The sequence below is a fragment of the Salvelinus fontinalis genome, chromosome 32 (assembly GCF_029448725.1).
Source record: "Salvelinus fontinalis isolate EN_2023a chromosome 32, ASM2944872v1, whole genome shotgun sequence".
In the NCBI taxonomy this organism is placed as follows: domain Eukaryota; kingdom Metazoa; phylum Chordata; class Actinopteri; order Salmoniformes; family Salmonidae; genus Salvelinus; species Salvelinus fontinalis.
The window spans coordinates 19719884-19787875 of NC_074696.1; the positions used below are offsets into that span (position 1 = coordinate 19719884).

A 67992-nucleotide genomic window follows, 5' to 3' on the forward strand; every position below is an offset into this window, starting at 1 on the left:
CCTGATGACTGCCTTGCCTGGTTCACCAACTACTTTGCAGACAGAGTTCAGTGTGTCAAATCGGAGGGCATGTTGTCCGGTCCTCTGGCAGTCTTTATGGGGGTACCACAGGGTTCAATTCTCGGGCCGACTCTATTCTCTGTATATATCAATGATGTTGCTCTTGCTGCGGGCGATTCCCTGATCCACCTCTACGCAGATGACACCATTCTGTATACTTCTGGCCCTTCCTTGGACACTGTGCTATCTAACCTCCAAACGAGCTTCAATGCCATACAACACTCCTTTCGTGGCCTCCAACTGCTCTTAAACGCTAGTAAAACCAAATGCATGCTTTTCAACCGTTCGCTGCCTGGACCCGCCCGCCTGACTAGCATCACCACCCTGGACGGTTCCGACCTAGAATATGTGGACATCTATAAATACGCCCAAAATATATGGGGGATTGGAAATTATGCAGACAATTACATTAATGTAAGCAACAATCTATCCGCAATATTAAAGCTGATCCACCCCTTTGCTATCAGTTGGTAAACAAACTGAAAGGGTTCATACTGCCACCTGAAATGTGTTGTTTGAACAGGTATAAAGTCAAGGTTGGTGATTTTACTGCCACCTGCAGTTATGGAATGTTTGCTTACACGTATAATTCATTGGCTGATCCCTCCTGGTGATCTGGACGGAATTATGTGATCCTTTTAACCCATTGGAAGTCCCACCCAGTTGACTACTGTAAGAAATTGTATTAGATATTGGTAACTTGTTTTAACAACTTCTCAACATTACCTATAAGTTGACACAACATACACACCCCCTCTTTCTCTTGGACATATGCTGGACACATAGGACATATACACGGCACCCACAATTCCCCTCCCCCATGACAATCACACAGACACACCCAACCCATGGTTGGACCTCAGGACAAAGAACTCTCAGGAACCAATGGAACGTGGACACCAGGCCTGATCAGGACTACCCAAGACCCAGATCGACCAACCGGAAGGCCGGACTCGCAGATCTACCTACTTTGCTTGTTGTCTATATAGTACTGAACATTTCTGGAAACTGCCTCTTTCCCGGACGATTCACTAGGAGTCAGACTGAAAGAGCCTTGCTGCAAGATTTTACTAAGATATCTTTACATGTAATTAAACGGCCTTATTATAAAATTATCCACCTCGTCCTATTGTCTCCTCTTGTTCTCCTGTCAACAGTAAACGTTTTATTAACAGACTTGGAAGCAGAGGATGGTCAAAACATATTTGTATTCGGCCCAATAGAAAATCCATCGGACAGGAGACGAGAGGGAGAAATTTATCCAGAGGAGAGGTGACCTTTTCGAGGGAGAATCGCGATTCAACCCACACAGGAAACTGATCAAAGAGCTCGAAACTAAAGAGGTGAGCAGATGCCCGTTTAGCCAAAATCTGTATATTGTATTATAGCCAATATCTAAATTCAATGATCAGGAGTACTGTGGTGAGTGAATTGTTGCTAAATTTATGTGGAATTGTTTAGAATTTAAGGCATTGTGTACAGATATCTAAGTATTAATAGGTCAAAGACTTATTCACATAGTCTGGGCACTACGCGGTATGCTGATCGAGTAGGTGTACAGTGAAGAATAAGCTTTATAACGATTCACACAGTCGGGCCATATTTGACAGTCGATCAGGTAGGGGTTACCGTGAAGAATCCATAATTAAAAGATGGGATCCAAATAGCCGGGCAGTAGTTAGATTTGGCAAATCAGCTAGGTGTTACCGTGAAGACCCATAAAAAATAAAAATAAAAATATATAACGATTCACACAGTCGGGCCATATTTGACAGTCGATCAGATAAGGGTACCGTGAAGAATCCATAATTAATATAATACGTTTTCAAATAGTCGTGCAGTAGCTATACTTAGCTAGGTGTTACGTGAGAAATCTAATGTGTTTTCAAATAGTCGTGCAGTAGCTATACTTAGCTAGGTGTTACGTGAGAAATCTAATGTGAATTCAAATAGTCGTGCAGTAGCTATACTTAGCTAGGTGTTACGTGAGAAATCTAATGTGATATTGTATGTGTAAGTTGTGTTGTAATTGTATGTGTAAGTTGTGTTGTCGCAATGTGGGGGATTGAACGTTCCACGAGACCAATTGCTACTAACTAGCCATATGCTAGTTGAGGCTGTGCTAAAGTGACCGCCGTGTCGATGTGTATATATTGCTGTGAAGCAACTATTTTCTGCTGATGAGTTGACCGGATTTTTCCCTCTCCTGCTGTTGATAAATCCCTAAGGGTGAGAATCAATTTGAAAATTATTATAGAAGCGCGTGAATTACTAGTATATTGTCCCCAAAGGAAATTTCTGAAATGTTTTGGAAAAGTATTTAATTAATCGGAAAAAGTTCAAATTAAATCGGAAAAGTTAATAGAAATAATATCTTTCGAATTATATATCATATAATTGCCATTCCAATTATATCAGGAGCGCCTGAATTACTAGTATATTGTCCCCAAAGGAAACTTATGAAATATTTTGCCAAAGTATTTAATTAATTAAATTAGCGAAAAGCAATAATGTTTTTTATTAAAAGTACCTAAAACTGTCATTCCAATTATAACAGGAGCGCGTGAATATATTCGTATATTGTTTCAAAGAGATATAGCTGATATATTGTTGGAAAACGAAAATAATTCATCGAATACACGGCAATAAAATCCTTTGTCCACGCGAGTCGGACACGAGATTGGGGGAGGTGAGGGGAAGAAAAATACATCGCTGGTTTCGATCAGTAACGGGCTAAAGTATACAAAGATAATAATAGACCCAGACATAGCTTAACGACAAAATGACCACGACTATCGTCCCCAAACACAAATTCAACGAATATTTAGATCAGAGAATGAAAGACAGAGCAGGCGGGAAATTACACTACAAACCCGTTAAAAAGATTTGGGAGGAAGTGAGGCTAAGATGGACTCAAACAGGTTTCCTTAGTGGAGTCGCCCCATCAAAAGGGCAACTCCTCATTATGGAGAAAGAATTGGAGGAAGCAGTGAAGCAAGGGATAGAATGTGAAGTTGATAAGAATAAGAGTCACTTATTTAAAAAAGAAGGGACAAAGCAAAGGGAAAAGGCACAGGCTGAGATGAGAATAGGTTTATGGGCAATTGAGGAAATTAGGAAAGCTCTCCCTTACCGGAAACCTAATACGATGGGAGTGGTCACTGGAGCACCAACTGACACCAAAGAGGGCAGGCCCAATAATAATGATGGCCCACCTACCACCACAGCAACCCCATCGGCCCCCACCCATCTATACCCAGAACTGCCACAGGGAGAGAAAAAAGCACCACCTCCCTATTTTCAAAATCCATTCACTCAGCAATCACCTCCCCCCTTCCAGGGCATGTCTGACGAATATGCTCCATGGCCCTGAAGCTGCTCACCACTAACCTACACTCATCATTGACCTGGACTACTGAAGCATCAAAGGCTTTTGCACTCTTGAAAACAGATCTCTAAGTGGCAGTAGCCTTAACAGCACCTGACAAAAAAAAAAAAACAAGTTCCATCTGGATGTTTCTGAAAAGGAAGGATTTACATCATCCATCCTTTTCCAGAACCTAGAGGGGGAGAGTAGAGTGTTGAGGTATCACTCCTCCAAACTGGGCCACATTGAAGAAGGACAAACCACATGCTCCAGGTATGTGGTTGCAGTGGCAAAAGCTATTGGAAAAACAGCCCACATGATAATGTGCCATCCATTGGAAATCCACACCCACATGGGGTTGCAGCATATCTAAGGACCTATGGTTATACACAGATGGATGCCGCTATAGAGGAGAAGAAGGGAACATAGCAGCATACACAGTGGTGCAGCAGCTCCCGGATAGATCACATGTGACTTTAGAATCTGCCATCATCACACAACCTGCATCAGCCCAGCTAGCTGAAATCATAGGGTTGACACAAGCTCTGGAAAGAGCTGAAGGAAAGACTGTGAACAACTACACCGACTCAGCTTATGCTCATGGAGCAGTCCATACGAATGGATCACAATGGCTGAGACGCAACGTCATCACCACAGGAAACCTTCCAATCAAACACAAGACACAGATGGAAAAACTGATTAAATCGGTCTCACTACCTAAGAAGGTGGCCATCATGAAGTGTAAAGGACATCAACAACTGAAAAACAGAGTCAGCAAGGGAAATGATGCAGCTGATAAAGCAGCCAAGAAAGCTGGTGGATACACCCCGAGACGAATGGTACTACGGACCCAACCAGCTCGGACTGAGCTCACAAAGCAACACATAAAAGAACTCCAGTTCACAGCAGGACCCTGTGAATACTCAGTATGGGAACAGAAAGAGGCCACCAAGGGACCTGATGAACTGTGGAGATGCCATGATGGCAGACTAGAGGCCCCAGCAAACCTATGTCCAGAACTAATACGAGAAGCTCATGGGCCCACACACGAAGGCAAACTAAAGACTTTACAGAAGGTGTCCCACATCTGGTGGCACCCCCACATGAAAGACATGACAGATTTGTTTTGTGACGAGTGTAGCATTTGTGGTAGACACAATCCAAAGAAACCATATCAAACGCCCATGGGTTCATACCCAGTCCCAAATGCTTGTTTTCAGGACATCAACATAGATTACACAGATATGGGGCAAGACAATGTGACAAATGGAAAAAGGTACCTGTTAGTTAGGGTAAACAGGTTCTCTAAATGGGTTGAGGCAATGCCAACAGCAGGGGAGGATGCAAAATAGGTCATTAAGTGGCTGCAAACCGAACTCATGTGTATTGTTTAATGACAAACGCTCCATGTACCAATAGGGTCGGATGTGTAAATGTCAACTGATTGTTGTTTAATGATGGGGTTAGTGTACAGGCCACAATCTCATAAGTCTCGTGGAACGCGCCAATCAAATGTATGTGCAGGTTTGAAGTTGATTTGGGTTGAAGTCCTGCCCCTGGCGTTGCTGGCCATGAGAGCCTCTCCAGGTGCAGGCACCCATCTCTCTCCTCATGAGACAATGGCTGGAGGAGTCATGCTTGGTCCACCAAGGAAGGGAGGTCATATGCCCGCCCTTGATGTACAACAAATTGTAATGTTTGATAATTGACGGAACTTTCTGCAGCTCTCTCCACACAGATTCATAAGGTCCAACGGGGAAGCAGAAGGGAGATCTGGCACACGGAAGGTAAAAATTGGTGACTGGGTGGGGTTAATGTCCACAAGAGAAAGTGGCTAGAACCCAGGTGGACTGGACAGTACGAAGTGAGGGAGGTTACTTCACACTCAGTCCAGGTCAAAGGTAAATCAGGCGCACCTTGGCACCACCTCACACATTGCACTCCAGCCCCAATCCCTTCCAGAACACTGACAGAAGTCAGAGCTGACTTAAACAGCTTAAATTCGATTCCAAATGAAGACATTTCTGACTCAGGTGATGCGGAATCAAACTCCGCCTCCCCTGATAAAGGAACCTCGCCCAGTTAGAGGGATATTTCTTCCTCCCTGGGCAAGGCTAGGGATATCTGGCCCCTTATTTGTGATATTCCTACTGATATTTGGGGTGTCCCTGGGCACTTTCACATGGTTAATAGAATAACTATAACCGGATCCCCATGGATGTATGTCACGGACACTCTAGTCTAACTAGGTAATAATAGATTAAAAAATTTAAAAAATCAAAAATTTAGAAAACAATAGTTAAAATAAGAAACTAATATGGCTCAAATTGAGAAGGTTGAATAAGAGTGGGTGGAGAGCTATGCAGAGAATGGACAGAAGATGGCAGTATTGCAGCACCCAAATGGTCTCCCAGCCGACTGGTTGAATGCTGGTGACATAATTTTGTTTTTTGGAGTAAACATTAAGGTTAAGGGTTTCCGTGTACCCAGAGATAAGATATCTTAAAAGAATACACTCATATGGGAATAGGAGTTTTACTTTCTGAGTTTTATTTAGGCAAGGGACTTTGAGAAGATAAAGGGTTCTTTTGGTATGTCTAGATATGGAACACGAATGTAGGTGTAACATTTTGACCTGTTTTCTGTTTCCATTGCATTTTCCGGCGACTTGATCACTCGCGGGGAAATGTAGTGAGAATAATGAGATTGTGTCATTTGGGATACTAGTTTTGAGGTAAATTGATTATAATAGAGTTTATAACTCTTGACCATAAGGTAAGCATTTGTATTGGCCATTAGAAGATAGAGATAGGTTAATTAAGGTTATGCTAGGACTTTAAAGGTTGACACTATAAGACCTGTGGTTATTTTTAAATCCATGCAGATAAAGTCAAAACAGTGAGACACTTAGTTAATATTGTGAAGGAGCACACAGTTGTTATTGACTATTATTACAAAAAGGCAGACAGATGGGTCTACCCCGCACTGTTCAGACCTTGAAGGTTTGAGAGCAGAGTGGGGAGGGTGGACCAGGAAATGAGCAAGGTAGGCTGTGAAATAAGATAGGAGAAAGGGGTTAACATATATAAGCAGCACAGATACATTTCAAAGTAGATAAGTCACTTGACAGAGAATTGGAAAAGAATAGATATGAATGTACGCCCAAGGGAGAATTGGATATGCGGGGAATAAAAGGGACGTTCCTAGAATATGATGTACTAAGTTATTATTTAGAGTAGGTAAGGTTGATACCTGGCCAGAGCCAGGTATCAAACGAAGGAGGGTACATTGTGGACTAGGAAAGGATGGGGCCTATTGGATAATAAACTTATTTAAAATTAAACATTTATAGCTAAAAAAATAAATAAATAATTAGGCATAGAAGTTAAATATATAATCAGAAAGAACAAATGAGGAACTGTTTGCTAACCAAACCTGTATGTCCAAGAGTTTATACATTGCAGGTGAATTAAGGGAGAAGGTGAATCACTCGACCTGGGGGCATATCGCACTTGGAGGGTGAGACACACTGACACTGCCGAATGATCACAGAGTTAAGGAGAAGAACTGTTGCTAATAGAGCTCGGGGATCAACTCCTTAATGAAGAATTCCCTGCCCCTGACCTTTCCTCACTGTGTTCGTTCATAGAAGTGAAAGTGTTGCTTGATCTCTGGCTGATGATGTGTTCTCTGGGAGAGGGTGGGGTTTTACAGGACTGCTTGTAGTCCTGAGCGGTCTGATCAGGATACGATGGGGATGATACCATCGCAGTGCTGCCAGAACCACCACCAGTTCCAACGGACCAGGGTTCAGCCGGCCTCCTCCACCACTTCAAGACCAAGTCCCACGCCATCACCTAAGCTCTCCAATCTGGTACAGATAATAAATATAAAAGACATCTCAGATAGTGAACATTTGGGGACTGAAACTGTTTGAGGAAAGGGAGAATATGTGTTTGGCCTACAAAACACTTAATAGAAAGGACTGTGTCGTATGTGGACATGCCAGACCTATTCTGGCTGCTCACCCATTTGTCCTAAGTAATGGGGAAGGTTGGATGTGCATCCAAATTTAACCCTGTGTAAAACTCTGAGTCTTGTGTTCCCAGAAGTCCCTCCCCAGAAGGACTATGGGGAGTTAAGGCATATGGGGGACATAACAGCTGTAACACTGGTACAGGTAGAGGTATAGACTATGGAGGGCTCCCTGCTACTACCTGCATCACTAATACCACTATTAACTAGAGGTGTTGCTGATGTATGGTGGATGTGTGGACCTGCCAGGCGGTTGACCCCATTTTTGAAAGGAAATTGTCGTTGCTCATGTGTTTTGGCCAGTCTGATACCACCGTTGCCTATTATGATAGCTAATCAACTTCTGGGAAGCTACACAGGACACAGAGGCTTGGGACCAACCCAGGAGACGGCAGAAACGTGACGCTCCTTGGTCCGAGGGTACAGATATCATGCACACCAACCTGTTGGGGGTCCCAATAGGGGTCCCCCACGAATTCCAGACATTAACCAGGAATGATGGCCTGTGGCATCTGATGCCCATCATTGGCCCAGCTATTGTTGATGTTAAAACAAAAGGTCTGGATCAATTATAAACACACCCACACAGGACTTACAGGGATGGCTGAACAATTGGATGCTGCCTCACAAACCAGTAGACACAATAGACTAACACTGGACATAAGTCTGGCCAACAAGGGAGGTGTAACAGTGTTGCACGTTTGTTCCTAACAATACTAGTCCGGATGGGAGCATTTCAAAAGCTCTGAGTGGGTTGGCAAGGTTATCAGTGGAGATGAAGGGTCTTGCAGGTGTGGAGGAGAGTGGACTGTTCCCCTGGCTGGGTGGTTGTTTTGGTAAGTACACTGCAATGATGATTACTGGATTTCTGACACTAGTTGTTGTTTTTCATTTCTGTGTTGCCTGTATCATACCTTGTTTGAAGAAGTTTGTTACAGATGTGTAAGGGGCCTCTAGTATGATGCCGTTGCTTGATGCTCCAGTTGGAGAGGCTGATACGAAAACGAGCTTCCGCAGGAGAGTGGGCTGACAGAGGAGGACCCTTGGTTTGCTGTAGTTGATGTTGAATGAATAAAAAGTGATGTTTGTCCTCCCTGTTGTGAAGGTTTGAAGTTCCCGGGTGGCGACGAGCCCACCTGGTACAGGTTGCATAGAGGGATGGACCTGAGGGTTTAACATATTCTCGTTTTTTGGTTTACTAATGTGTGGTTGGCCACTCCAGGGGTAGTTATTGGAGTGGTCTCCTTTTTGGTCCTTGCTCATTTACGACTCAACTTACATTGATGCTATTGGTGTCCCTAGGGGGTGCCAGATGAATATAAACTGGCGGACCAAGTGACAGCTGGGTTTGAATCATCATTTTGTTGGTGGTGTACAGTTAATAAAAATATGGACAGAATTAACTACATTCATTTTAATGTCCAGAAACTGGGCAATTGGACTCAACAAGGCTTCGAGGCGGTCCATGGACAATTGGCAGCTACGTCCTTGATGGCATTTCAAAATAGAATCGCGGTTGATATGTTATTGGCTGAACGGAGGGGGGGTCTGTGCAATGTTTGGTGAACAGTGTTGTACTTTCATTCCCAATAACACAGCTACGGATGGGAGTCTAACTGTAGCATTGGAGGGACTTCGTACCCTTAATGGTAAGATGAAACAGCATTCTGGAGTGGACACTACTATGTGGGACTCATGGATGGATGCTTTTGGTAAATATAAGACGCTGGTTTCCTCCATCCTAGTATCAATTTCTGTTTTTGCGGCCATTCTTGTACTTTGTGGATGCTGTTGCATTCCATGTGCGCGCACGCTTGGTAGCTGTGTTATAACTGCCGCCATAGACCCTAATCAGGAAAGGCCCCAAATGTTCCCATTGCTTGATGATGGGGGAGCTGGACCTGTCTATCTATTTGAGGACTAAGATACTTTTATGTCACGTCTCTTGTGAGACGTGAAGAGAGGGAATCAAAAATTTGTCTTCTGACAAATTTTATCCCATAGCTTTGTCTTTTTATACTTTTATGTCACGTCTCTTGTGAGACGTGAAGAGAGGGAATCAAAAATTTGTCTTCTGACAAATTTTATCCCATAGCTTTGTCTTATTATACTTTTATGTCACGTCTCTTGTGAGACGTGAAGAGAGGGAATTAAAAATTTGTCTTCTGACAAATTTTATCCCATAGCTTTGTCTTTTATATACTTTTATGTCACGTCTCTTGTGAGACGTGAAGAGGGGGATTTGTAAGAAATTGTATTAGATATTGGTAACTTGTTTTAACAACTTCTCAACATTACCTATAAGTTGACACAACATACACACCCCCTCTTTCTCTTGGACATATGCTGGACACATAGGACATATACACGGCACCCACAATTCCCCTCCCCCATGACAATCACACAGACACACCCAACCCATGGTTGGACCTCAGGACAAAGAACTCTCAGGAACCAATGGAACGTGGACACCAGGCCTGATCAGGACTACCCAAGACCCAGATCGACCAACCGGAAGGCCGGACTCGCAGATCTACCTACTTTGCTTGTTGTCTATATAGTACTGAACATTTCTGGAAACTGCCTCTTTCCCGGACGATTCACTAGGAGTCAGACTGAAAGAGCCTTGCTGCAAGATTTTACTAAGATATCTTTACATGTAATTAAACGGCCTTATTATAAAATTATCCACCTCGTCCTATTGTCTCCTCTTGTTCTCCTGTCAACAGTAAACGTTTTATTAACACTACTTCAAAATTATGAAAGTCCTCAATAGCGCTGCCCATGCTAAAACAGGCTTTTGGGCACTAGCGTCCTCTATCTTTTTAATTACGATAAAGAATCATAGTAATGGAGTATCTTGTTTTCATGACATAACATTCACTTTGAGCACTTTGACTGGGTCATGGCTAGAAGGGATCCAGCTTTTGTCAAATTAAGCTCAGATTTGTAGCAGGTTAGGATAAGTAACATAGCAGATTAGGAGAATTAGGTTAAGGTTAGGCAAATGATTAGGGTTACTTAAGTGCCCCAAAAAATATAGACACTAATTTGACAAAAGCTGGATCCCTTGTTAGACATTACTCTTTGACTGGCTCAGAACCAATGGGACAGAAGTTTTCCAAGGTACAGTACCTTTTTTTGCCTTTCCTTTGATGTCTACAGTGTCCAGCCAAACCCCACACTCCTCCTGTGTTGAAGTCTGAGATGATGCTTTGGAGATTTACGTGGTAAGAAAGGACAGGCTTGCATACACTAATGAATAATACGTTTGGAAGCCAGCCTTCTTCGATTTGCATTGAAATCCCCGTTTGCTTTGGATGACAAAATAAAGACTAATGAAACAGGAACTTCACCCACGACATTTGTCAAAACATATACCAGCTTTAGTTAGTATATCAGAGAGACTCTGTAGAGGTATGGGGGGGATTAAAAAAAAAAAAAATTAATCCATTTTGCTTTTTCACCTAGCAAATGCAATACTATTTTTGTCTCGTGCGCCACATAGTTCTTATAAAACTCCACTCACTCACTTTATGAAAATATCAGTAGAAAATGTCATTTAAAATAGCCACATTTCGTCAAGTGGTGACAATTTTCTAAATTATCTTGTTTTCTATTTTAATACTTATTTCAAATTATATGAATTTAAGTGAGGCACAGAAGGGCACCTTATGTTTTGACGTCTGTGGGTCCTTTGGTTCGGCGAGGGGTGTGTTTACACCATAGACCGTGAACGGTTTACACTGATGTCACTTCAATTTGCCAAGAGGGTGAGTGGAATATTCCTAGCAAATGTTGATTTGTTATTCAGATATTGGTCGGATAACATGTGTATACAATTTGAATCGCCGTACCAGCGATACCGCAAATTGTCCTCACTTATCCATCCAATATAATGTGTCCTTAAGTGTTTCTTTAGGCTAAATAAATCACAAAGGAAACGCTAACTAGCTAACGTTAGCTATTTAGCTAGCTTATTTTTCATACAGGATCTCATCACTTTTGAATGTTGTTGTTGATATCTATTTATCTTGTCATGGCCCTTGCCAATATCTGTAATGAGATGAATTCACCACTAATTTAGCAACATGTAGTTAGCTAGCTAAGCTACATTACGTGTTTGCAATCCAAGAGAGGTCTTCTTCCTGCTTTTCTTCTCTCTTGCTATAGTGACAGTAGCTAGCTAGCTAACATGACAGATCTGTAACGTTACAGCCACAGTTTAGTCAATTAATTTACTTTGATATGTATTTTAATTGGCGGTTGTTCACTTACTGATGTCATCCTCCAACTCTTAGCTATTGGTTTGTCTAACCTTCCTAGCTGTCAACACTGTTTATACTGTAGCTGAAGAATTTGAAATAGATTTGTGTTAACATGTATTACTTTCAATAGATCAAGTTGTGAGAGCAGCATTCACCATGTTTCACGGAATACCTGTCACGGGAGGTATGGGAGGAGGTAAGTTGGTCCTTTGTAGCTCAGTTGGTAGAGCATGGCGCTTGCAATGGCAGAGTATTGTGTTCGATTCCTGGGACCACCCATACGTAAAATGTATGCACGCATGACTTAATCGCTTTGGATAAAAGTGTCTGTGAAATGGCATATATTATTATATATTGAAGGCCTAGTCAGAAACACAATTTTCCTGTTTTTTATATATCCACACTGAGGTTAATAATACTGTGAAATTGTGAAAATTATGATAATACCCTTTTAGTGTAAGAGCTGTTTGAAAATACCTGACATTTCTGCCTATTTTGGTGGGATAGAGTTTTGGCCAGTAAATTAGTTAATAGACTAATAAGAAATAGTTCCCAAACTCTGTCAATAACAACACATTTTCTGTTTTTGCCTCCCCACTCAGACCACACCCAGACAGTCCTAGCACAATTATTGCTTGAGAAATTGCTCTTTGTTAAGAAGCTATATTTTTTGTTAGCATTTTAATTGAAAGCAATCACGATAAGGTACATAATTGTTACCCATAAATTATTTGATATTGAGATAAAAACTGCTGCATTGGAACTTTTAAGTTTGCCTTGAAACAATCACAGATGGGGCGGCAGGTAGCCTAGTGGTTAGAGCGTTGGGCCTGTCACCGAAGGGTTGCTAGATCGAATCCCAGAGCTGACAAGGTAAAAATATGTCGTTCTGCTCCTGAACAAGGCAGTCACTGTTCCTAGGCCATCATTGTAAATAAGAATTTGTTCTGCAGTTAAATAAAGGATAAAATAAAATATGCACTTTATAGACATGATCATCAGAAATTTGCTCGTCTTATAAAGCATCTGTGACTGTTATACTTTTATATTTCTCTTCATTATAGCTCCTGCCAATAAACCTGAATTGTATGAGGTAAGTGGCGTGGAGTTTTGTAGGGTTTGCATAATTGCTTCTTGTGACATTTGGTGGAGCTCTTTTAGATATTCAATTTGGCTTTGAGTTTCCTGCTGTTACCTGCTTTTTGTACATGCATTTTATCAGAAAGGAAATATAATACCGTTTTCTGTTTTTTTAGGAAGTAAAATTGTACAAGAATGCAAGAGAACGAGAGAAGTAAGTGAACATTGACTGTAAATTAATAATATAAGCTATTCACAATCCATGTAGGTTAAATGTTAACATTGAGCATTGTGCTTGTATTAATCAAGGTTTGACAACATGGCAGAGCTGTTTGCTGTGGTGAAGACACTTCAGGCCCTGGAGAAAGCTTACATCAAAGACTGTGTGACCCCTAATGAGTGAGTTTACACTCTTCACTGGTTCTGTACCTATGTGTTATGGACTGTAAATAAAGGTGTGTGTTAAAAAATATTGTCTGTATATGTATGAGGTTGTTTCAACATTGGAGTTTGAAAATCTGTTATGAGATTGATTACTGTGTGTTTCTGTCAGGTACACGGCTGCTTGCTCCAGGTTGCTGGTGCAATACAAGGCTGCTTTCAAACAGGTCCAGGGATCTGACGTGGGTTCTATCGATGACTTCTGCAGGAAGTACAGAGTGAGTTTATATCAGTCACACTGCTTTGAGTAGAGTGCCGGTCTTGCAGATAGAAGATGTAATCCACTCAATGTAACACATAGTGGCTGATCCCAGATGTATAAGTGCTTTAGGCAACTCTGCGGGCTGCTGAACAATATCTGAATATGAGTAAATTGGTTTATGCCATATGTTGTTCTCCTCTACCTTCTCTTTTATGTTAGCTTGACTGCCCGCTAGCTATGGAGAGAATCAAGGAGGATCGACCAATCACCATCAAGGATGACAAGGGCAACCTGAATCGCTGCATTGCAGATATCGTATCGGTAGGTCTCTTCGCCATGCCCATGACATTAAACACTGACAGAGTGATTTCAATCCCAGTGTTCACTTTGGGCCTTTGGCCAACATTGAAGCCTTTTACAGCCCCATATAGATTGAATAATAAAGTGCATTCTGTTTCAGCATTAAGTCATTTTCTTAATTTGAATCATTCTCTGGCTCATCCCAGAACACTGTGTTGGTGCGCCCTTAAGTGCCACAGCAAATTGCATCCCACATCAATCCTGCCAATATCCAACAGGGCCGCTGAACAGAGAGGAACAACTTGATATACTGGCATCATAGGACATATAACGCTCACTCGTTGATAAGCTCGGACTGATTGGACCACACGTTTTAAAGAGTATGCTTGTGCTGCAGTAAATCTCAGGTTACTGACAGATGGTGAAATAGTCAGTCAAACATTATTGCCCTCTGTCTCTGTTTCTCCTCTCTTATCGCCAGCTCTTTATCACTGTGATGGACAAGCTACGTCTGGAGATCCGGGCCATGGATGAGGTAAATAGATCGGACTGAGACAAATGACAATGAACATTAACATATCACCTATAATTAGGGCTGGGAAAACCTCAGTGTCCCTATTTATAAGCTACATAGCCCAATTTTGATATTTTCCACATTTATTGGCAAAAGATCTGATTGGTCAAAATACCATTTATTGGCAAAAGATCTGATCTGATTGGTCAAAAGACCAATAATTGGGCAAAAAATCTGAATTGGGCTGCCTGTGTAAACGCAGCCGTATAACTTGTCAGGTAAAGTGGTTAGGAACTACACCAGGCCCTATGTTTGATTGACTGACTGATTAATTGGTTTGAATTGTTCAGATCCAACCAGACCTGAGAGAGCTGATGGAGACCATGAACAGAATGAGCAACATGCCCCCAGACAATGAGGCCAAGGACAAAGTCAGCCTCTGGTAAAGATGTACCTCATTTACACACATTGAGGGGCTGGTTTTCCGGACACAGGTTAAGCCTAGTCTTAGGCTAAGTAGCACATTCAATGGAGAATCCTCATTGACCATGCTCTTTAGACTAGGCTTAATCTGTGTTCGGGAAACCGGCTCTTGTTGTCTAAGAATGATGAAGTAGGCTTAACACTAACACCGAGTGGCGCAGCGGTCTAAGGCACTGTATCTCAGTGCTAGAGGTGTGACTACAGAGCCTGGTTCGATTCCAGGCTGCATCACAACCGGCCGCGATTGGGAGTCCCATAAGGCGGTGCACAATTGGCCCGTCCAGATTAGGGTTTGGCCGGGGTAGGCCGTCATTGTAAATAAGAATTTGTTCTTAACTGACTTGCCTAGTTAAATAAAAATAGTATAGTAATTCAGAAGGTAAAGAGTTGCTTGTTCTCCTCTGTAGGTTGACCACTCTCAGCAGCATGTCAGCCTCTGATGAGCTGGACGACTCCCAGGTTCGCCAGATGCTGTTTGACCTGGAGTCAGCCTACAATGCCTTCAACCGCTTCTTACACTCCTCCTAATCTACCCACATCATCCAGGACTGTTGTCACCTTTCTTATATCATTGTACAACCCCTTCCTCCTCTCCTCTACACGTCTCCGAAGTCATCACCCCTGTTTGTGCTTTGTATTATTCCATTGAATAGTATATTTTTTTCCTCCCATCTTTGGTACAGTATCTATCTGTCTGTCTACTCCTTTGAACTCTAAGCTAGACTATTGGCAGCATCCAGTGCTGTGGCCTTGCCTAGTGGGGTGGTCTTCCTGTTCAGTTGGATGCCTTGTTGAGTTGTAGTTCTCCAGCCTGAGTGACTGTACTGTGTTAAGGCTGCTTGTATCAGCCTGCATTCTTGAATCTACGTAGAACCATGTTTACTACTGGGTTTGACATATCAACACAAGGCCCAGTGAGTCTGATCCCTTTATAAGTCACTTTAGCTGAAGACGAGACGTAAAACATGTAAAAAGTGACCTGGGGTGGTTTAAGACGTTTGGTTGGCTTGATAAGGGAGGGAGAATCCCTTGACAAGTGATGGAAATAACATTTAGAAAAGAACAAACTGCAATTTTGGGGTGAAATCCAGTATATTGCTGTTCCCCAATTGCACTCCGAGACAGTCCAATAACTTGTGTAGAGGTTATTACTTTAACTCCAGTTGTAACAGATGGTTAGGTTAACTTGGTGGGCCTTCAAATAGTTATGAGTTGTATGTACCCTTATTATACCCTTATTGATGATTATGTTGAAACACTCTGGTGAAGGAATTGTGGCTGTTGTCTATGGCTTTGTGTTTCTCATTTGATTTGAGTAAAATATTATAGTAGTACTACTACTTCAGTTAATGTGCATAATTAAGCTTTTCTTTAGATGTGAGGGTTTGGCCACATCAGGTGGGCAATGGAGACCGGTGGATTCATAGAATTCCCTCTTCATTTTGGGATGCTGACTAAATGTGTTTCACCCCTCAATTTTAATTAGGGAGAGCATATTTATTAAGATTTATCATTGTAAATAATGCAACTTTGAATTTAAAAAAGCATGTAACATCTTTTTTAGAAATAAAAATCTACCTCCAACTTTGGTGTCCGCCTTTTATCATGTTTTAACATTTTATGTGTGAATTCTATGGTTATTCATTGCACATTTTGCTTTGTATCTTGGACATATTGATGACTTTCGGTTCAGAAAAGAAAGAATACGGCTCCTTTAAAAGTTCAGCAGCAAAGATGCGTCTCCAGGACAACAAACAATTACAAAAAGAACCCGATATGCTTTTTTTCTATCCAGCAGCAAACCGCTGTCGCTGACAACCTTGAACCGGACCTTTTCAGTGCTTTCAAAGAAGACCATGGGTAATTTTATTTTAGGGATATATTTGTGAATGAATGTGTCGGTGGGCAACGACTGTACTTGAGCAGTAACCATTCAACATTAGCTCAGAAGTTCAAAGGGGCTAGCTTGCATGCTGCTGGCTGCTAAACAACATAGCTAGCTAAAATCACGTGTTTTATATTTAACTCATTCAAACGAAAGGGTATGAAGATTCCAGCTCCAAGAAGTTGATACCTTGAATCACATGTTTTCAGAACGTTAATGATCAAACGTTTCTTTGCAGAATTTCAACTTGGGGCTGAGACTGTTACATTGTAATTAAGGAATGAGAAACATTGCATAGAGTTATCTAAACAAAGACTAAGGATGAACGTCACAGAGGTGGAGGATCATATTTCCATGAAATATGAAATACAAAGAAGACTTGGAAAGGGGGTAAGTAATTTAGGCTGTCTCCGGTTTTTATAGTTCTGTGAAAAGTGATTTGTTGGGAAGAAGGTCGAATTTATGAATGACAACTGTATTGCACACTGCTGTCAAACAATAATAGTATATACAAAAAGCAAGTAGTTGTGTACGTTTTCTGTCGCTTCTTAAAATGTATTTTAAATTAATAATCAAAAAAATGACTTTCAATTGCACACATTATTACATTTCACTTTTTCCTCCCCAGTCTTTCCTTTAAGAAAAAATCTTACAATTCCCCAGAATTAATGTTCCTTTGAATAATGATGTCATAAGCTAGAGGATTGTCTACTTTTTCAGAACAAGCTGTTTCTTTCAGCCAGATCAGTAGACTTTGATACTAGGGAAATTAGAAAAATCAGTGACTTCAGAGTCCAAAGCTTTTGTTTTGTTTTCCCCCAGACATAGACATATAATAATGGAATCCCTGCCTTCATTCCCTTTGACAAACCAAGAGAGTCTCTCCCCATGTGTTATAAGCATCCGAGAGGCTAGATCTATCTCTGAACTGTATAGTGCCAGATGGTAAACCTGGGGCACTGTTGAGTCATGTAGATACATCATACAGATGCTAACTAATCTTCCCTTGAGGGGAGGCCAATGGTCATATTACACTTGTTAACAGTTAACTATAGTTTAATTTTACCCAAGAAAATAATGTGTGTTTGGGCACTATTCCTAGGTTACAATACCAAGAATACCATCATAAGTTCCAAGACAGTAATTTGTCAAAAACATGTAAGAAAGTCTCCCTTGACAACCCCTATTTCCCCAGTTTTCGTTCCATCTGACAATATTAAAGTAAGCCTTGCTTTGCTTGTTAAGCAGGATGTCATTGACGCCAGGTGGGACTGGCCACAGAGGGACCAGTGTCTAGTGAACCTGATCATGTGGTCTGTCGGGGGACCCATTGTCATAACCAGTCACCTCTCCTCGATGTGCCGCTGACTCTAAAAGTGCTTAGTAATCTCTCTCTAGAACGTTTTGTCTTTCCTTACTCTCCACTCTACTTCACTGTCTGTTTTCATATTGTGATTTTAGTTTCTCTTAGGGCTCAACTGCAGTCTTGTGGCAGTTTGTTTGACCTTTAATCCTTATAATGATTCACTAACAGTTTTATATTTCTGTATCTGTGTCCAGGCATATGGGATTGTATGGAAGGCTGTGGACAGGCAGACAGGAGAAGTTGTGGCTGTTAAGAAAATATTTGATGCCTTCAGGAATAGGACTGATGCCCAGGTTTGTGATACATGATGATATTGATCATTGACATTGTCTGCCACTAGCTAGGTGTAGCTACATAGGTTTAACCTTAATACTGTATATGTTGTGCAGGTTTCTGGAGTATACCAAAGAAGACTCTGTTCAACAACCTTGACTATATCTAATTATAATTTTATGAAAATACTGTAACAGCCAGGGGTTCTCAAACAGCTTTGTATTATTTTTGTTGTTGTTAATGATTAAATAGATTGTCAATTAAGATTGACTTGTCACAATGTTTTTTCTCAACAGCGGACATTCAGAGAAATAATGTTTCTTCAGGTAAGAATGAATACCTATATCAGTTAGTGTAACAGTGTTGCTTAGGTCCCTCTCATTCCCCAACCTGGGCTCGAACCAGGGACCATCTGAACACATCAACAACTGCCTCCCACAAAGCATCGTTATCTATCGCTCTGCAAAAGCCATGGCCTTTGCAGAGCAAGGGAAACAACTACTTCAAGGTCTCAGAGCAAGTGATGTCACCGATTGAAACGCTAATAGCGCGCACCGCTAATTAGCTAGCCATTTCACACCGGTTACATTAACAACAAATGGAAAGTTGAAGTGAGTTTTGTTTGAATGGAGCACAAGCGCAGCCTGCAGCCAGCTCCATAGCCAGAGTGGAATGGTCCTGTTGCTGTGGAAACTGGGGCCGTGCTTGCATACCGTAATGTAAACACCAGATGGCTCCTGCTCTTCAGGAAGAGTCCCTGATGCTGATTAGACCCTGCCAAGTGTTGAACTGGTGTATCTAAAGTTGTGAATAACATGGGCAAGCTAGAACCAAAAATCTCACGTAAACATAGTCTGTCCACGAGAGATTATGGATAACAAAATGGACACTAAAATGTTTATGGCATGGTTTTTTAATGAATGTGTAAACTGATCATTCCCTAAGCTAATGTGACAGAGACAGTTCTGTTTAGTTATTCTATAGATGAGCAGAAGCCTCAGTCGGTGGGTGGGGTGTGCCATATGTAAACTAACATATGGAATTATTTTAAGATGGTGGATAATTTAGCTATTTGTTTTAGAATTTTAGGACCCCTGTCGGTATAAAACAAACATATACAAAAATTGGTTTGACAAAATATAGAATTTGGCCTTTACTTCTATAGCCCATAGAAGCACATTGAATAACACATTCATAAATGGCAAAACAAACAGTCAAAAAGGAGATATAAGAAAGCTCAGGAAACATTTTTGTTTTTTGGACACATATTTAAGCCTTCTGTTTTATTTGCACAAACTACCTCCATACTTCCATTTAAAAAATAGAACCAGTACCAGATTACCTTTTTAATTTATCTAGGCAAGTCATTAAAGAACAAATTCTTATTTACAATGACGGCCTACCCCAGACGACGCTGGGCTAATTGTGCACCGCCCTATGGGACTCCCAAACACTCCTGTTATGATGCAGCCTGGAATCGAACCAGGGTCTGTAGTGACGCATCTAGCACTGAGATGCAGTGCCTTAGACCGCTGCGCCACTCAGTAGCCCAACTATCAGACGAGTCCCGTGACACTTGTGGGGGTCGTACAGCAAAACGGAGAACTCCACCATGTTCATGGGAATCTCATCTTTCCATAGAGTGGTTTATTATTAGTTAAGCCAAACCGTTCGAACACTACAGATGTTTTAGTGAGAAGATCGATTTTCGGAATGTCTCGTGGTCTGACAAACACCGCTGTAGCCTGGCCACCATCTACCAGTGGTGGGAAAAGTACCCTAATTGTCATACTTGAGTAAAAGTAAAGATACCTTAATAGAAAATGACTCAAGTAAAAGTGAAAATCACCTAGTAAAATAGTACTTGAGTAAAAGTCAAAAGGTTTTGGGGTTTTAAATATACATGACCATTTTCCTTCCTGCTAAGCATTCAAAATTGAACAAGTACTTTTGGGTGTCAGGGAAAATGTATGGAGTAAAAGTATATTATTTTCATTAGGAATGTAGTGAAGTAAAGGTTGTCAAAAATATAAATAGTAATGTAACGGCTCTCTTTCGGTGAGTGAGTTGACCAAGGCGCAGCGGGTTGTGAATACATCATGATTTAATAGACAAAACGGAAAAACACGACAAACACTTGAATAATTACAAAACAAATAAACGAATGTAGACAGACCTGGACACGAACTTACATGAAACGAGGAACACATAAACGACCGAGACGAGACAGTACCGTGTGGTGCAATGAACACAGACACAGCGACAATCACCCACAAACAAACAGTGAGAACCTCCTACCTTAATATGACTCTCAATTAGAGGAAAACGCAAAACACCTGCCTCTAATTAAGAGCCATACCAGGCAACCCAAAACCAACATAGAAACGGAAAACATAGACTGCCCACCCAAAACTCACGCCCTGACCATCACACACATACAAAACAACAGAAAACAGGTCAGGAACGTGACAAGTAAAGTACCGATACCCCCCCAAAAACTACTTAAGTAGTACTTTAAAATATTTCTACTTAAGTACTTTACACTACTGCCTTCCACCTAAAATGCAGAAGGCCGACATAGGTGGATGCAGTGAATTGAGACACAGCCCATGCAAAAAAAAAAATAGTTCTAGCTTAAACAGATGGATGTTGATGGGATATTTTTTTTCTTATGTTATTTCGATTGATGCACGGGTGCGTCAATAGACTCTTAAGGATATTTAAAGAGACTACTAACAGTATTGGGGAAAGTTTGCTGTGTGATTTTGGTACTTAGTTAATCATTCAGATGGTGACCATATATTCTGACCTCATGAAAGTGGATAGAAAACTGGTCACACGGGACAAGCAAACAATGTGTTGTCCGCATTTATCAGTCTCCAGTCTCCACCATCCACTCCAGTCAGGGAAAACAGAGGCCAGGGCCTTAAGCTGTGTGTGAGTGTCCATAATAAGGCTGTTACTATCTCCAACAGAAACACTGGCACCCCAGTCTCTGGATGGTTTACATCACATAGCATTTCAACATTGACCCATTCCAACACCACCTAGACTGTTATGTCACTATCCCTAAGAAGATTCTCCCTTTTGTAGTCAAACCAAATCACATTTTAGTTGTCACATGCACCAAACAGGTGTAGACTTTACCATCAAATGCTTACTTACAAGCCCTTAACCAACAATGCAGTTTTAAGAAAATGGAGTTAAGAAAATATTTACTAAATAAACTAAAGTTTAAAAAAAACATTAAAAATAGTAACACAATAAAATAACAATAACGAGGCTATATACAAGGGGTACTGGTACCGAGTCAATGTACGGTAATACAGATTAATCGAGGTCACTTGTACATGTAGGTAGGAGTAAGGTGACTATGCATAGATAATAAACAGCGAGTTGCGGCAGTGTAAAAACAAAGGGGGGGGGGGAGTCTATGTAAATAGTCCGGGTGGCCATTTGATTAATTGTTCAGCAGTTAGTTGTTCAGTCATGACTTGGGGGTAGAAGCTGTTAAGGAGCCTTTTGGACCAAGACGTGGCGCTCCGGTACCGCTTGCCGCGCGGTAGCAGAGAGAAAAGCCTATTACTTTGGTGACTGGAGTCTTAGAAAAAATGTTTAGGCCTTCCTCTGACACCACCTAGTATACACAATACCAGTCAAAAGTTTGGACACACATACTCATTGAAGGGTTTTTCCCAATTTTTACTATTTTCTACATTGTAGAATAATAGTAAAGACATCAAAACTATGAAATAACACATATGGAATCATGTAGTAACCAAAAAAGTATAAAACAAATCCAAATAGATTTTAGATTCTTCAAAGTAGCCTTTTGCCGGTTGGAACCAAAAATCTCAAATTTGGACTCATCACCAAAGGATAGATTTCCACCAGTCTAAAGCCCATTTATCGTGTTTCTTGGCCCAAGCAAGTCTCTTCTTATTATTGGTGTCCTTTAGTAGAGGTTTCTTTGCAGCAATTCGACCATGAAGGCCTGATTCACACAGTCTCCTCTGAACCGCTGATGTTGAGATGTGTCTGTTGCTTGAACTCTGTGAAGCATTTATTTGGGCTGCAATCTGAGGTGCAGTTAACTCTAATGAACTTGTCCTCTGCAGCAGAGGTAACTCTGAGTCTTCCTTTCCTGTGGCAGTCCTCATAAGAGCCAGTTTCATCATAGGGATTGATGGTTTTTGCGACTGCACTTGAAGAAACGTTCAAAGTTCTTGAAATTTTGCAGATTGACTGACCTTCATGTCTTAGAGTAATGATGGACTGTTGTTTCTCTTTGCTTATTTGAGCTGTTCTTGCCATAATATGGACTTGATCTTTCACCAAATAGGGCTATCTTCTGTATGCCACCCCTACCTTGTCACAACACAACTGATTGGCTCAAACGCATTAAGAAGGAAAGAAATTCCACAAATTAATGTTCAACAAGGCGCACCTGTTAATTGAAATGCATTCCAGGTGACTGCCCTCATGAACCCTTGGGCTCTCGAGTGGTGCAGCGGTCTAAGGCACTGCATCTCATTGCTAGAAGCATCACTACAGACCCTGGTTAAATTCCAGGCTGTATCACATCTGGCTGTGATTGGGAGTCCCATAGGACAGCGCACAATTGGCCCTGCCCAGCGTTGTCCGGATTAGGGTTTGGCCAGGGTAGGCTGTCGTTGTAAATAAGAATTTGTTCTTAACTCACTTGCCTGGTTATATAAAAAATAAATAGAAAGCCGGTTGAGAGAATGTGTGCAAATCTGTCATCAAGGTAAATGGTTTGTTTAATTTGTTTTGTTTAACACTGTTTTGGTCACTACATGATTCCGTTTGTGGTATTTCATAGTTTTGATGTCTTCACTATTATTCTACAATGTAGAAAATAGTACAAATAAAGAAAATTCACTCAAATGAGTAGGTGTGTCCAAACTTTTGACTGGTACTGTAGGTCCTGGAAGGCAGGAAGCTTGGCCCCAGTGATGTACTGGGCTGTCCACACTACCCTCTGAAGCGCCTTAAGGTCGGATGCCGAGCAGTTGCCATACCAGGCGGTGATGCAACCGGTCAGGATGCTCTCGATGGTGCAGCTGTAGAACTTTTTGAGGATATGGGGACTCATGCCAAATCTTTTGTCTCCTGAGGGGGAAAAGGTGTTGTTGTGCCCTCTTCACAACTGTCTTGGTGTGTTTGGACCATGAAAGTTTGTTAGTGATGTGGACACCAAGGAACTTGAAACTATACCCGCTCCACTACAGCCCCTTCGATGTGAATGGGGTCGTGTTCGGTCATAACATTGTTTTAATTAATTTACTGTGGTCTTTGAGGACTGTGTGTGCGTGCTTGTGTCTTTTTCAAACAGTTATGTATTTCTCCCTGCAGGAATTTGGAGATCATGCCAACATCATCAAACTGCTGAACGTCATCAGAGCTCAAAATGACAACGATATTTACCTGATCTTTGAATACATGGGTGAGGACTCTTATGTGGATTGTCTATTGACATCCATTTTGAATCTTCTGTCGGTTGACTTCAGGATTGTGGTGATTTGTGAAATGGTAGCACGCTATATAATATTACATGCCTATTAATAATAACAGATATACATGCAAGATGCTTGCATCGATGACTCTTGATGGTCAAAATCACCCTGATACCCAATAAAATACATTTTCAGGGCTTTCCCACTGTATTTATTATTTTCCACCTACTTTGTAATACATTTGATGGGGTCGGCCATTATGAAATAACCACAGAAAGAATGTAGGCAGTCAGGCAGGCAAGCTGCAAGGTTATGCAGCAGTTTAAACCTGGCACCAGAGGGAGGTGTGAGAGGGGAGGGCTCTTCTCCTCTTGGCTGCCTGCGATGCCTGCTGAGTCCACACATTGGACTGCTCTCTGATCTCTGCAGGCTAATCTCTGAGTGTGGGCCAACATCACGGCACATGTTTTCCCTGGCACACCTCACCATGGAAAATGCCTCCTTTGTCCAACCCTGGCTAATTTTGGGGCACTGCAGGAGTGTGCAGATTGTTTATGGGAAACGTGACGTGTCTGGTTTGTTATTCATTGAGTGTTTTATTGAATGGTGCCATTATTCTGAGTGTGGTATGGATGTATGTTCAATGCTGGATGATTCCTGTTGGTTATTACTGTTTTTACCACCTGTGTGTTGCAGACACCGACCTGCATGCGGTGATAAAGAAAGGCAACCTGCTGAAAGACATCCATAAACGCTATGTCATGCATCAACTCCTTAAGGCCACCAAATACATGCACTCAGGCAATGTCATCCACAGAGACCAGAAGGTACAGTAGAATGTTTAAATTGCCATTGTACTAAGAAGTGTGCATATTGAGAATGTGACATTATTGCATTTGCAGATGTGCTGGTGCCACCAGTATGGGTGGTGTTATCCAATTCTTCTGTTTCTTCTGGAGGAAAAACTATTTGGATGACATTATTGAATTTGCTTTCCTCTTCCCACAGCCGTCCAATATTCTGCTTGACACGGATTGCTTTGTGAAGCTGTGTGACTTCGGTTTAGCAAGATCTCTCTACCAGATCCAGGAGGATGCTGGGAACCCGGCGCTGACAGAGTATGTGGCGACGCGGTGGTACAGACCTCCTGAGATCCTGCTGGGCTCCTCAAGGTACACATGCACTGGGACCTGCTGTACGTTTCTCAATAAACTGAGCCACTTCTTCAGGCTTGAAGACATATTTGAAAGAGTGAATTGTTTTCTTGATTTAGTGTTAATTTGGGTTTCTGATCAAATAATGCACCCAATGGGAAGGTAAGTATTCATGCAGAAACCTGCCAGGAAACCTGTCCGTGCCTGTAAAATCACTGAAATACTTTGATTTCTCCTATAGGTACACAAAGGGTGTAGACATGTGGAGTATAGGTTGTATCCTAGGAGAGATGCTGCTTGGGAAGCCCCTTTTCCCTGGAACCTCCACCATCAACCAGATAGAGAAAATCATGAGTGCCATTCCACACCCTAGCCCAGAGGGTGAGTATTCATTCCTGGCTGCACAGTTCACAGAAAACTGCTAGTGTGCTATTTGCTTGTTGAGCACTAGTGGTGGAATCAAGTTTTTATGCCCCTAACTGACCAAGTTAACTGACCAACTGATCATTACTTAAGTAATGATATGTGATTTTGTTTTCAGACGTACTTTCGATCAGATCTGAGTATGGTGCCTCTGTAATTCAGAGGATGCTACTGAGGTAAGTCATAGCGGAAGTCCTACAGAAGTAAATATGTCTATATAAAGGTGGTTAGACATTTTGAGAGCTTGAGACTATAAGGTTCCATCTGCAGTTTTGTCAAAATTTAGTTGATATTGCCTTGTTCTATTCAATGTTATCTACTTATATAGTATTCTATTCAATTGATGCTGTTAAGTTCAAAAGAATGCTCAATAAAATTTGCTAACACCATTCAAACCAATGAGGGTTCGGAACGTTAAAGCCAATTATCTCATAATCATCTTTTTTGCAGATAGAACCATATTGTTGCAAGCTCTTGATTTATTCCCAGTGCTGCACTCTGTCTGTATTTGTCTGCCTGCGTGGCCAGGCCCCAGGTGCCTCTAGAGGACCTTCTGCAGCCGTCGGTGCCCCCTGATGCCCTAGACCTGGTGTGTCGCCTGCTGGTGTTCAACCCAGACAAGAGGCTGACCGCTGAGCAGGCCCTGCAGCACGTCTACGTCTCCAGGTAACGTAGAAATCAAACCTAATTTATTTATACAGCACATCTCATACATTAAAATGCAGTGCAATGTGCTTTATACAAGCTTTTATAGGCTATAGGCTGGTTATCAATCGTGTCCAGTCAAATGTATTGTATAACGCCCTTTTTAAATCAGCATTTTAGAGTAACCCAGGCTAGACCCTAAAGGGCAAGGAAGCTGGTTTGATGACACAATGCTAGAATCCTTTGATGATGCTAATACCATTCATTTCTGTTATTGGTTGTGCATCCCAAATGGCACCCTGTTCCCTACATAGTGCACTTCCTTTGACTTGGGCCCTAGTTAAAAGTATTGCACTATGTTGGTTAGTTTTTTGCTTTTACAATGTTACTGAGTAGTGCTAGTCTTGGATTTAACAATGTTGTTATTTTCTATTTGTGTTGTGTTATGTCATAGTCTTTGTGTTTTCCCCTTAATTTCACTGGAGATTCCACAACCCAGACAAGGAGCCAGGTCTGGACCATGCCGTGATCCTGCCTGTGGATGATGATGTCCAGTTGTCGGTGGTTCAGTACCGCAACAAACTGTACAAGGTAATACTGAGTGGAGGCAGGATGATGAACACCTGTCTCGTGTTTGGTTGGCTTAGGGTAGATTATTACTGCCAATTGTTGAACAGTTACTAATAGAGTTTGAAACAAGTTCCTTTCAAGGCATTATGACAATAGACATTTTTATTAACGACTGAAAAAAGGCACAGTATCTATAATCAGTCTTCTGTATCCCTCTTTTATCTCTGTCCTGTGGAAAAGATGATTCTAGAGAAGAGGACCACAAGGAGAATGCTATGTAATATCCAGCCCAGGCCGAAGAAGAAAGAGGAGCCGGTTTCTGTGTCTGGGTGTGACAGTGGAGACCGTGGGAAGGAAAGGCCCAATGGAAAGAACATAGGCGGGCCAGAGCCAGCCCCAGTGGTTGGTGATGGTGGAGGGGACCTTCGGGTTAAATCCCTTCATGATAAGACTGAACACCAGGCTGCTCGTCCAGTTATCACCATACCCAACCCAGTACCTGTGTCTACCCTGCCGGCCCTGGAGAAGACCAGCCCTGCAGCCAGCCCCGTCATGGGAAAGACTACATATAATCCCATCACACATGTTGCCAGTGAGTACACGAAGACACGCATATGGTCCCCAACATTCACACACACCTTCACACTTCATACACACAGGCGCATTCTTTCTCATGGTATTTGTCTTCTATTTCTCTCATGCAGACGGTTTTGTAGGAAGTCTGGCTGGACCACCTCACTATTTTCGCTCTGGTACTGCCAGCAGGAAATTGGAGCAACAGACGAGTGATGAAAATGTAACTGTACTGCCAGCAGAGGGCGCTAACGACAACACTGTTGTAAGTACCACTGTCATAAGAAAAACTGAGTTGTAATAGGAAAAACTCTGTTCCCAGGAAAGAGTTTAGTTACAACAGATAACAGATCACGTTAAATACAATACAACCTGCAACAAGGGAACAATAATCAACAACAATTCAAAAAGATTGTTGGACTTGCAGAATAAATCACCCATTTTATATCCTCTTGAGATACATGATGTAATACAATACCTACAGGTAACTGCCAAAATAATGGTATAATTTGAGTAAATGAGGGCTACAAAGTATATTGAAAGCAGGTGCTTCCTGAGTTAGTTAAGCAATTTTTTATTTTATTTAACTAGGCAATTAAGAACAAGTTCATGTTTACATTGACGGCCTACCAGGGAACAGCGGGTTAACTGCCTTGTTCAGGGGCAGAATGACAGATTTTTACCTTGTCAGCTCAGGGATTCGATCCAGCAACCTTTCAGTTACTGGCCCAACTCACTAGGCTACCTACCACTAGGCTACCTGCCGCCCCAAAATTAACATTGGAATTAACATCCCATCATGCTAAGGGACATGTAAAAAAAAATTAAAAAAAATAAATAAAAAAAATGCTGGGCCGGCCATTCATTTGGCTATCAAGACTATGTCCCTATAGGATGACAATGTCCCCATCCACAGGGCATGGGGGTGACTGGTATAGCCTCGAGGTTATAGCGTTGGGCCAGTAACCGAAAAATCTGCTGTTTCAAATCCCGGAGCCAACAAGGTGAAAACCTGCCGCTGTGCCCTTGAGCAAGGCAATTACCCCCAATTGCTCAAGAGGCGCTTGACAATTGTGACCCTGGTCGTGATCCCACTCCCTGCGGTTGTCTCAGGGGGAGTTGGGATACACACTTCCATTACAGACTTGCTACAGGAAAAATATAAGCTTCCCCCCAAAAAAATATTATGAGTGGTCACTGAATGGTTTGATGAGCATGAAAACGATGTAAACCATATGCCATGGCCTTCTCAGTCACCAGATCTAAACCCAATTGAACACTTATGGAAAATTCTGGAGTGGCGCCTGAGATAGCGTTTTCCACCACCATCAACAAAACACAAAATTATGACATTTCTTGTGGAAGAATGGTGTCACATCCCTCCAATAGAGTTCCAGACACTTGTAGAATCTATGCCATGGTGCATTGAAGCTGTTCTTGTCCGTGGTGGCCCAACACCCTATGAGGACACTATGTTGGTGTTTCCTTTATTTTGGAAGTTAGCTGTATGTGTGTACGTGACGTGTTTGTGCAACTCATCAGTTTCTCCTCGGTCCTCGTACTAGGACCTTTAGTGATTAGTTGCAGCGTCACTTGTTCATAGCAGAATAGAAGAGAATAAACTACACACAATTCCAAACATTCAGACTGACGCAACCTTCAGCTAGCACCTTGAATGTCTCAAATATAGACTACTGGATAGACAAGCATGTTAGTCGTGTGTATTACAGACAGAGACTGTAGATTTATGAGCCTTTGTGTTGATCACTACACAGCACAACAAGTTCTTTTGAGTGTCCACTGCAAAATATACACGCATGGAGATATTTTTCTGTAATAATTTCTCTCTCTTTTTTGCTCTCTCGCGCTCTCCATCTCTTTTCCTATCTGTTAGTCTATGGAGCAGATTCTGCAGCGCGGTCGCTCAGCACCTGTCAGCCACAACCGTTCCTTCTCCCTGACCCTCTCCCATCCCCAGAACAACCCGCTGGTCCGCAGAGACGAGCCCTCTGTGTCCTCAGGGATATGTGTCACCTCTGCACGCCTGGTGAGTGGACATTGCCCTGCTACTTTAACAAACTCATACTCTATGATCTCATATACTGTTGCTGCTGCCACTATTGAGAAGACTTTATGTCAATGCCATAAATCATCTTCTGTAATGTGTCCTTTTCCAATGTTTCATTATCAACCTGTTGAGAGCAGGGAACTCAGATGCCGGCTGTGATATGTTTTTACATTGTAGCCTAAATTTTGATGTAAAGGACTTGTCCCATATTCCCCCTCTAACCCATATTTTCTCTCCATTTGGTTCTTTTTGGGGGTTAAACAAAGAACCAGCGGTCCCAGTCTCAGACACGAGAGGCACGGCCACCTCCTCCCAGGTTCAGTAAGAAGGTTTTCCAGAGTAAAGCCAATGTGGTTGCTGCCGGTGATCCCCGTGCCAAACTGGGCAGCTATTCTCAGGCCTATGGCACCATCAACAAGACAGAGCTGGATAACCTTATGAGGTGTCGACACCACCAGTAACCACCACACTATGCTGGATGTATGGGACACTGTCTGACATCAGACGGGCAATAGACAAGGGGACAGGGAACAGGGAGATATAGGCTAATGGAATGTTTGGGGAGGAAAATATTATTGCGAGACGAAAGTTAGGAGTTCAGCAGTACAGATTGGAAGTAACCATGGAGACATGGAAATCCATAGAGTAAAGGTGACAATGATTAAATGCCGTCAACTTAGCCCCACTTCCTTTGTGAAATAATGACTCGATGGGAAATGGGAGCTATAGATCCTTAGCTTAATGTAACTAAATTTGCAAGGGTTTTTACAGTGAAATGCTTTATACTAGAGGGCAGCAGATATACCAGTGTAGATATATACAGTACCAGTCAAAAGTTTGGACACACCTACTTATTCAAGGGTTTTTCTTTATTTGTACTATTTTCTACAATGTAGAATAATAGTGAAGACATCACAACTATGAAATAACACATATGGAATCATGTAGTAAGCAAAAAAGTGTTAAACAAATCAAAATATATTTTATATTTGAGATTCTTCAAAGTAGCCACCTTGACAGCTTTGCACTTGGCATTCTCTCAACCAACTTCGCCTAGAATGCTTTCCTTTTTCAACAGTCTTGAAGGAGTTCCCGCATATGCTGAGCACTAGTTGGCTTCTTTTCCTTCACTCTGCGGTCCAACTCATCCCAAACCATCTCAATTGGTTGAGGTTGTGTGATTGTGGAGTACAGGTCATCTGATGCAGCACTCCATCACTCTCTTTCTTGGTCAAATAGCCCTTACACAGCCTGGAGGTGTGTTGGGTCATTGTCCTGTTGAAAAACAAATTATAGTTACTAAGTGCAAACCAGATGGCATGGCATATCTCTGCAGAATGCTGTGGTAGCCATGCTGTTGTGTGCCTTGAATTCTACATAAATCATAGACCGTGTCACCAGCAAAGCACCCCCACATCATCACACCTCCTCCTCCATGCTTCATGATGGGAACCACACATGCAGAGATCATCCGTTCACCTACTCTGAGTCTCACAAAGAAATTGACCAAAAATATGAAATTTGGACTAATCAGACCAAAGGACAGATTTCCACCGGTCTAATGTCCATTGCTCGTGTTTCTTGGCCCAAGCAAGTCTCTTCTTCTTATTGGTGTCCTTTAGTAGTGGTTTCTCTGCAGCAATTCACAGTCTCTTCTGAACAGTTGAAATTGAGATGTGTCTGTTCAACTCTGTGAAGCATTTATTTGGGCTGTAATCTGAGGTGCTGTTAACTCTAATGAACTTATCTTCTGCATCAGAGGTAACTCTGGGTTTTCCTTTCCTGTGGTTGTCCTAATGAAAGCCAGTTTCATCATAGCACTTGATGGTTTTTGCGACTGCACTTGAAGAAACTTTCAAAGTTCTTGAAATGTTCCACATTGACTGATCTTCATGTCTTAAAGTAATGGACTGTCTTTTCTCTTTGCTTATTTGAGCTGTTCTTGCCATAATATGGACTTGGTCTTTAAAAATATATATATATTTAACCTTTATTTAACTAAGCAAGTCTGTTAAGAACAAATTCTTATTTACAATGACGGCCTACACCGGCCAAACCCGGACGACGCTGAGCCAATTGTGCACCGCCCTATTGGACTCCCAATCATGGCCGGTTGTGATACAGCTAAATGGGGCTATCTTCTGTATACCACCCCTACCTCACAACACAACTGATTGGCTCAAACGCATTAAAAAGGAAAGAAATTCCACAAGTTAACTTTTTAACAAGGCACACCTGTTAATTGAAATGCATTCCAGGTGACTACCTCATGAAGCTGGTTGAGAGAATGCCAAGAGTGTGCAAAGTTGTCATCAACGCAAAATTCTACTTTGAAGAATTTCAAGTATAAAATATATTTTGATTTGTTTAACACGTTTTTGGTTACTACATGATTCCATATGTGTTATTTCATAGTTTTGATGTCTTCACTATTTTTGTACAATGTAAGAAAAAAAAAATGTAAACCCTTGAATGAGTAGGTGTGTCCAAACTTTTGTCTTGTACTGTATATTGAGTCAAAACTGTCTTGCAATAAATGTGTAGAACATATGTAAAACAGAACATTTATGTTGTGTATAAATGCTATTTTATCTACAATTTCCTTGAAAGCAAATTCAAGATACTTTATAGCAAAATGGTGCATTCAATATGCACAGCAAAATAAATGTTGACAATGGATGGATGTAAAGCAAACCTGTGGTTTCATAATAAAAAATATTATTTATTTATTTTTAAACTTAGTGGTGAATGTAATTTGTTAAAGTATGCATGGTACAGTACACACCACTAAATTCAATATAAGGTATTGATTCTGACACACCCAAACGTATCAGACATGACTCTAGTCATATTGCAAGGGCATCAAAATTACAGTACACTCAATATAGTGGATGCAATTTGTTATCAATTAAATAGCCCTTATCAGTAGAAATTGGTGGTTTCCACCAATGACTGACTGTATGAAATTCCACAAACAGCAGCACATGACGTCAGTTACTGTAGCGCTCACTGTTGCGGGAAAAGCTGTTCACCGATGACTGGACATTTACATCAGATGAAATAGCTGGGTTTCGAAAGCGAAACGTCAAGTCAACGGGGTTTTGCAGTGGCTAATATATTACACTGTTTAAGAAGGGTAAGGTTGCTTTCTATTTGGAAATGATTAAATTGCTTCTAAATACATTTAGCAGTAAACGCTGTAGCTAGCATATGGCTAACGTAGCTGAACATGTCATGCCATGTTCAGTCGTTGTTTACTAAAAACATGAACAAACATTGACATATGCATTTTGTCTTTGACTAAGTAGGATAACCACACTTGGGTGGTGCTAAAATGCCAGACAGTTCGGTTTGCTAAAAAACTGACGATGCTAGCAAACTAACGATGCGGGGCGTGCAAGGCTTGTTGTACAACTTTGTCGAAATGATGAATGGATAACTCGCTAGGTCGTGAGCTACATCTGCTACGTCTTTATTTTCCCCATGCGCTAACATAATATAGTTATCAGTTTTAGCTTGCCATCCTTTTTATGTTATTGTGTATCGAAACGAAACGATTTTCTTTAATGAAACGTTATTAAGCTAACTAACAATCGTCACCCGCAGTCACGGGCTTGTTTAGCAACTGAGAGCGAGGTAACGTACGAGCGCAGACAACATGCTCATTTTTCATCTAGACTATTCAGGATTAATGAATGACAGCACTGTCTGGGAGGCATTTGCTGTAGGTAAGTCTACACAACAAAATCGCCATCTGGGAACGAGCGCTGTAAACGAGAAGGCCCATCTGATAATTTATTCAGCGGAGGCAAGGTGCATTCAACTGATACGATGCACATCGTAGTTCAGGCCTGTGGATGGATGGATGTACAACACTGATATGATGGGCGAATTGAAAAGCTAGGATTAGGTAGCCGGTTGTAATGCACGGATGCGTTGTTTATGTATAGCTGATTAACTAGCACGTTTTATGATGAGGCAAACAGGGATGCTATCAGTGTTTACATTCAATTTCCTTTGTTTGCAGCCAATTAGCTGTAAAGAATGCGCCAGTCAGTGGGCTTTAATTCTCAGATAGGCCTACTGTCCAATTGTTTACGTTGTTGGAATGCATACAGAATATTCCTATTAGTGCTGATTACATAACATCATAGTGCTGCCTGTATTCATGCAGCTGATATTTGTTTATTTCTAGAAATGTGAACCAGCAGCCTGATACTCAGCCTCATCATTTTCAAGGTCTTGAATTGTGCTCAACAAGAAAATAACTCAAACTTGCTGTCGCCGCCACAGGCTTTTTAGGCCTACTTTTTATTCATCTTCTCCCAATAAATACTTTATTTTACTGTGCTCCTGTTTTTACTATGGTCGGGACGATACCAGTATCTTGATAATTTTTCCATGGCCAAAAATGAAAACACTAAGCAAATCAAACTCTTTGGTCCTTTAAAAAACGATGGCGCTTTGTTTCCTTGCCACTATACTAAGGAGCAGAGGTGGGACCAAGTCCCTATTATTCGAGTTACAAGCAAGTCTCCAGTCACAAGGTCCGAGTCCAAGTCGTCCATTCTAAGTGCTGAGTCAAGCTTTTTCAAGTCAAGTGAAGAAAAAAAATCTATACATGCAATTTCTTTTTCAACTACAAATCTTAGTCTATTTATTGAGGTTACCAGAAAGCCCTTTTCATTATTTTGTCTACAACATATATTGATGTAAAAAATTCATTTAAACTCATTCCAAATGCAACCGTCATAAGTGAATAATAATTTTCAAGCAATTTTGACATAACAAAAGACCAGTAGGCCTACTGTAGTAATTGTTGCTTGATGCCCCAGCGTTTTACACCTGCATTTTTTGTTGTTGCTGAAAGTCTTTCATGTTAGCAGCCAATATCAAGTAGGGATATCATGTCACTTCTCTGAAATCCAGAGCAAGCAGAATAATAAGGCCTACATACCTGTATGCAGCGATGGTTGCAGGATTGCCTGGAAATCATGGTCTGTCTGCACAGCACACTCACTTTGGAGGGCTACTCGTTGCCATCTGGCTAGCCCTTTGCTTCCTCACAAATACTGTCATTCATTTGCCAGAATGTCACATCTTCATTCCATAATATTGAAGGGAGTGCGTTGTCACAGATATCTAAAGACATCTAGCCAGTAGCCTATTGTTCTGCTAAAGATGCCTCGGTAGTACGTTTATCCATATAAAATACAGTTGAGAAACTAGATGGCCTAGTCTGTTTTTGTCAGGCAAAACTGGAGGAAATGAAAGGAGTGCTTTCTGGGTCACTAATCTGGATATGCGTGCCCTCCTTGACATGCCAGTGCTGATGGCTGGGCGTTATTCAACAATCAAGACACGTAGCCTTTTGGTTCTGAAGCACAGATGAGTTTTTTGAGACCGTCATTTGGTGCAGTACCGTAGGCCTATATTAGAAAGCAAATAAAATAGGCAAAGGTGTGTGTATGTGTTTTTATTTATATATAAATACAAAAGGTAGGCTAAATATAATACATTTTATATATATGTATATGTGTGTGTATGTATATGTGTAGCCTATTTAAAATGTGAATAAAAATATGTATTTTACCCCCCATTCAGTTTCACCCCCCCCAAAAAAAACAAGAACTGCTAGACTATCTCACCCGGAAGAAAAAGAAACACACACCTATTTAGGCGAGGTGCTGGCTAGCGGAGTAGAAAACTTAAAAATAAAGGAGAGCCGCACACTAGGAGCTCAGATGCAAAAATATTTAATTTACCAACGTTTCGACAGGCAAGCTGTCTTTATCAGGGTACAATCACAGACACTGCGGGATGACTCGTTTATATATAGTGTCAAGACACACAGGTGTCTGTAATCATGGCCAAGAGTGGCCTAATATCATTGGTTAATTTCTCAAATATTAAAATGGCATAGAAAGAGCAGCATACAATAAATACAAATGGATAGCATACGATCATAGACTCACTATGAGTCTATGATCGTATGAATCATTAGTGAGTCTATGATCGTATGCTATCCATTTGTATCTATGCCATTTTAATATTTGAGAAATTAACCAATGATACTGTTATTGTCCCGGAGGTACTGTTTTCCTAAGGATATTAAATCTGCTTCGTGATTTGCTTCCTTGCCACAATACTAACAAGTATCGCGATACTGGCATCGTCCCAGCCCGTAGTTGTTACGGTTTATAATTGAGACTGGATAGTTTTCCCTTTATGGCCTAGCCCTAGCAGTTGAAAAGTAAAATATTCCTGTAACGTGATAGTGAAATGTCTGCCCATCTGATTAACAGACCTTCTCTGTGTTCTGGGGATGCATGCTGTTTTCTGGACATAAGCTGTGTTAGTCTTATGTGGAGCAAATTCATTTGACTCTTTCATGCATTGCATTGCGAACATGCACACTTCCCTTTCCTGGCTTGCCATTTGAGAACTCTTCAGTGCATTACATTAAAAGCATGATCCAAATACAATTCATTAATCTCCCATTCTTTCCAGTAGCATTAAGGATGAGAAAGATGGGGCCGATTTGCTAATAGGTTCCTGGATATTTATGCTGTGGAGTCAAGCACCATCGTACTGTGATGGGATTGAATCGGGTCCAGACATTACTGAATCTCTATAGCAGCCATGGAAATACCTGCTCAAACCACTTCAAGTTTTCATGAGTCCATTCTTTTCACTGTCAGAGAAAGCCAAAGAGTAGAGAGAGTAGAAAGTACAGGCCATGTTACACAGTAGGCTTGTTGGGATAGGCCCATCTGTCCCACGTTGTCTCCATTCCTTTACAATCAGTGAACAGTGAACACCAAAGAATGGATACCACTGGAGAAAGTACATGATTTGTTACATAGTAGGCTGTCTTGTCCAATATCACCTCCACTGAGTCTTTTACAATCAGGAACCACCAAAGCAGGGAGATAGTCTACTACTACGTTACAAGGCCTGTAGTTTTTCCACCCTATCTGACTCCTATTGTCTCCATTCCTTGACTATCAGAGTACATAAAATAATGGAGGAGGAGAAAGTACAGGCCTCGTTATGTACAGAAAACTTTTCTCCCCCATATTGTCTAGTTATCTCTCTCTGCCTTCAGAGCACTGTACATGTCCTAGAGAGTAGGGGGAGGGCTCTGCAGGTTTACCTGGCTAGAATAGCTGCTGACACTGCAACATCCTGTTATAAGCCTACTCTGCTGGATTGGCAGTCAGGCTGCTGTGGAGTGAGCTCATTGGCTGCCTTCTAGAATGTTGCATTTCCAGGTGTTCTGACTGAGTGGATATTATCTAGTTTTATAGCTCAAACTCTTGGGGTTTCCGTATTGAGAATTATTTGGTGAAATTAGAATATGGACATTTAGTCTAGTTAAGCTAGCACTGCATCACTCAAGCCTAAATATTTGCAGTTAGATATTTATCATTTGAGCCACCCGAGACATCAGAGACATGAAACATCCTGCTGTTTCCAGTGCATGGTGTTGCCTAGTTCATCATCCAGTGTGGTAATCCAGTGGTGGCTTCCTGCCACATACTGTACACACCCCCTTGTACATCAAAGAAAACACAAGTCCCCACCCCACTTAAATGACATCTTGCTCTCCCTAGCCGTTGAGCAGCATTGCTGACTTCCATATCTAAACCTAAGCCCTGACACTTTGTGTAGTTGTCTGTTGTTCAGTAATGCATATAGTTTGTTGTTCATAGGTTAGTCCAGTTATTGTGGTTGTGTGTGGACTGCACGGAGCAGATCTACGGCGAGGCTCCCCCTCCCTTAACGAATGAGGCATATGCTTGTCTACCTCCCAAATGGCACCATATTGTTCCTGGGTCAAAAGTAGTGCACTACATAGGGAGTAGTGTGCCATTTGGGTCACACAATATCAGCAGGAGCCATTGATAGTGGTAGTGTCTTTATCCACCATGAGGAGGCTCCTTAGATTTCAATTTTTCATCTTAACCTTTGTGGAACTCAACAGTGTTGCAGTCATTATTTTCTTCTTAATTGCTTGTGAATTGATTAGGACTATGTTTTGAGCGATTAGTGCTTTTTGAGGTCTGTTTCGGTTAAATTATTACAAAATAATACGTTTTCCATTTTGGTTTAGATTATTTTTATTTTTTTACATTAGATGCATTATGAAATGATAACATTCAAATTATTTTTGAGCTTTTTAATGTTCAAAGTCAAAAATAGTGAACATTCAATTGCCAAAATATTGAAAATATTCCACTGTCACTGTCTGGTCCACATTGGGTAGACATCAATAGGAAATTACTATGAAGTAATAAAATATTACTTTGTTTTTGGTCTATGACTTGATTATTTTTCATTCCTTAGTCATCTCATCTCTGCTCAGGCAGTAGCAGCCAGTCAGTCAGACAATGTTATCTCTGCTCCCCATACTGTACTGTCTTTAGTCATCCTATTCAGCTAGGCTAGCCTGCCTAAGCATGCTGCAGCGTTGTCAATTTGACTAGTTTTCAAATTAGATTTGCATGGCTCAGACATGTAATTTTCCTTTCAATGTCAGGCCCCTGGAAATGACTAAGCATTTTCTTAGAATATTACCTAATCAGTTTTGTTACATGGGCTTGGTCAATCACAACATGGGCGCCTCAGAGGGGTTCTTGATCAATGTTTCTGATATTAGCTAGAAGCAATGTTGTGTGCTCCCCTCTGGGCTGTTTCCTAGAGCTGGTTTACTGGTAAATATACAGTGACTTCAGAAAGTATTAAAACCCCTTGACGTTTTCCACATTTTATTGTTGCAAAGTGGGATTAAAATGGGTAGAATTGTCATTTTTTTGTCAACGATCTACTCAAAATACTATGTCGAAGTGGAAGAAATGTAACATTTGTAAAAAAAATAAAAATAATAATAATAATCTCTCTCTATATACACTGCTCAAAAAAATAAAGGGAACACTTAAACAACACAATGTAACTCCAAGTCAATCCCACTTCTGTGAAATCAAACTGTCCACTTAGGAAGCAACACTGATTGACAATAAATTTCACATGCTGTTGTACAAATGGAATAGACAAAAGGTGGAAATTATAGGCAATTAGCAAGACACCCCCAAAAAAGGAGTGATTCTGCAGGTGGTGATCACAGACCACTTCTCAGTTCCTATGCTTCCTGGCTGATGTTTTGGTCACTTTTGAATGCTGGCGGTGCTCTCACTCTAGTGGTAGCATGAGACGGAGTCTACAACCCACACAAGTGGCTCAGGTAGTGCAGTTCATCCAGGATGGCACATCAATGCGAGCTGTGGCAAAAAGGTTTGCTGTGTCTGTCAGCGTAGTGTCCAGAGCATGGAGGCGCTACCAGGAGACAGGCCAGTACATCAGGAGACGAGGAGGAGGCCGTAGGAGGGCAACAACCCAGGAGCAGGACCGCTACCTCCGCCTTTGTGCAAGGAGGTGCACTGCCAGCGCCCTGCAAAATGACCTCCAGCAGGCCACAAATGTGCATGTGTCTGCTCAAACGGTCAGAAACAGACTCCATGTGGGTGGTATGAGGGCGCGACGTCCACAGGTGGGGGTTGTGCTTACAGCCCAACACCGTGCAGAACGTTTGGCATTTGCCAGAGAACACCAAGATTGGCAAATTCGCCACTGGCGCCCTGTGCTCTTCACAGATGAAAGCAGGTTCACACTGAGCACATGTGACAGAGTCTGGAGACGCCGTGGAGAACGTTCTGCTGCCTGCAACATCCTCCAGCATGACTGGTTTGGCGATGGGTCAGTCATGGTGTGGGGTGGCATTTCTTTGTGGGGCCGCACAGCCCTCCATGTGCTCGCCAGAGGTAGCCTGACTGCCAATAGGTACCGAGATGAGATCCTCAGACCCCTTGTGAGACCATATGCTGACACATGCACATTTGTGGCCTGCTGGAGGTCATTTTGCAGGGCTCTGGCAGTGCACCTCCTTGCACAAAGGCGGAGGTAGCGGTCCTGCTGCTGGGTTGTTGCCCTCCTACGGCCTCCTCCACGTCTCCTGATGTACTGGTCTGTCTCCTGGTAGCGCCTCCATGCTCTGGACACTACGCTGACAGACACAGCAAACCTTTTTGCCACAGCTCGCATTGATGTGCCATCCTGGATGAACTGCACTACCTGAGCCACTTGTGTGTGTTGTAGACTCCGTCTCATGCTACCACTAGAGTGAGAGCACCGCCAGCATTCAAAAGTGACCAAAACATCAGCCAGGAAGCATAGGAACTGAGAAGTGGTCTGTGGTCACCACCTGCAGAATCACTCCTTTTTTGGGGGTGTCTTGCTAATTGCCTATAATTTCCACCTTTTGTCTATTCCATTTGCACAACAGTATGTGAAATTTATTGTCAATCAGTGTTGCTTCCTAAGTGGACAGTTTGATTTCACAGAAGTGGGATTGACTTGGAGTTACATTGTGTTGTTTAAGTGTTCCCTTTATTTTTTTGAGCAGGGGATGTTGACAAACGTTACCTTATCCTAGTGAGATTTACACGGGTATCAAAACGTCGAGGCGGTTTAAGCCTGCACAAAACACAGACCTTATTTGAAGTAGATCAAGACATTCTCTATGGAAGACATGAACGGTAAAATAACGAAGGAACCCCTTTCAAATTCAGCCGCAAGTTATTACAGGAATTATAATGCGTCAACTATTTCTCTCTAAACCATATACCTTTGACTAATCCGGAAACTATCACCTCAAACAAAACGTTTATTCCGTTCCGTATTTTATCTAACGGGTGGCATCCATGAGTCTAAATATTCCTGTTACATTGCACAACCTTCAATGTTGTCATAATTACGTAAAATTCTGGCAAATTAGTTCGCAAAGAGCCAGGCAGCCCAAACTGTTGCACATACCCTGACTCTGCGTGCAATGAACGCAAGAGAAATGACTCAATTTCACCTGGTTAATATTGCCTGCTAACCTGGATTTCTTTTAGCTAAATATGCAGGTTTAAAAATATATACTTGTGTATTGATTTTAAGAAAGGCATTGATGTTTATGGTTAAGTACACATTGGAGCAATGACAGTCATTGATTGATTGTTTTTTATAAGATAAGTTTAATGCTAGCTAGCAACTTACCTTAGCTTACTGCATTCGCTAACAGGCAGGCTCCTCGTGGAGTGCAATGTAATCAGGTGTTAGAGCATTGGACTAGTTAACTGTAAGGTTGCAAGATGAATCCCCAAAGCTGACAAGGTTAAAAATCTGTCGTTCTGCCTCGGCCGTCATTGAAAATAAGAATGTGTTCTTAACTGACTTGCCTAGTTAAATAAAGATTAAATAAAGGTGTAAAAAAAAAAAAAAAAAAACAGTGCCCAAAAATACCGATTTCCGATTGTTATGAAAACTTGAAATCGGCCCCTATTAATTGGCCATTCCGATTAATCGGTCGACCTCTAATATATATATATATATATATATATATATATATATATATATATATATATATATATATATATAATTATTTTCAAAATTCTTCAAGCTCTGTCAAATTGGTTGTTGATAGAGAATCATTTTCAGGTCTTGCCATAGATTTTCAAGCAGATTTAAGTAAAAACTCAGGGACATTCTCTGTTTTGGTAAGCAACTCCAGTGTAGATTTGGCCTTCTGTTTTAGGTTATTGCCCTGCTTAAATGTGAATTCATCTCCCAGTGTCTAGTGAAAGCAGACTGAACCAGGTTTTTCTCTAGAATTTTGCCTATACTTAGCTCCATTCCGTTTCTTTTTTAATCTGTAAAAACTCCCCAGTCCTTAACAATTGCAATCATACCCATAACATTAAAGCAGCCACCACTATACTTGAAAATATGGAGAGTGGTACTCAGTAATGTGCTTTGTTGGATTTGTCCCAAACATAACACCATGTATTCAGGATAAAAAGTGAATTGCTTTGCCACATTTTTTTGCAGTATTACTTTAGTGCCTTGATGTAAACAGAATGCATGTTTTGGAATATCTGTATTCTGTACAGGCTTCCTTCTTTTCATTTTGTCAATTAGATTAGTATTGTGGAGTAACTACAATGTTGTTGATCGATCCTCAGTTCGATCCTCAGTTTTCTCCTATCACAGCCATTAAACTGTTTTAAAGTCACCATAGCCCTCATGGTGAAATCCGTGAGAGGTTCCCTTCCTCTCCGGCTACGGAGTTAGGAAGGGCGCCTGTGTGTTTTGTAGTGACTGAGTGTATTGATAGACCATCCAAAGTGTATTAATAACTTTATCATGCTCAAAGGGATATTCAATGTCTGCTTTTTTTACCCATCTACCAGTCAGTTCCCTTCTTTGCGATGAATTGTAAAACCTTCCTGATGTTTGTTTGAAATTATTATATATATTTTTTAACATAATTCCACTTTGACATTGGGGTATTGTGTGTATGCCAGTGATGACAAAAATCTTGATTTATTCCATTTTAAATTCAGGCTGCGATACAAAAAAAATTGGAGAAGTTAATGGGTGTGAATACTTTCTGAAACCACTGTATATATACGTGTGTGTGTGAAAGGGAGTGTGTGACTAAGAATGAAAATGTATGCACTCACTACTGTAAGTTGCTCTGGATAAGAGTGTCTGCTAAATGACTAAAATGTAGATGTAAAAGAGCGGTGTTGTGGAAAGCTTGTGCTGTCCGCAAAGCCACTATTCAGTCCCAGACAGTTCCTAACTGAGCTGATGGATTGATTGTCTACACTACATTCTTGTTGATTCAGACATGCAGAGAGGTGAGTTCAGACAGCCCATGGATCAAGCCTACAGGAATTGCTGCTGGGTTCTGTACCTACCTTGTCAGCAAGCAATTATGATTGTCGGAACAGTCAAGATGGCTGGTGTCAGATAAGGATTGTAATCTGTTATGATCAAATTGTATTTGTCACATGCTTCGTTTACAGCAGGTGTAGACTAAGTGAAATGCTTACTTACGGGTCCTTTTCCAACAATGCAGAGGAGAAAATAACGTGGTTATGCATATGAATATCAGTACTGAGTCGATTCTAGTGGTATGAGGTAATTGAAGTAGCTATGTACTGTACAGGTAGGGGAATGTTGTGAAGCCAGATGCCAATGAATGTTACCCATCTGGGTCGAGTCCCCAATGGTCAAGCCAGTGTGCAGAGACCATATCGGGGTGCAGGGGCCTACGTCCCAAATGGCACCCTATTCTCCTTTTAGTGCACTACTTTTGACCAGGGCCCATAGGGCTGTGTTCAAAAGTAGTACACTCTATAGGAAATAGGGTGCCATTTGGGAGACATGCAGGCTTTGGCACCAAGGGGAAATGGGACAGTCAGGTGTTACATAATTATACTGTTATTCAATGTGGCCTGAAAAGAGGGAGTGAAGGGAAGGAGGGGTGGGGTGGCCCCAGATGCTGTAGTGATGTGATCTGCCCCTCTGCTTTCCCTTGCTTATCCGATTGAGTGTGAGAGAGACAGGATTAGTGTGTGTGTGTGTGTGTGTGTGTGTGTGTGTGTGTGTGTGTGTGTGGGTGGGGGGGGGGGGGTTGTTGACTGTACAAGCCATGGGGAATTTGTTGTGCAGAAGCTACCGTCTAGGGATACAAAGGCTAAGTTACACAACCAGAAGTGTCTCCACAAATCACTCGATAAACCTGCCATACGGTTGTATGTGTTTTTTTTTTTTTATGTGGTTGGCCCTGACCACCTCCATTTTAAATGTGTTTTATAGGAGGACAATAGAATGGAGCGAGCTTGAGATGGCTGAGGGACCCTGTAGAGTGAAGGAAGGGGGCATGTGTGTCAAACACAAGGCCCCTTGGACACATTTCTATCTGGCCCGCGCAATTATTTGTGTTTTCAATTCATTTTTTCCCGCTTCCATATAGCCTGTGCTGCACTACAAGTCACAGCAATGCACTACCAACATGCTGTACACCAAACGGCAGTGCATTGCCACACACACACCCTTTCTCACAGACCCAGCCACACCCACACACGAGCCAGCCAGTGTGCAGTATCATATCATCACTAATGGCACTGACTAAATCTTCTACAGAACCAAAAGTTTAAACTTGTAGGCTAAATGTCCATACCAAGTTTCTGTTCCAAGGAGTCATTGCCATAGCCTACAGAAAATGTCTCTTTGGTGGTCATGAAGTTATATGGGCTCCCGAGTGGCGCAGCGGTCTAAGGCACTGCTTCACTAAAGTCCCTGGTTCAAATCCAGGCTGTATCACATCTGGCCGTGATTGGGAGTCCCATAGGGCGGTGCGCAATTGGCCAAGCCTCGTCCAGGTTTGGCCGGGGTAGGCCGTCATTGTAAATAAGAATTTGTTCTTAACTGACTTGCCTAGTTAAATAAAGGTTAAATTAAAAAATAAGATAAAGGATTCACATACGGGTATAAATTACTACTAAAGGACCATAGGACACACAAGCAAGTATAAATTAGTCGACAGTTGAGTCATCTACTTTATGAAATTACAGCCTGATGCACTGGCATCGTGAATTCAACCTCAATTGCGCCGCTATCATGTGTCTCGTTTACCTTGCACAGCAGATGGAAAGTGTACAGACACATGCCACAGTCCTAGCTAGGCTAATAAATGTTGCAGTCTGGCTTTGGTTTTTAAAGCTTGACAATGAATAACCAAAAACCTAAACTTGCAACAAAACACCATGCAAAGGACAAACATGTCGGCCTATTACAGCAACATTTGAGCAGTATCCTAGGCTGGCTAATAAACTGCAATACATTTTGAGAACGCCATACAGCAATACTGCATTCAACCGCACTGGTGATCCATGCAGTTTTTTTTTTAAAGTTTAAATTTTTAACAACCTATAGCTACATTTTTTTGTTGTTTATTAAATGCTTTTTGATTTGGGTGACAGCATATTATTCACATCTGAAAGCATAGCAGCAAAGGCTGAACAGATATAATTTATTCCTTTTGTTTTAATATGTTAATGCTATATACAGCATCCCATGTACGTAAGTGGAATTATCAAGGGACATCTTTTTTTCAAATAAAACCAGTTATAGGCATGAGTTTTTGGGTGTAAAAACTAACATAATAGACTATGTCTGGCCTGTGAATTCCTTGTTTTTTCCCCAATATGGCCCTTGTGCTGATTTGAGTTTGACACCCCTGCAGTAAGGCAAGTGTTTGAAGGGTGCGTCCCTCTTTTCCTATATAGTGCACTTCTATGGGCCCAGGTCAAAAGTAGTGCACTATGTAGGGATTAGGGTGCAATTTGGGACTCAGCCCAGGTCTCCTACCAAAGCGAAGCAGATTAATAATGCATTCAATTACCAAGACACCACCTGCCTGGGTCCGTGGTGACGCTGTGCTCTGGTGCAGGAAAGCTTTTAGGGGAAAGCACTGTACCATTTCCTGGAAAGTCTGAAGGATTGTGTGGATGGTCCGTCTTTCCTCATCTAGGTATTTTTGTGAAACACGTCAGGTCCTATTCAGTCAACTGGTAACTGGGTCTTCAAGATGTTTGCAAAACAAACTTCTTCTTTTTTGCTTTATAGGCTAACATGCAGTTTAACTTTTCTTTTTGTTTTGCCTCATAGCCTAAACACTGTTTGGTTGAATAGCATACTGGCTGGTGCAAAATTCTAAGTCCAGCGGTGGAAGCTGGTAGGAGGACGGGCTCATTGGAATGGAATAAATGGAACGGTATCAAACAGATCATACATATGGAAACCACATGTTTGACTCCGCTCCATGAATTCAATTCCAGCCATTACAATGAGCCTGTCCTCCTCTAGCTCCGCCCACCAGCCTCCACTGAAGTTCAGTTTGACCTGGTGGTGGTGTAACAATGCAGTGGGGGAAAAGCACAACAAAACATCATGAGAGTGACGGGGAACAAAGTGTTCTCTCCAGTGAGAGTGTATTATTTGGATTAGGCCTAGACGTGGACAAAGGGGTCTGTCATTCTACATCCTTCCATTTCAGTTTACCGAGAATCCTATTGTCAGGACAAGTGGATCCTAACCTAACGTTCCAGAATCACCTAGCCTATTCAAGAACAGCCAGTCGTTGGACAGTGTTTAATTTGGCTTGATTCAACTTGTCATCAATGCCTCCAATTTCGCCCTGCCTCCTGTACATTGCAGCGAGCAGACTAACTAAGCAGCTTAGCAGTGTTGATGGAGGATATGTGACTGTGCGAAAACTGTCTGGGTGTTCTCAGGAAGAATCACTGGGCTGCTGCCTGGGCCTTTTGCCTGCCAGCTTCCTCGGTGTTCTCATCAGCTTTGTAATCAGGCAGATTCAGTGTTTGAATCTTTGCCAGTGTGGCCAAGACCGTGCTAAGACTATCATTACTTTTCCCGGTGCCTCCTTTTAGAGGGAGGGAGTAAAACAAGCAAGGTGAAGAAAAATACTTTAATGCTGAAGTTGTCAAACATCATTAGCCTAAGTTTACAATGTTTCACCATTTCCCTTCCCCTGCCTCACTTTCCAGAAAACTCCAGCTTGTCATGTTATCTCAAATTCAAAGTCCCACCCAACAGTGGTCTGTTCCTGTGAATGCCGGTTTCTTTTCATTTTTCTTTGTTTCCTTGTTCCTCAGGCCGCCAGTGAGAGAAACAGACCATGTCTCAGGACAAGAACAGCTACCCCGGGGTCATGGGGGAGAACAACCCCCTCCACAACAACGTCTACGGACCGCCCCAGCCCGGGTTCGGGATAGCCCCTCCCAACTACACCCCGGCTCCAGTGCAAGCTCCATACCCCGGCCAGCCTGCAGCCTATGGCCAGCCTACACCATACGATCAACCTGCCCCCTATGGTCAACCTGCACCCTATGGTCAGCCCGGGTTTCCCCAGGGAGGCCCAGGGTTTGGACAGGGACCCTACCCTCAGATGCCCTATCCCCAGGGCCCCTACCCCACAGTGCCCTACCAGCAACCTGCACAGCCAGGGTTCCCTGGTGACCCCAACAGTGAGTAGACCGTAGCAGACATTTCACATGATTTATGTTTGGAAGAGAAGTCATATGGTGTCATGGCGAATCTAGGAAAAGGTTGTTCTCTAGACACTCTTTCTGGTTCTTCTGGGTTTACCTCCATTCTATGCTTTAATGGCTATAAGATTGCAAAAATGTCCTAAGACCTGGGCTAACATGCACATTATTTCTACACTTAAATGTTTTGTAACACTCAAGCCCATGTCATACATCATTATTCCAAGTGGGCCAAACACAATGTGCTCAGGTACAGTTAAATTAATTCTGTTACCAGTCTTCACTCCTGCTTATGTCAGTTCTCCATTTGAAAGGCAGGTTTGGAAATTCTTAAGGTCACTGTTTGGTTTTCGACTTAGATGGATGTATAATTACCCTGGGAAATTGCTGCCTGTGTCTTTCACTGTCCATCATCAACCTAGTGTGCTGAAGAAGCACACACATCATCCTCCTGAGGTTAAACTGTCTCACTGACTGACTGACTGTCTCACTGACTGACTGACTGTCTCACTGACTGACTGACTGTCTCACTGACTGACTGACTGTCTCACTGACTGACTGTCTCACTGACTGACTGACTGATCAACAACTATATTGAACTAACCCTGTTAATGACCCGTGTCAAAACAACACATACAATAGTCTCACAATCTACAAGCATTTGATTGCCAATAGTCTCACCCCTGTAGTGATTAAACACATGGTTGCTATTTGGTCCTTATTGTTGTTGTTGTCTGGGGTTTTCAGCTTCCGTGGGTGACGGTTACCATGGGGACGTGCCACCGTCTTACTACGACAACGAGGAGTTTACCAACTCTGGCTTTGAGGACAAGAGCATCCGACAGGCGTTCATCAGAAAGGTGAGACAGGAGATTAGAGGGGACCGGACTGCATGAATGAGAACAGAATAACATGCTGTCAGTTGAGTGAGTGGAGGAGATTGAAACCAAACCATTCTATCAGCTCCTAGTTATTCAGATGTAAATTAGCTTTGACCTAAATCTGGTGCAAAAATGTAAATAAATAAATGGTGCAACGCATCACTTCTCACTTTTGAAATGTACTCTGTTTTTGCTGTACATTGTCCCTGTCCAAATAAACTTCACGAATAAAACAATGATCTGCTATTCTTTTCATGTTTTTGACTATTATTCAAAATAAAGTAATTCCCTAACAAATCTAACCAGCAATGTTTCAACTTTAATTTCAATAGCCAATGTTGACTGACACTTTGTCATAGTTCTTGAAAATCTTTCTTGGGACAGTCCTATAACATCTGTCTGTCCAACCTTCTCCACCTCCCAGGTGTTCCTGGTGCTGACCGTTCAGCTGATGGTCACCTTCTCCTTCGTGGCCGTCTTCACCTTCGTGGACGATGCCAAGTTGTTTGTGCGGCGTAACCCCTGGACGTACTACGTGTCCTACGCCATCTTCTTTGTGTCTCTCATCACCCTCAGCTGCTGTGGAGAGTTCCGGCGCAAACACCCCTGGAACCTGATCGCTTTGGTACAGCCCCACCCTGACTCTGGGTGCATGCTAAATGGCACCCTATTCCCTATGTAGTGTTCTATTTTAAAAGTAGTGCACTATGTAGGGAATAGGGTGCCAGTAGTGCACTATGTAGGGAATAGCGTGCCATTTGGGACTTAGACTCTGTCTTTTAACCTCTAATAGATGCATTGTCTAATGTTTCAACCCTATGTATCTAGCAAAAGACTCAACTGCATATTGTCACCATTTTTTTACCGCATAGGTAGCTATCACAAATTCGACCAAATAAAGATATAAATAGTCACTAACCAAGAAACAACTTCATCAGATGACAGTCTGATAACATATTTATTGTATAGCATATGTTTTGTTCGAAAAATGTGCATATTTCAGGTATAAATCATAGTTTTACATTGCAGCCACCATCACAAATCTCACCAAAGCAGCTAGAATAACTAGAGACCAACGTGAAATACCTAAATACTCATCATAAAACATTTATGAAAAATACATGGTGTACAGCAAATGAAAGACAAACATCTTGTGAATCCAGCCAATATTTCAGATTTTTATGTGTTTTACAGCGAAAACACAATATAGCATTATATTAGCTTACTACAATAGCCTACCACTCAACCGCATTCATTCAAGGCAATGTTATCGATAGCGAATAAACCAGCAAAAGATATACATGTTTTCACTAACCTTCTCAAACTTCATCAGATGAAAGTCCTATAACATCATATTACACAATACATATATGGTTTGTTCGAAAATGTGCATATTTAGCGGCACAAATCGTGGTTTTACAATGTGAATACGTAGTGAAAATGCAGAAATATTGTCCGGAGAAATCTTGGAGAGGCACCTAATCTAATCAAATAACTAATCATAAACTTTACTAAAAAATACATGTTGGACAGCAAATTAAAGATACACTAGTTCTTAATGCAACCGCTGTGTTAGATTTTTTAAAATAACTTTAGTACGACATACAGCTTACGTTATAGCGAGACAGCGCCCAAAATCCTGGCGGAACATAAACATTTTCGACAGAAATATGAAATAACATCATAAATGGTTCCTACTATTTAATGAGCTTCCATCAGAATCTTGTACAAGTTGTCCTTTGTCCAGAATAATCGTTGTTCGGTTGTAGAATGTCGTCTTCATCTCTAGAATTAGCAGCCAACGCTAGCCATGTGGCGCAGCAGTGTCCAACACACCATAACGCAAGACAAAGAAAATCCAGAAAATCGAAATAAACTAATATAAACTGATATAAGTCGGTTTAAAATAACTAGTTTATGATGTTTTTAACACATATCAAATAAAATCAGAGCCGGATATATCTAACGTCTATAACGAAAGCTTTTCGGAACGCAATCCTGAGGTCCCTCTCGCGCCAAGCTGAACGTTGAAAAGACTAGACCCACCGTTCCAAGAGGTCTATACACCCCATTCCAACTCTCACTGCCTACTGACATCTAGTGGAAGGCGTATGCAGTGCATGTAGACCCATAGATTAATAGGCTGACCCTGGAACAGAGCCCCCGATTTCAGATTTCTCACTTCCTGACAGGAAGTTTACTGCAAAATGAGTTCTGTTTTACTCACAGATATAATTCAAACGGTTTTAGAAACTAGAGAGTGTTTTCTATCCAATAGTAATAATAATATGCATATTGTACGAGCAAGAATTGAGTACGAGGCAGTTTAATTTGGGAACGATTTTTTACAAAGTGAAAACAGCGCCCCCCCTATTGAGAAAAGGTTATATAACATTCTGAGAGGGATGTGTTGTGGTTGTAATACTGACGTTGTTGTCTGCCCTCAGTCCATCCTGACCCTGAGTCTGTCCTACATGGTGGGGATGATCGCCAGCTTCTACGACACGGAGACTGTCATCATGGCTGTGGGCATCACCGCTGTGGTCTGCTTCACCGTGGTCCTCTTCTCACTACAGGTCAGTAGTACACACATGCACGCAGGCATGAACGCGTATACACACACACACACACACACTCCATCCTTACTCCCACCTTGCTGTCAGTGTCACACTTACAATTTTGCAAACCATGATATTATGGAGTCTTTTTCTGCCTCCATGGCCTTTGTTTCAGTTTCACTATTACTATCACATACTATTACATACTGTCACTATTACTATCACATACTATTACTGTCACTTACATACTGTCACTATTACTATTACTGTCACTTGCTATCACTCACTATTACTGTCACTATTACATAATGTTACATACTATTACTATCACGTACTATTACTGTCACTATTACATACTGTCACTATTACTATCACATAGTAATAGTATCACATAACATTACTATCACATACTATTACTATCACTTACTATCAGATACTATTACGGTCACTATTACTATCACATACTATTACTGTCACTATTACATACTGTCACTATTACTATCACATACTTTTACTGTCACTATTACATACTATTACTATCACTTTTACTGTCACTATTACTATCACATACTATTACATACTGTCACTATTACATACTGTCACTATTACATACTGTCACTATTACTATCACATACTAATACTGTCACTATTACATACTGTCACTATTACATACTGTCACTATTACTATCACATACTAATACTGTCACTATTACATACTGTCACTATTACTATCACATACTATTACTGTCACTATTACTATCACATACTTTTACTGTGACTATTACATACTGTCACTATTACTATCACATACTATTACTGTCACTATTACATACTGTCACTATTACTATCACATACTATTACTGTCACTATTACTATCACATACTTTTACTGTCACTATTACATACTGTCACTATTACTATCACATACTATTACTGTTACTATTACATACTGTCACTATTACATACTGTCACTATTACTATCACATACTATTACTGTCACTATTACTATCACATACTATTACTGTCACTATTACTATCACAGACTATTACTGTCACTATTACATACTGTCACTTACTATCACTTACTATTACTGTCACTATTACATACTGTCACTATTACTATCACATACTATTACTGTCACTTGCTATCACTCACTATTACTGTCACTATTACATACTGTTACATACTATTACTATCACGTACTATTACTGTCACTATTAATATCACATAGTAATGTTATGTGATACTATTACTATCACATACTATTACTATCACATACTATTACTGTCACTATTACATACTATTACTATCACTTACTATTACTGTCACTATAACATACTGTCACTTACTATTACTGTCACTATCACATACTATTACTATCACTTACTATTACTGTCACTATAACATACTGTCACTTACTATTACTGTCACTATTACATACTGTCACTATTGCTATCACTCACTATTACTGTCACTATTACATACTATTACTATCACTTACTATTACTGTCACTATTACATACTGTCACTATTACTATCACATACTATTACTGTCACTTGCTATCACTCACTATTACTGTCACTATTACATACTGTTACATACTATTACTATCACGTACTATTACTGTCACTATTACATACTGTCACTTTTACTATCACATACTATTACTATCACTTACTATTACTGCCACTATCACATACTATTACTATCACTTACTATTACTGTCACTATTACATACTATTACTATCACTTACTATTACTGTCACTATCACTTACTATTGCTATCACTATTACATACTGTCACTATTACTATCACTTACTATCACTATTACATACTGTCACTATTACTATTGCATACTATGGCATAGCCTTGAGAATTGAGGAATGTTCGGGAGCTTTAACCTCAACTCCCTCTTGGGACAATAACAATCCTTGACCATCCCTAATTTCCCTGTTTTCTCCCCTAATCCAGAGCAAGTATGACTTCACTTCCTGCCGCGGCGTTCTGTTTGTGTGTTTGATCGTCCTGCTGCTCTTCTCCATCCTCTGCATCTTCATCCGCCACAGGATCCTCCACATCGTCTACGCCTCCCTGGGAGCCCTGCTCTTCACCTGCGTAAGTAGAGGAACTCGCCTGCATTTTAATGATGTATTGCATTTATATGGCACTTTTCAGGGCTTCATGTTTTAAGGGGGGCTCTCGCCTCATCCACGCCACTGTGTGACCTGTGAAAGTGTACTAAGTAAACGTGGCATGGTTGACTATCAGGACAAATTTTAGCATAAAGGGTCTGTTGTTTACTAGGGATGTCTGTCATTATAATCAATGTTATGGTGCATATGGGATGGTTGCTAAATGACAGGGTTGTGGCAAGGCTATACCAAGGATGTGTATATAAACCCTGTCTTCAACACAGCGCTGCCTTTCTTGTGTGTGTGTATATGTAAGTCATTGGGCTATACCCATTGAGCTCTAACAGAGTCAAAGCTCAGTGGGACAGGAATTGACTGAGTCCAACTGTTTGGCCATGTGACCGGATTATCACGCAGCTGCTGGTGGCCTCAGGTTTTCCAGCTCTGTCTGAGCCCAGTCTGCTCTCCCTGCAAACTGAGATAATTTCATCTTTTTGTGTGTAAAAGTGAGAACGAAACAAAAAATGTATTAAAAAACATGGTTACATTTTGGAAACTCTAAAGGTGGAAGAACGACATTGCTGATGCGATCAGTCAGTTATGGGCACTAGTTAGACTCACCAAAAGTGTTGTGCCCAAAGCTCTCATTCACCTTTAAACAAGGCAGTAAAAAGAGAGGGAAGCATGTTAGTGAGGATGGAGGGAGAGAGGGATGGAGGGAGAGAGGGATGGGGAGAGGGCAGCGTGTTAGTGAGGACGGGGAGAGGGCAGCGTGTTAGTGAGGACGGGGGGAGGGCAGCGTGTTAGTGAGGACGGGGGGAGGGCAGCGTGTTAGTGAGGACGGGGGGAGGGCAGCGTGTTAGTGAGGACGGGGGGAGGGCAGCGTGTTAGTGAGGACGGGGGGAGGGCAGCGTGTTAGTGAGGACGGGGGGAGGGCAGCGTGTTAGTGAGGACGGGGGAGGGCAGCGTGTTAGTGAGGACGGGGGGAGGGCAGCGTGTTAGTGAGGACGGGGGGAGGGCAGCGTGTTAGTGAGGACGGGGAGAGGGCAGCGTGTTAGTGAGGATGGAGGGAGAGAGGGATGGGGGGAGGGCAGCGTGTTAGTGAGGACGGGGGGAGGACAGCGTGTTAGTGAGGACGGGGGGAGGGCAGTGTGTTAGTGAGGACGGGGGGAGGGCAGCGTGTTAGTGAGGACGGGGAGAGGGCAGCGTGTTAGTGAGGACGGGGAGAGGGCAGCGTGTTAGTGAGGACGGGGAGAGGGCAGCGTGTTAGTGAGGACGGGGAGAGGGCAGCGTGTTAGTGAGGACGGGGAGAGGGCAGCGTGTTAGTGAGGACTGGGGGAGGGCAGCGTGTTAGTGAGGACGGGGAGAGGGCAGCGTGTTACACAGAACCCAAACCGGCTGCGCGCGTGCACTATCGTGCATCAATTTATTTTCCCCCCCCACACCAAACGCGATCACGACACGCAGGTTAAAATATCAAAACAAACTCTGGACCAATGACATGAATTTGGGGACAGTTCGAAAAGCATTAAACATGTATGGCAATTTAGCTAGTTAGCTTGCACTTGCTAGCTAACGTTAATTTGTCTTATTTAGCTAGCTTGCTGTTGCTAGCTAATTTGTCCTGGGATATAAACATTGAGTTGTTATTTTACCTGAAATGCACAAGGACCTCTACTCCGACAATTAATCCACACATAAACGGCCAACCGAATTGTTTCTAGTCATCTCTCCTCCTTCCAGGCTTTTTCATCTTTGAACTTATATGGTGATCGCATCTAAACTTATATTGTATTACCACGACAACCGGCAACAAAGTTCGTCTTTCAATCACCCACGTGGGTATAACCAATGAGGAGATGGCACGTGGGTACCTGTTTCTATAAACCGATGGGAGAGGCAGGACTTACAGCGCGATCTGAGTCAGAAATAGGAACGACTTCTATTTTAGCCCTTGGCGTCGCAGGCGCTCGTTGGCGCGCAATAATTGAATAACATGGATTTCTACATTTATTTTGCGACGTGTCCGGTCTGGTGAGCATGTTAGTGAGGATGGGGTAGGGCAGCGTGTTAGTGAGGATGGGGGAGGGCAGCGTGTTAGTGAGGATGGAGGGAGGGAGGGATGGATGGATGGGGACAGGGCAGCGTGTTAGTGAGGATGGAGGGAGGGCAGCGTGTTAGTGAGGATGGAGGGAGGGCAGTGTGTTAGTGACGATGGGGGGAGGGAGGGATGGGGAGAGGGCAGCGTGTTAGTGAGGATGGAGGGATGGGGAGAGGGCAGCTTGTTAGTGAGGAGGGAGGGATGGGGAGAGGGCAGCATGTTAGTGAGGAGGGATAGGGAGAGGGCAGCGTGTTAGTGAGGATGGAGGGAGGGCAGTGTGTTAGTGAGGATGGATGGATGGATGGGGAGAGGGCAACGTGTTAGTGACGATGGGGGGAGGGAGGGATGGGGAGAGGGCAGCTTGTTAGTGAGGAGGGAGGGATGGGGAGAGGGCAGCGTGTTAGTGAGGATGGAGGGATGGGGAGAGGGCAGCGTGTTAGTGAGGATGGAGGGATGGGGAGAGGGCAGCGTGTTAGTGAGGATGGAGGGATGGGGAGAGGGCAGCGTGTTAGTGAGGATGGAGGGATGGGGAGAGGGCAGCGTGTTAGTGAGGATGGAGTGATGGGGAGAGGGCAGCGTGTTAGTGAGGATGGAGGGAGGGCAGCGTGTTAGTGAGGATGGAGGGAGGGCAGCGTGTTAGTGACGATGGGGGGAGGGAGGGATGGGGAGAGGGCAGCATGTTAGTGAGGAGGGAGGGATGGGGAGAGGGCAGCATGTTAGTGAGGAGGGAGGGATGGGGAGAGGGCAGCATGTTAGTGAGGAGGGATAGGGAGAGGGCAGCGTGTTAGTGAGGATGGAGGGAGGGCAGTGTGTTAGTGAGGATGGATGGATGGATGGGGAGAGGGCAACGTGTTAGTGACGATGGGGGGAGGGAGGGATGGGGAGAGGGCAGCTTGTTAGTGAGGAGGGAGGGATGGGGAGAGGGCAGCGTGTTAGTGAGGATGGAGGGATGGGGAGAGGGCAGCGTGTTAGTGAGGATGGAGGGATGGGGAGAGGGCAGCGTGTTAGTGAGGATGGAGGGATGGGGAGAGGGCAGCTTGTTAGTGAGGAGGGAGGGATGGGGAGAGGGCAGCGTGTTAGTGAGGATGGAGGGATGGGGAGAGGGCAGCGTGTTAGTGAGGATGGAGGGATGGGGAGAGGGCAGCGTGTTAGTGAGGATGGAGGGATGGGGAGAGGGCAGCGTGTTAGCGAGGATGGGGGGAGGGCAGCGTGTTAGTGAGGATGGGGGTGGGGCAGCGTGTTAGTGAGGATGTGGGGAGGGGGAGGGCAGCGTGTTAGTGAGGACGGGGAGAGGGCAGCGTGTTAGTGAGGATGGGGGTGGGGCAGCGTGTTAGTGAGGATGGGTGGAAAAGTTGGTCCAGTGGCCTGGAGGAAAGAATAGAGCGGTGACATAAGACCTAGTAGAGATGGACAGATGCGAGGAATGAATTCCAATGGTTGGTTGTGGGATATGGTAGAGACATTAACGCGAGTGTGGATGAAGAAAGACCATTTAAAGATGAGAACATTATTTATATTTTATTCAGAATAGTCTATGATGATTTCAGGCTAATGCAGTATGGCAGAACATCACTGGTAACTTTTGTGGTTATAAGAATATGAAGCATTAAAAAACATCAGCATAATGGGCTGAATCCTAACCTGAAAATCAATGTGATGTACCTACTCAGATCCGTGTGCACAGCGTTACAATTCTGCCATACACGATTGGCTGATTGAATGTCTCTCTTGCCATAATAATTCCTTACTCCATGTTCTGTGTGGTTGTAGTTCTTGGCCGTGGACACCCAGCTCCTCCTGGGCAACAAGAAGCTGGCTCTGAGTCCAGAGGAGTACATCTTTGCCGCTCTCAACCTCTACACAGACATCATCAACATCTTCCTCTACATCCTGGCTATCGTGGGCCGTTCCCGTGAGTGATGGAGCGACGCCCTCTAGAGGAAAGGGAGAGGAAGGCAGCCAGGAGGATTGAATGATGCTCTTTTCCCCTCGGTGTCTTTTTGTGTGATTTGTTCCACTTTTTGAGGTTCCCTCCAATTTGTCTGTTACACCTCCCCGCCATCATCCCACCCCCTTCAGGAGACGAATTGGGTGACAGAAAAAAGGGTTCTGTCACCTATTGCCGCAGGCCTGCCATAGAGTGCAGCAAAGAAGGGCACATTTTTGAAGTTATTTATTTGAAGTTCTATTTAAGTATGTTATAAGTTATTCCTTTTTTTTTTTTTTTTTACATTCCTTGTTTGTTTTTATGTATTCTGCTTGTTCTGTCCTCCTTGGCAATCTGCTTCTACTTACAGAGATATGGTAGCTAACTAGTACATCACTTCTGAACAACATTAGCTGAACGAATTTTATAGAACTCTCCTGTCCTCTGCGATTTTGGCGCTTTTCCTTGCCTTGTAGATTAAGCACTGTAGAGAGAGAGAGTGGTATGCTATCTGATAGAGAAAGCCACGCTGTGATGCAGGCCAGCGCTTTTTAAGGAAGAAACCTAGAAACAACACCTTTCCTGCTATATTCTCCCCCTCTGTTGTTCCCTCATTTTCCTGCCAATGTAAATTAACTCTGCATGGCACCTGAAACAGCTGAAATGAGCTCAATAGATGAATAAAAACCCTCCAGAGGGATACCTCTCCTAGCCTGCTTGTTACGTAGCTGTACATAGTTCTGTGTGAAATGTATATGACACTTAGTTCCCTAACCAGCTCTCTCTAGGCATGCCCGGGGAGTGTATGGCTGTGATGCTCACTATATATATATATATATATATATATATCACATACTTTCTCCCCATCCTTCCCTCCCTCCATCCTCACTATCACGCTGCCCTCTCCCCATCCCTCCCTCCCGCCATCCTCACTAACATGCTGCCCTCTCCCCATCCCTCCCTCTCCCCATCCCTCCCTATATATATATATATATATATATAACTGATGACATCACTAAGCATCGCTAACCAGTACAAAGACCAAAACTCCAAGCTATTAAAGCGAGAGCGCTCACCTCTAACCCACTCCACAAGATGTGAATGTCGTTTGTGTTGTTAACATGGATGTACAACACTAATACACATGAATAATAATGTATGTTCAGTACCAGTCAAAAGTTTGGACACGCCACCCGAGTGGCGCAGTGGTCTAAGGCACTGTATCACAGTGCTAGCTGTGCCACTAGAGATTCTGGGTTTGAGTCCAGGCTCTGTCGCAGCCGGCCACGACCGGGAGACCCATGGGGCGGCGCACAATTGGCCCAGCATCATCCGGATTAGGTGGGGGGTTTGTCCGGCAGGGATGTCTTGTGCCATCGTGCACTAGCGACTCCTGTGGCGGGCCGGGTGCAGTGCATGCTGACACAGTCACCAGGTGTACGCGTTTCCTCCGACACATTGGTGCGGCTGGCTTCCGGGTTAAGTGGGCATTTGTTAAGTAGCAGTGCAGTTGGGTTGTGTTTCGGAGGACGCACGGCTCCCGACCTTTGTCTCTCCTGTGTCCGTACGGGAGTTGCAGCGATGAGACAAGACTGTAACTACCAATTGGATAACACGAAAAAGGGGTAATAAAAAATAAAATTAAAAACGTTTGGACACCTACTCATTCAAGGGTTTTTCTTTATTTTTACTATTTTCTACATTGTTGAATAATAGTGAAGATATCAAAACTCTGAAATAAGTGTTAAACAAATCAAATATATTTTAGGTTCTTCAAAGTAGCCACCCTTTAGCTTGATAACAGCTTTGCACGCTCTTGGCATTCTCAACCAGCTTCACCTGGAATGCTTTTCCAACAGTCTTGAAGGAGTTCCCACATATTCTGAGCACTTGTTGGCTGCTTTTTCTTCACTCATCGGTCCAACTCATCCCAAACCATCTCAGTTGGATTGAGGTCGGGTGATTGTGGACGCCAGATCATCTGATGCAGCACTCATCACTTTCCTTTGTCAAATATCCCTTACACAGCCTGGAGGTATGTTGGGTCATTGTCCTGTTGAAAAACCAATGATAATCCCGCTATGTGCAAACCAGATGGGATGGCGTATCACTTCAGAATGCTGTGGTAGCCATGCTGGTTAAGTGTGCCTTCAATTCTAAATAAATCACAGACGGTGTCACCAGCAAAGCACCATCACACCACCACCTCCATGCTTCACGGTGTGAACCACACATGCGGAGATCATCCGCTCACCTACTCTGCGTCTTACAAAGACACGGTTGGAACCAAAAATCTCACACTTGGACTCATCAGACCAAAGGACATATTTCCACCGGTCTAATGTCCATTGCTCGTGTTTCTTGGCCCAAGCAAGTCTCTTCTTCTTATTGGTGTCCTTTAGTCGTGGTTTCTTTGCAGCAATTTTACCATGAAGGCCTGATTCACACAGTCTCCTTTGAACAGTTGATGTTGAGATGTGTCTGTTACATGAACTCTGTGAAGCATTTATTTGGGCTGTAATTTCTGAGGCTGGTAACTCTAATGAGCATGCTGGTAACTCTAATGAGCATATCCTCTGCAGCAGAGGTAACTCTGGGTCTTCCTTTCCTGTGTCGGTCCTCATGAGAGCCAGTTTCATCATAGCACTTGATGGTTTTTGCGACTGCACTTGAAGAAGCGTTCAAAGTTCTTGAAATTTTTTGCATTGACTGACCTTCATGTATTAAAGATGGTCTGTTGTTTCTCTTTGCTTATTTGAGCTGTTCTTGCCACAATATGGACTTGGAATTTTACCAAATAGGGCTTTCTTCTGTATGCCACCCTTACCATGTCACAACAGAACTGATTGGCTCAAATGCATTAAGAAGGAAAGAAATTCCACAAATTAACTTTTAACAAGGCACACCTGTTAATTGAAATGCATTCCAGGTGACTACCTCCATGAAGCTTGTTGAGAGAATGCCAAGAGTGCGCAAAGCTGTCGTCAAGGTAAAGGGTAGGTACTTTGAAGAATCTCAAATATAAAATATATTTTCATATGTTTAACACTTTTTTGGGTTACTACATGATGGTTACTACTACATACTACCCCTATGTGTTATTTCATGTCTTCACTATTATTGTACAATGTAGAAAATAGTATAAATAAATAGAAATCCTTCGAATGAGTAGGAGTGTCCAAACTTTTGACTGGTACTGTGTGTGTATATATTATTAATGGAATGCTAGATGTTTTTTTCCCCCCCTTATGTTCTGAATGTTGGGAAGCTTGGTAATTGAGATGCTTTTGTAGAAGCTAAATATGGAATGTCCCATTGGCTTCTTTTGGATAAATGTTTTCACTCTTACTTTTCACTTATCCTTAATAATTCCGCATTTGTCTCTGTCTTCATGTATAGTAAATAGTATTATTATTATTTATTTTTTCATTCTTACTAATGTGAAATGTTTAGGTATTGGAATTTCGGAAGACTTTTATACAGAGCTGTTCGAAAAATATCACTTTTTTTTTACTGGCATGTAGTAGATGAACACCGAGATTGAAGGATATAAGTTATTAATTATAAATTTATTGAAGTTGCTATAGAAGGCAGGGCTGCTGTGAAGTTGAAAGTAAATGAGCAGGAAACTCAACACTTTTCTGTCCTTCTGAATGATGCATGGGACGCAGAGGGGCATACATTCTGTGAGGTTTCCTGCTCGAACATGGATTTGTGTAAACACTGGAAGACTTAAAGGTAGAATAAGGAGAGGCTGGAAACACAGAATCACTTTGACTACTAGTCACTAGAGAACACATTCTTAGTTTTAACACTCCACTACTGCCAATGCTGACCAATCTGTTGATGTTCTCCATTGAAACTATACACTAAGTTACATCCACTAAAATGAATACCATTTTTTGAAAACCACATCAGTCTTAAATATCTCAGATTGAGTTATAATTTGACTCCTGTTGCACGATCCTTCCCTGTTGTTGCATGTGCTGTGATTTCACACTGGGCAGTGCACTAGCTGTTTATTTGAGTCATGTTGAACGAAGAATAATCATAATGATAGAAGTGTTATTGTTGTGCTGCCTACGGCCCTGTTTTGATTTAATGTTTCTGTTTATCTAAGTAAATGTGTATTTACAATGAGTGTACAAAACATGAGGAACACCTTCCTAATATTGAGTTGCAACCCCCACCCCACCTTTTGCCCTCAGAACAGCCTCAATTCTACAAGGTATCGAAAGTGTTCCACAGGGATGCTGGGCCATGTTGTCTCCAATGCTTCCCACAGTTGTCAAGTTGGCTGGATGTGCACTGGGTGGTGGACCATTCTTGAATCACATGGGAAACTGTTGAGAGTGAAAAACCCAGCAGCGTTGTAGTTCTTGACACACTCAAGCCGGTGTGCCTGGCAGCTACTACCATAACCCGTTCAAAAGCACTTAAATCGTTTGTCTTGCCCATACACCCTCTGAATGGCACACACAAACAATACATGTCTCAAGGCTTAAAAATCATTTTTTAACCTGTCTCCTCCCCTTTATCTACGCTGATTGAAGTGGATTTAACCGGTGACCTCAATAAGGGATCATAGCTTTCATCTGGGCATTTGGTCATGAAAAGAGCAGGTGTTCCTAATGTGTTGTACACTGTATAATACAACTCCTTAGTGGTTTGATGTGTATCGAGTAAATTGGGGCTTTGTAGTTATGTTTGCACTGTAAATTTGCATTCAAATGAACTGGAATTGCATTCCTCTACACTACTCTTTGTTTTTCATTAAAAGAGCTATACACACTATTTTTTTCTGTTGTGTGTGTGTGTGGTTTGAACCACTCTGATTGATGCTAAGGCTATAATAGCACTTATTGTATTAAAAGATGTTTAATGTGGAAGGGGCATGTGAAGGAAATATTACTATGTGAAGGAAATATTACTATGTGAAGAGACAGCCTTTAAAAGGTCGTCTTGCCTTTTGGTGTCATAAACAATCATTGGTTCCTGCCTGTGCTTGGTAAAGATATGAAGGGGGCCTTTCCGCTACAATTTGGCGTCAACGAACAGGATCAGTAATTCCACTTGTGGAGCATCCCAGTGAAGGTCTGTGAGGGAGATACCGTATCGGTATGCCTAGTGGGAAAGGGTAAGGGAATTTCCCGTCTGACCAAAGAGGATGTGGAACCGCCCAGACTTTTATTGAGAGCTGCCCTGGGGAAAATACCTGATCCGTGAACCTCTGAGGGACGTGTCTAATGAATTTCAGTAAGTCAATTTAAATTAATTTGAATTAAAAACATTTTGTTATAAATTTTTAAAAAAATGGCAGCTGTCTGTTGCCATTTATAAGAGCAGTGTCTGCGTGGTCTGCAGCCATTACTAATAGCACGTGGTGTTATATATTTATAGGAAGTAGCGGCAAGAGAACATATGGTGATACATATGGTGTGTAGCAAGTAACAATAAGAGAATCGTTGAAAATGCAAATGGAGTAATAAGGGAGATTGCCAAGTGTTTGGGAATAATACTAAGTGGATGTAAAAGTTATGTGAGTGGAAAGGATGTGTTAAGCTGATTGATAGACATTTGGATATAAAGCTGATTGATTGAAATGTGGATATTAAGAGAATTGAAATTTAGCTATTATTAAGTACTGACTGAATGAGAGCTGTCAGGAGACTAGCTCTGGTGTGAAAGAGGTGAATGAATACCCCAACCAGTTCTGTGTGAGCTGAGTTTTCCAGTTCTAAGTTTTTAGATCTATAACATTATGTATGAAAGGAGAGAGTACTATTACTGAATATGATGTATGAATGGAACACTAGTGTATGGGAGGATTTTGTTAAAACAATGTATTGTGTGATCGACTAATTTACTGAACAGGAGATTTGCTCCAGCGTGAAAGCTGCGTGGTTGTGAAAGCAATGTCTTAATTTGAGGAACATTTTTTTTATTTTTTTTTTTAAGACGCTTAAAATATGGGTTATGGAAATCGTAAGAGCAGGAGGGACGATCCGAGCTAGGAACCAAAGGGGCTGTGTAAAGTAATGGCTAAGAAATTTAGTAGGGGGGTACTGAACCAAACAGAAGATTGGACCAAATGGACAGATGGCGATTTCCCAGCTGACGAGACACTAAGCACTGATAAACTAGTCTTTGAGAAGCCGACTTGAAAGAAAAGAGACAGAATAATGAAGTGAAAGTGGAATGGGACGATTTCAAAAAATGGGAAAGGGAAGCAGAAAATGCAAAAGATTAAACCTGTAAGAGGACTGATGGTGAAACAAGTGGAACCAGAGAAGAAAGAGGAGGGTGAGAAGAAGGCACATCTGATGTACTACTCTGGATGAGGCAGAGGACATCAAGGAAATGGTGGTAACCGTGGAAACCGAAGAGGTAGAGGCCGAGGGACCCCTGCTGGAGCTGATGGAGGGAGAGACTGGAGCTGCTACAACAGTGCGAAGTTAGGGTATTTCTCAAGAAATTACCCTGAAGAACAAAACGATTGGCCTTCCCCACCTGTTGGCATGCAGGTGGACAACCCATTTGGAGGAAGAGGTTGTCGAGGGGGCTACCAAACATAGGATGAGGTGGAAACAGAAGAAGAAACTAATGAAGAACCAGAAGAAACCTGTCAAATGTTATAATTGACCACCTTGTCAATCCAAAACCCCCTTACTGACATTTGGACACGGGTCGGTGTTGAAAATGTCTGCCCTATCTGTTCTCCCCTCAAAGAAAATAATGTGCATAGCTGGAGCATCTGGAGTTCTCTCTGAAGAATGTTTGACCTTTCTCCTAGATGTGGGGTGAGGGGAAATGGAGACACTGATTCCTGTATTCATCTGCCTGCCCAATAAATGTATTAGGAAGAGATTTGATGTGGAAAAAATGAATTTATCTGTTGCCTGTATTGAAGGATTGTCATTGGGATCGAGGGAAAATGGAATCTTCCCGTGCCTAATGAACTGTTACTATGCTTGGCACTTGAATGATCAACATGTTTAGGGACAGCTGAGAGAGCGATCCCTTTCTTAACTGTTGCATGCTAACTGGGAAGTGTCTGAACACATACATTGTACTGCTGCTGTTCACTCATGCAAAGGGAACCCTGATTACCAACAGAGATGGTTAAAACAAAAAGAGAAAGAAGAGCACACCATGAATGGGATATACAGAGGAGAAGACTTCGTAGCAGCTGGAGGGTTGTTGACAGATACTAAGACAAGTCCCTGGCTCTACTCCCCATTGTAGCTCATCAAAAGCTCATTGAAAGCAATGGAAAGTGGGGCTGTTTGGATGAAGACAGGGATGGAAGCAACTGATTGGGTGGCTTGGGAAGGAGAAGGAAAGTGGTCAACTTCAACAGCAGCTTTCTCTTCCCCATACTGGGCTATTGCAATGATATTACCAAGAAAATAACCAATTCCCGTTGAAACCATGCCTGTGGTATTACAAGATAATTCACACATTGATTGGCTAAAAGATATACCTGAATAACTGTGGGCTAAATCAAAGACCAACTGTAGTGGCTTCCTTTCCTCTTTACCAAAGCCACTGCCCTAGCCTGAAAACGGGGTTGTTTCGTACACATACAGTCCACATTCAAGGTTTCCAAACGGCCAAAACATTCCATGAGATCCAGGGATATAGTCCAACAAATAGGTTTATTCTTGTTAAAAAAAAAATATTCTCCAATCCACTTAAAGCATAGATTACTTGACATGAAAAATACATAATATGACCTGTTTGTATGTCTGTATGGTCAAAAGACTATACCGCTCCCGCGTCTAGCTAGGACTCCTCCCCCCGAAGGCCCAACTTCCTGCCTTTATCCTAACAGACTTACCACAGTACAATGAATGGGCAAGAGGGAATGGGGGCACAAACTAAGTTACACTAATAACAAATGAATATATCTCATTCAGATAAATATAAATCATAAAAGTACATACCTAATATTTCATCATATATATTCATATTTAATATATTTACACAAACATACATAGAGCTCTGTATTTTCTGTCTTTTATACAAATATGTCAAAATCGGCTCTAACACCGACATTGGACATATTAAAGAAGCTGCACCAGTTGTGGTCATTACAAAAAGCACCCCCAGACCTTACAAAGCTCAGTACCCTCGTAGCAAAGAAACCGAAGAAGCATTCATAGTGCGTTAGCTGAAAGAGGCGCTTTGATTCCCTGTCCGAATTCACCCTGTAACACATCAATTTTACCTGTAAGGAAACCATCTGGTGATTATCGTGTTGTGCTTGACCTTAGACTAGTAAATGATGCTGTACATGTACATCACCCTGGTGCCTACCACTGTTACCATTTTATCCCAGGTGCCTCCAGGTTGTTTTTTTCTGTGATTTATTTAGCAAATGCTTTTTTTCAGTATCCCTGTGACTGGATAGTCACAGGAGTGGTTCTCATTTACGTTTCTTGGTTAAAATAATTTTACTTGGACGGTGATGCCCCAGGGGTATGTTGAATCACCCGCCATCTTTGGACCAAGAAATGGCTAGGAACCTTTTGTTGCCCCTGGTAGTAGCATTTAGGTTCAATATGTCAATGATTTGTTGGTTTGCTCACAATCAGAGGAGATATGTCACGAGGACACTCGGGAATTGCTGATTTTCTTAGCAGAAAGTGGTCATAAAGTTTCCCCCAGTTATCCCGGAGATCCGTTAAATATTTAGGTCATGACATTACTTCTGAGGGTTGTGCCCTCTCCAAAAATAGATTACAGGCAATTCAAGTTTTGCCTAAGCCTGTTACCAAGCAACACATGATGTCTTTGTTGGGTGTGGCTGGTTAGTGTCATCCATGGTTGAAAGACTATGCAGAGTGTCACGCCCTGACCTTAGAGATCCTTATTATTCTCTATGTTTTGTTAGGTCAGAGTGTGACTCGGGTGGGAAATTCTATGTTTTCTGTTTCTTTGTTTTTTGGCCAGTGTGGTTCCCAATCAGAGGCCGCTGTCTATCGTTGTCTCTGATTGGGGATCATACTTAGGCAGCCCTTTTTCTCACCATTAGGTTGTGGGATCTTGTTTTCTGTTTAGTTACTGTTGCCTGACAGAACTGTGCGTTCTCGTTTTCGATTTTGTTATTTTGTTTGAGTGTTTAAAAAAATAAATAAATCATGAACACTTTCCACTCTGCGCTTTGGTCTACTCTTTCTACCACCAACGAGAGCCGTTACACAGAGAGAGTTCAACCACTCCAAGATTGTATTTCTGGGAGAAAAATGGAGGCGAGTGAAGTTGTGGCATAAGTAAAATTTAAACAAACTCTGATGTCCACCCCTTGCCTGGGCCTGCCAGACCATACGAAACCTTTTCGTCTGTTTGTTTCTGAGACGGGTGGGTTTATGTTTATGCAGTTTTGACACAGTATCATGGGATATAGACCTGTTGGTTATTATTCTAAACGATTGGATAGTGTGATCAGAGGAATGCTTTCCTGGTTGAGATCGGTAGTGGCTGCTACTGAGGCTGTTTTTATCTCCCCTAACCGTCCATGTGCCCCATACTGTGCACTCAATTATTACACATGCAAGAACGGATCATTTGACGCCTGCGAGACTATCAGAACATTCTATTGACAATGTCCCATGTTCCTCTGAAATGATGTACAATTCTTAACCCTGCAAATCTTCTCCTTACACAGGATGCTGGTGAATATCATGATTGTGACCTAGCTATTGAAGTTGACTGTAGACCTAGGTTGGACTTGAGAGGCTGAGTTTTTTTGTAGATGGGTTTGCTCAGTGTAATGATAAAGGAGAGCCTTTTGTTGGTTATGCTGTTGTGACTAGTTTGGAGACTGTGGAGAGTGCAAGGCTCCCATTGCACTTGTCAGTTTAAGCAGCAGAACGATTTGGTTTGACGAGAGCTTGTTAACATGTACTCCGACAGTAGATATGTGTTTGGGGTTGTGCATGATTTTGGAACATTGTGGAAGAATAGAGGGTTTTAGACCTCTGGAAAACAAATTGCTCACGGAAAGCTTGTGCCCTCTGTTAGAGGCTGTTCGACTCCGCTCTTCAATGTCCGCGATAAAGTGTCAGGCTCATACTCCCTCTAAAGATAACATTTCTCTGGAGAATGCGAAGGCTGACTGTGCAGCTAAACTGTCTGCTTCTTCTTCTGTTTCCCTCTTCCTACAGATGACAGCAGTCCCAGCTCCCACCAACCATTTCTCTGTTAATGATATTGTTGCTTTACATGCCACAGCTGATGCTTCAGAGAAACTCAAGTGGGCGGGGTGCTGTAATAAGGGCACCGCGAGTGTATGGCTTGATGAGTGGAGCAGACCAGCCATGTCCCGTTGTACTTTCCATTTCCCCTCAAAATTGTCACATGGTCAAGACCATGTGTCAAAAGGAGAGATGGTGGTACTTGTAAATAAATATTGGTGTTCAGTAGGTTTTACTGTGTTTGCAGAACATTTCAGCAAGAAATGTTTGATTTGTATGACTAACAATGTTGGACGTGGCATTTCAATATACCCCACGTCCCATCCAAGGTCTGAAGGATCTTTTGAGCACTTAACCTCTTAGTGCGGATTCGACAACATCCGGTGAATTCGACAACACCCACTGAAATCTGAGCGCGCCAAATTCAAAATACGAAATCGTAATATTAAACATTCATGAAAATGCAAGTGTCTTACATCGTTTAAAAGCTTAACTTCTTGTTAATCCAGCCCTTTGTCAGATTTCAAAATGCTTTACGGCGAAAGCATACCATGCGATTATCTGAGGACAGCGTCCCACGTACAAAAGCATTACAAACATTTTCCAAACAAGCAGAGGAGTCACGAAAGTCAGAAATAGCGATAAAAGAAATCACTTACCTTTGAAGATCTTCCTCTGTTTGCAATCCCAAGGGTCCCAGCTACATAACAAATGGTCGTTTTGTTCGATAAAGTCCTTCTTTATATCCCAAAAAAGTCAGTTTAGTTGGCGCGCTTGATTCAGTAATCCACCGGCAAATTTTAGAAACATTCGCTGACGTCTAGTAAAGGACCGTACATTTGCAATATGGAGATTCTCATCGATCATACAGCAAATGCCGAAAAGTGCCCTTAATGTATATAAAGGAATTACAAAAGTCAGAAATAGCGATAAAATTAATCACTTACCTTTGAAGATCTTCATATGGTTGCAATCACAAGAGTCCCAGCTACACAATAAATGTTAGTTGTGTTCGATAAAGTCCTTCTTTATATCCCAAAAACTCTGTTTTGTTGGCGCGTTTTGTTCAGTAATCCACTGGCTCCAAGGCAGTCAAAACATGCAGACGAATACATCCTTATAGTACCGGTAAAGTTCGTCGAAACATGTCAAACGATGTTAATAATTCATCCTCAGGTTGTCAATTGCCTAAATAATCGATAATATTTCAACCGGACAATAGCGTATTCAATAGAAAGGAAAAACAACGAAGGGCGCGCAATCGGCCAAGCGCGCAATCGGCCAAGCGCGCAAACCAGCTCTGCATTCTTCCTCAGTCCACTGACAAAAAGGGTCTCATTCTTTTTCATTTTTCAGAAAACAAGCCTGGAACAAAGTCTAAAGACTGTTGACATCTAGTGGAAGCCATAGGAACTGCAATCTGGGTCCTAACCCATTAGATAGTCTATAGGCATTCAATTGAAAATACCCACATCAAAAGAATCCCACTTCCTGGATGGATTTTCCTCAGGTTTTCGCCTACCATATCAGTTCTGTTATACTCACAGACTATATTTTAACAGTTTTGGAAACGTTAGCGTGTTTTCTATCCAAAGCTACCAATTATATGCATATCCTAGCTTCTGGGCCTGAGTAACAGGCAGTTTACTTTGGGCACGCTTCTCATCCAGACATTGAAATATTGCCCCCAAGCCATAAGAAGTTTTAAGACTCTTTTCCCCCAGGTGAAGGCGCCTTTTCCCAACCAGGCAGGTGGAGCTGAACACTGTTGGAATCCAGGTGATTTCATGGTGGTAAAAGACTTCAGGAGAAAGAGTTGGAAGGACCCCCGTTGGAGAGGTCCGTACCAAGTTCTTCTGACCACCCCCCACTGTGGTGAAGGTTGCTGAGAGAGATACCTGGATCTACGTGTCAGACTACTGACTAGTTCCTGATACAGAAGAAGATGGGGCCTCGCCAGTTCCGGTGGTGCAGTGTGGCCCTCCTCTGCATTAGTACAGGAGTGCTAATAAGAACAGTTGGTTGTTCTCTGGTGGGAAACCTG

The 67992-nt window shown here is 42.1% G+C and overlaps 3 protein-coding genes and 1 long non-coding RNA gene across 6 annotated transcripts; 3 read left to right on the top strand and 1 right to left on the bottom strand.

Moving 5' to 3' along the window:
* The first annotated feature begins 11130 nt into the window (after positions 1-11130).
* vps28 (VPS28 subunit of ESCRT-I) lies at positions 11131-16334 on the top strand. Its single transcript, XM_055893659.1, has 10 exons — positions 11131-11235; positions 11861-11926; positions 12795-12823; positions 12987-13024; positions 13120-13209; positions 13364-13469; positions 13673-13774; positions 14235-14288; positions 14618-14709; positions 15158-16334. The coding sequence occupies exons 2-10, from the start codon at positions 11887-11889 to the stop codon at positions 15276-15278; spliced, it is 672 nt and encodes a 223-aa protein (XP_055749634.1). The 5' UTR covers positions 11131-11235; positions 11861-11886; the 3' UTR covers positions 15279-16334.
* Positions 16335-16517: 183 nt separating this feature from the next.
* On the top strand, positions 16518-30150 carry LOC129830858 (mitogen-activated protein kinase 15-like). Of its 2 annotated transcripts, none has more exons than XM_055893660.1 (15): positions 16518-16610; positions 16874-17025; positions 18196-18294; positions 18571-18600; positions 23651-23741; positions 24448-24578; positions 24760-24923; positions 25147-25286; positions 25447-25504; positions 25857-25994; positions 26459-26564; positions 26784-27135; positions 27248-27381; positions 29011-29163; positions 29451-30150. In XM_055893660.1, exons 2-15 carry the CDS (start codon positions 16957-16959, stop codon positions 29643-29645), a joined length of 1860 nt encoding a protein of 619 aa, XP_055749635.1. In that variant the 5' UTR covers positions 16518-16610; positions 16874-16956; the 3' UTR covers positions 29646-30150. The 2 variants fall into 2 exon arrangements, with proteins under 2 accessions (XP_055749635.1, XP_055749636.1); XM_055893661.1 differs by having other exon boundaries at positions 29457-30150.
* Positions 30035-34499, bottom strand: LOC129830860 (uncharacterized). The gene is made up of 2 exons (XR_008755644.1): positions 34142-34499; positions 30035-30459 (listed from the first exon to the last, which is right to left on the bottom strand). It is a non-coding gene; the product is annotated as an uncharacterized LOC129830860 (long non-coding RNA).
* Positions 32158-60543, top strand: LOC129830859 (protein lifeguard 1-like). 2 transcript variants are annotated; one of them, XM_055893662.1, is made up of 7 exons: positions 32158-32320; positions 45756-46127; positions 46896-47008; positions 47454-47654; positions 49477-49605; positions 51561-51704; positions 55593-60543. In XM_055893662.1, exons 2-7 carry the CDS (start codon positions 45779-45781, stop codon positions 55740-55742), a joined length of 1086 nt encoding a protein of 361 aa, XP_055749637.1. In that variant the 5' UTR covers positions 32158-32320; positions 45756-45778; the 3' UTR covers positions 55743-60543. The 2 variants fall into 2 exon arrangements, with proteins under 2 accessions (XP_055749637.1, XP_055749638.1); XM_055893663.1 differs by lacking the exon at positions 32158-32320 and adding an exon at positions 32597-32912.
* The last annotated feature ends 7449 nt before the right edge of the window (positions 60544-67992 follow it).

Coding starts and splice junctions, on each gene's coding strand:
- LOC129830858 (XM_055893660.1), top strand. CDS start 16,957: ATGAACGTCACAGAGGTGGAGGATCATATTTCCATGAAATATGAAATA. Junction 17,026..18,195: donor AAAGAAGACTTGGAAAGGGG/GTAAGTAATTTA, acceptor ATCTGTGTCCAG/GCATATGGGATTGTATGGAA. Junction 29,164..29,450: donor GTGTCACCTCTGCACGCCTG/GTGAGTGGACAT, acceptor GGTTAAACAAAG/AACCAGCGGTCCCAGTCTCA.
- LOC129830859 (XM_055893662.1), top strand. CDS start 45,779: ATGTCTCAGGACAAGAACAGCTACCCCGGGGTCATGGGGGAGAACAAC. Junction 49,606..51,560: donor TGGTCCTCTTCTCACTACAG/GTCAGTAGTACA, acceptor CCCCTAATCCAG/AGCAAGTATGACTTCACTTC. Junction 51,705..55,592: donor GAGCCCTGCTCTTCACCTGC/GTAAGTAGAGGA, acceptor GTGTGGTTGTAG/TTCTTGGCCGTGGACACCCA.
- vps28 (XM_055893659.1), top strand. CDS start 11,887: ATGTTTCACGGAATACCTGTCACGGGAGGTATGGGAGGAG. Junction 11,927..12,794: donor CACGGGAGGTATGGGAGGAG/GTAAGTTGGTCC, acceptor TCTTCATTATAG/CTCCTGCCAATAAACCTGAA. Junction 13,025..13,119: donor AATGCAAGAGAACGAGAGAA/GTAAGTGAACAT, acceptor GTATTAATCAAG/GTTTGACAACATGGCAGAGC.